Here is a 69,936-nt window from a genome sequence, read left to right as displayed (position 1 = left end):
TTGTAGCACCCTGACTACTGTGGGCAATCTTGTAGGTGTGGCTAGGCCGCAGTACTGTTGTTGCCAAGTGCTGCCTTGTGGAGAGGCTGACGGCCACTGGTTGGCAGGGTTGGGTTATGAGGCTGTTGCCTGCAGAAACCTGGGGGGTCCCAGGGCTAGTGCAAGCTTACTGGTGGGCAGAGCCAGGTTCTGGGGTGGGTGGTTGTGGGACTGGGGTTCCTGAATTCAGTGTTGACCTGCTGGTGGGTGGACCCAGTTCCTGACATTACTGGCTGTGCGTTCTAGGGTGTGCCAAAGCTGGTGCTGGCCTGCTGGTGAGTGGGGTTGGATTCCAGTATGGCTGGCTGAGGAGTCCAAGGTATTTCAGAGCAGATGTCTGCCTGCTGGTTGTTGGGGCTGGGGCCTGGTGGGCCCTGGGGCTGGTACCTGCCCACCAGTGGTCTGAGATGGGTCCCAGGGTCTCTGACTTCAGGGTCCTGAAGAGCCTGAGTCTAGTGTCTGCCCACTGGTATGTGAGGCTGGTCCTGGGTCCTCTGGTGGACAAGGCCATGTCTAGGGGCAGCTGTGTGCTCAAGGAGCCTTAAGGAAGCCTGCCTGCTGGTGGATGGGGCTGTGTGCCTGCTCAGCTACTTGCTTGGTCTAAAGCATCTCAATGCTGGTGCCAACAGGCTGGTTGGTGGGGGTGGGGCTGGGTCCTGAGGCTAATAAGCTAGAGGTAGGATTCCAAATGGTGCAGGCTAGCACCAGTGTCCATGTGGTAGAAATAGCTCACAAAAATGGGTGCTGCCCACGTCTATGTCCCAAGAGTGAGTTCCATTTGCCTCCTACTTCTCCAGCAGATTCTCCAAAATCAGCAGGTGAGTCTGACTCAGGTTCCTTTCAAATTACTGCTTCTTTCCTGAGTCCCTGAGTGTGCGATATTTTGTGTGTGCCCTTTAAGGGTGGAGTCTCGGGGAGGATTAAGATGGGGCAGTAGGAGGACACAGAACTCACCTTCCTCAACAAACACATCAAAAATACATTTACATGTGGAGCAATTCTCACGGAAAACTAACTTGAGATTGGCAGAGAAAGTCCTACACAACCAAAGCTGCAAGAAAGATCTCCACATAACCTGGTAGGATCGGAACAAAAGGCATCGAGCTGGGACCGGCACACCGGGGAGGGATCTGTAAAGAGAAGAAAGTCTGCATGAGCAGATCCTTGCCCTGGGGAGTGAGCAGGTCAAACCACCATCTGGGCATCCCAGTCTTGGGGTACTGTGTAGAGAAGACAGGCCCTCTTGCCCACTGGAAAATCCACTGAGACAGTTAGAAGGGATGGAGAAGCCTAGACTCTACTTGCAAGGAGCACACACGTGCTGGCTTGGTGACAGTCAGGGCAGAGAGAGTCTTGCATCGGTGGCTGCTACCGTGCTACACTCCCCAATCTGCAGGAGTGCAATCCCTGGCCCTGCTCACTCCACACCACAGCCTGGCATGAGATCTGGGCAGAGACTCAGTCTAGATGCACAGAGACAGACCAGGATGCCTGGGGTGTGATCTGGGTGGATCCACAGAAGCCATTGTCAGCGTGTGTACAGGTGAAGGGTGTAGCTCTGGGGGACAGTGTGCACATGGGGCCATGCCACAAGAGCAAGTAGTGACTAAGCGCTCAATCTCAGGTGCTCAGGCCCTGGGATAGGACCCACTTAGCTACACAGAGATAGCTGGGAGTGCCCAGGGTGTGGTCTGGGTGGGGCATCAATGGCCACTGTCAACTTACTCAGGAGTATGCAGCAGTTCGTCTCCCAGCAAGAGCGACCCAGCTCTGCCCAATCCACACCACAGCTTAGCGCTGGATCAGGGGCAGACAGGTCCTGGGGGAAGTCTGCCACAGAGGCAGCCCAGATCCCAGGCTGCAGCAGAGCTACCTCAATTCTTGCATCCACAATGCCACAACCCCCAGTACCAGCCTACTCCACAGGACAGCCTTGCACTAGATCTGGGACAACATTAACAGAGAAAGCGTTGCAAACTTAGGCTGCTTCAGAGCAGAAACAAAGACCCCTATACAGGTAGTCATAGGTCCTCTGTGACCACACAGGCCTCACCTGCTTCATCAATCACCTCCTTTGGGGCAGGGCACCCACCCAAGGGTAACAGAGCCAGAAGGAACCTGGCAACTGGGGAGCAGACCCCACCCCTCACAGGACACTGACAGACATGGAGTAGAGAAGAAGCCCTACCTCACACCCAACACAGGATCTAAATACTACAAAACCAACCACACTCACTATCAAGGGAATAAAGGCCAGCACACCCTGAAGAAAGACATGGTTGGCATCAATACCAAAACCAGCCCTCGCACCAAAAACACTGGACATGCACAGTCTACACAGGGATGCTCCCACATAAAAACACCCCTTCAAGACCACAGTAGATAACTTTCTCTGTGTCTTTAGGAGAAACAGTTAAGTAAAATGAAAAGGCAGAAAAATCACTCCCAATTAAAAAGACCAAGAGAAATCCTCTGAAATGACAAATAATAAAACAGAGCTCACCAGGCTACTAGACACTAAGTTCAAAAAGGAGTTAATAAAAATGCTAAAAAAAATTGAGGAAGATTATTGATAGAAATTCAGATCCATGTAACAAGGAACTAGAAATTATAAAGATGGAACAATCAAAAATAGATAATTCAACCGCTGAGATAAAAAACCCAATCTAGAAGCAATGAATACCAGATTAAATGACACAGAAGAAGCAATAAGTGACCTGGAAGATAGCATAATGGAAAACAACCAACTAGAATAGCAGACAAACATAAACTAAAAAAAAAAAAAAAAAAAAAAAAGAAAGCAACATATGAGATCTATGGGATAATATAAAACATGTCAAACAACACATAATAGGAGATCGAGAGTGGAATAGAGAAAGAAGGGGATTGAAAACATACTTGAAGAACTTATGACTGAAAACTTCACAAACCTAAAGAAGGAAACACATATTCAGGTACAGGAAGCACAGTGGGTCCCCAAAAAGATGAAACCAAACAGCCCCACACCAAGACATATCATCATTAAAATGGTAAAAGTTAAAGATAAAGAGAGGATTTTAAAGGCAGGGAGAGTAAAACAAAGAGTCAGTTACAATGGAATTTACATACAGCTGATTTCTCTGCAAAAACTTTGCAGGCCAGAAGGGAGTGGCGTGATATAATCAAAGTGCTGAAAGGGAAAAATCTGCAACCTAGAATTCTTTACCCAGCAAGATTATCATTAAGAATAGAAGGTGAGTTAAATAATTTTTCAAACAAGCAAAAACTAATAGAATTCAGCAATACTAAGCCAAACCTAAAAAAAATATTGAAGGATCTTCGCTAAAAAGAAAAGAAGCAAGAATCCACAGGAAAGGGAAAAATCACAATAGGAAAGGCAAATATATAAAAGGATTGAAGATCACTTACTGAACCAGCACATAGATTAAAAAACAATCCAAAAATTTTTGTCAAAGTGATCATAACTATAATTAACATTAAAGGATAAGCATGAAGATGTAAAATAGGACATCAAAATCATAGAAAGTGGGGGAGGGGAGTAGAAAAATGTAGATCTTTCAAAATGTGTTTAAACTTGTATGTCTATCAGTTTATAGTAAGTAGATATAGTTATGGGTCAACATACTTAAACTCCGTGATAACCACAAATCAAAAACATACAATAGATTCACAAAAACCAAAAAAGAAAGGAACTCAAGCATACTACAAAAGAAAATCATCAAACCAGACAAGGAAAAACAAAAGAAGAAATGAACAAAAAACTACAAAAACAACTGGAAAACAAGGATTAAAATGGCAATAATTACATACTTATCAATAATTACTTTATGTGTTAGTGGACTAAATGCTCTAATCAAACGGCATAGAGTGGCAGATTGGATTTTTTAAAAAACCTACAATATCCTGCCTACAAGAGACTCACTTCAGGGCAAAAGACACACACAGACTGAAAATGAGGGGATGGAAAAATATATTTCATGCAAATGAAAACGACAAGGAAGCAGAGGTATCAATACTCATATCAGACAAAGTAGACTTTAAAGCAAAGTCTATACCAAAAGACAAAGAGGGGCATTATACATTGATAAAGGGATCAATACAAGAAGAGGATATTACACTCATTAACATATATGCACCCAATATATGAGTACCCAATTATATAAAACAAATACTAACAGACATAAAGGGAGACATTGACAATAATACAATAATAGTAGAAGACTTTAATACCCAACTGTCATTAATGGACAGATCATCCAGACAGAAAATCAACAAGGCAACAGACATCCTAAAGGACACAAGAGACAAGTGGATTTAATTGATATCTACAGGACAAAACATAAAAAAAAAAAGAAAGCACATTTTGTTTTCAAGCATGCATGGAACATTCTCTAGGATAAACCACATACAAAGGCACAAAACAAGCCTCAACAAATTTAAGAGAATAGCAAATATTACAAGCATCTTTTCTGACCACAGTGATATGAAACTAGATTCAATTGCAGAAAGAAAAACGGGACAAGAATGGATGCATGGAAACTAAACAACATGTTACTAAAAACCAACAGGTGAACAATTAAATCAAAGATAAAATTAGAAAATACCTCAAGACAAATGAAAACGAAAATATAACCTTTAAAAATTTAAGGAATGCAGCAAGAGGGAAATTCATAGCAATACAGGCCTTCTTCAAGAAACAAGAAGAATCTCAAGTAAACAACCTAACCTAGCACATAAAAGAGTTAGAAAAAGAACAAACAAAACCCAAAGTCAGCAGAACAAAGGAAATAATAAAGACCAGAGAGAAAATAGAGATCAAAAAAAGTATAGAAAATGATCAATAAAACCAAGAGCTGTTTTTTAAAATATAAACAAATTCAATGGACCTCTAGCCAGGCTCACCAAGAAAGAAAGAGAGAAGATGCATAAAAACAAAAGAAGCAATGAAAGAGGGGAAATAACAGCCAATACTGCAGAAATAGAAAAAACCATAAGAGAATATTATGAACATTTTTATGCCAACAAATTGGACAACCTAGAAAAAATAAACAAGTTTCTAGAAACATACAGCCTGTGAAAACTGAGTCAAGAAGAAACAGATAATTTGAACAGACCAATCACTAGAAGTGAAATAGAACTTGCAATTAAAATTTTAAAAAAACCTCTCTGCAAAACAAAAGTCAAGGATCAAATGGCTTCCTTAGGGAATTCCACCAAAGATATAAAGAACAACTTATTATTCTCCAACAATCCAAAAATATTGAAGATCAGGGAACACTCCCAAATTCATTCTATGAGGCCACCATCACCCTGATACCAAAACCAGACAAAAATAATTTAAAAAAGAAAATTATAAATAGGCCAATATCTTTGATGAATATAGATGCAAAAATCCTCAACAAAATATTAGCAAACTGGGTCTAACAATATGTAAAACGGATCACACACCGTGATCAAGTTGTATTCATTCCAGCGTTGCAAGGATGGTTCAACATATGCAAAATCAATCAATGTGATACACCAGATTAACAAAAGAAAGGACAAAAACCACGTGATCATCTCAACAGATGCTGCAAAAGCATCTGACAAAATTCAACATCCATTCATGATAAAAACTCTCACCAAAGCAGGTATACAGGGAAGATATCTCAACATAATGAAAGCCATTTATGACAAAACCATCACCAACATAATACTCAATGGTGGAAAGCTGAAAGCCTTCCTGCTAAAATCTAGAACAAGACAAGGATGGCCACTCTCACCACTTCTATTCAACATAGTAGTGGAAGTCCTAGCCACAGCAATCAGACAGGAAAAGGAAAGAAAATGTATCCAAATTGGAAGGGAAGAGGTAAAACTGTCATTACATGGAGATGACGTGATACTCTATATAGAAAACCCTAAAGACTCCCCACAAAAACTATTAGAACCAATAAATGAATTCAGCAAGGTAGAAGATACAAGATTAATATATAGAATTTGTTGCATTTCTTACACTAACAATGAAATATCAGAAAGAGAAAGTTAAAAATTCCATTTAAAATCACATCCAAAAAAAAAAATCACATCAAAAAAATACCTAGGAATAAACTTATCAAAGGAGGTGAAAGACGTATGTGCTGAAAACTAAAAAACAAGGATGAAGAAAATTGAAGATGATTCAAAGAAATGGAATGGTATCCCATGCTCACGGGTTGGAAGAATTACTTTTGTTAAAATGGCCATACTACCCCAAGCAGTCTACAGATTTAATGCAATCCCTATCAAAATACCCATGATATTTTTCACAAAACTAGAACAAATAATCCTTAAATTCATATAGAACCACAAAAGACCCTGAATTGTCAAAGCAATCCTGAGGAAAAAGAACAAAGCTGGAGGCATGAACCTTCCAGACTTCAGACAATATTACAAAGCAAAAGAAATGAAAACAGTGTGGTATTGGCACAAAGAGACATATAGATCAGAGGAACAGAATAGAGAGTCCAGAAATAAATCCACACACCTACAACCAATTAATCTAAGACAAAGGAGCAAGAAATTACAATGGAGAAAAGACAGTCTCTTCAATAAGTGGTACTGGGAAAGCTGGACAGCTATGTGAAAAATCAATGAAATTAGAACACTCCCTCACATCATATTAAACAAGTACAGTCAAAATGGTTTAAAGAACTATGTATGTCATGACATGGTCAACTTTTACAAGATAACACAGGAAAACATTCTCAAACATAAATCACAGCAATTATTTTTTTTAGATCAGTATCCCAAGGCAAAAGTAATAAAAGGAAAAATAAACAAATGGGACCTAATTAAACTTCAAAGCTTTTGCACAGCAAAGGAAAACATCAACAAAATGAAAGACAACCTACAGAATGGGAGAAAATATTTGCAAACCCTACAACCAACAAGGGGTTAATATCCAAAATATACAAACAGGTCATAGAACTCTATACAAAAAACAGCAACCCAATCAAAAAACGGGCAAAAGACCTAAACAGACCACATGAAAAGGTGCTCAACATCACTAAATATAAGAAACGCAAATCAAATCACAATGAGGTATCACCTCAAACTGGTCAGAATGGCTATCATCACAAAGTTCACAAATAATGATTGCTGGAGAGGGGGTGGTGAAAAGGGAACACCTGTATATGGTTGGTGGGAATGGAAATTGGTGCAGCCACTATGGAAAACAGTATGGATGTTCCCTAAAAAACTAAACATTGAGCTACTATATGATCCACCAATCCGACTCCTGGGTATATAGATCTGGAAAAACAAAAACTCTAATTTGAAAAGATACACGCACTCCAATGTTCATAGCATAACTTTGTACAATAGCCAAGACATGAAAACATGTATATATATGCAATGGAATAATACTCAGCCATTAAAAAGAATGAAATATTGCCATCTGCAGCAACATGGAGGGACTGAGAGAATATTATACTTAGTGAAGTAAGTCAGAGAAAGACAAATACCAAATGATATCACATGTGGAATCTAAAAATAATACAAATGAATCTAAATACAAAACAGAAAGAGACTCGCAGACATAGAAAACAAACTTATGGTTACCAAAGGGGTGAGGGAGGGACAAATCGGGAGTATGGAATTAACAGATACAAGCTTCTATACATAAAATAGATTAGTAACAAGGATTTACTTTATAGCACAGGGATATACAATATCTTGTAATAACCTATAGTGGCGTATACTCTGAAAAACAAAAAACAGAGTCACTTTGCTGTATAGTTGAAGCAAACACAATATTGTAGATCAACCATACCTCAAAAAAAAAAAAAAAAAAAAAAAAGGGGAGTCTCTACCTCCCAGTATTTCCCACATCCCTGTGGCTCTCCCGAAAGAAAGCCCTGTTGCCTTTCAAAGCTAAATGTTCTGGGGGCTTATCTTTCCGGTGTGCCAGCCCAATGTAGGGCTCAGAATGCTCACCCCTTGGGGAGAATCTTTGTAATTGTATTATTCTCCTGTTTCTAGGTCACGCACCCAGGGATATGGTTCTTGACTCTACCGAGACTCCAACCCTCCCACCTGTCTCACTGTGGATCCTTCTGCATTCCTTTAGTTGTAGAAGATCTTTTCTGGTAGCTTCTGGTCTTCCTCATCAATACTTGCTCTGTATAAGGTTGTAATATTGGTGTGTCCAGGAGAAGAGGAGAGCTCACGGTTTTCCTACTCCATCACCTTGGAGCATTCCCCTGTGGTATTCTTGGCTACAGCAGCCCTAGCTGACTAAAACAGATTTTCCTGGTTAATGAAGGTGGGTTGAGTATAATCACCTGAGCTTTAAAGAACAGATGCCAAATAGTTACGACGGAAAGAAGTGAGAGATTGAAAACAGGAAGGGGACTCAATTTGCTAATGCTGGCTTTCTAGATGGAGATACTCAGAAGTGAGTCATTAAAGGAAAAGTATTCTGCCAACAACATGAAGCAGCCCGAAAGCAGTTCTTCCACAGGTGCCAGTTCAAAACTTTCCTTTGGACACTGAGGGTGAAGGAAGGAAGGAGTGAATTGGCAACTGTGCACTGTGGAAATACAGACAATTTACATATTTCTCATAATAGCAGGGGATTTTGTATTCCTCAACCAGGCAAAGTAGAGCCTGTGTACACTGGAGTCACAGCTCATGAGCAGAAAGGGGCTGACGCTTGGGAAGCACGCAGCAGTGATTACAGTCATGTCCACAAGGAACCAGCTAGGATGATCAAGAAGAGACAAAAGAAGTTGAAAGATGGAGGAAAGGGTATAAAAGTAGACAACAGTGCTCACCAGGAGAAGAATGGTTTTGGCAGCTCTGGACTCAAGGGGGGGGGGGACCTGGGGGAGGCGTTGGTCCTACAAATGTGTTGGACCTGCTGCTTACGCCTGTACAGGATGAAGACCGCGGAGCCACTGGCCCAGAGCGTGAGCCCCAAACAGAAAACATCAGGGAATAATAGCAATGCTCCATACATTGCCTGTCTGGTTTCGTCATGACGAAGAGCAGAACAGTATCCAAAATCCTTTCTGCTTGTGATGTTTCTGTGCTCTATTTGCCAGTTATATCGATAGGAAAAACAACATTTACCAGCATTTGGAGCATCCAGCACAGGAAAATAGAGGGAACAATGTACTTGGGAGCTTTTACTTTAAGCTCTGCCCACCTGGAGTTCCTGGGACTGATCGTGATGGCCTGAAAGACACTCAAGAGGCAGATGCTACCAGTGGACACTCCCTCCCCACTCTGTGAAGAAAGAAAAGAAGTTTGCATCCAAAATCACTGGGGAAATGTTTCCTCCCAAAGACTGCCATTGTCTGGGGGACCCCTTTACAGAGGAGGACCGAGAAGTTGGCTACAATCAGGTGCTTAAGAATCAAATCTGTAGGAGGCTTCCCTGGTGGCGCAGTGGTTGAGAATCTGCCTGCCAATGCAGGGGACACGGGTTCGTGCCGTGGTCTGGGAGGATCCCACATGCCGCGGAGCAACCGGGCCCGTGAGCCACAACTACTGAGCCTGCGCGTCTGGAGCTTGTGCTCCACAACAAGAGAGGCCGCGATAGTGAGAGGCCCGCGCACCGCGATGAAGAGTGGACCCCACTTGCCGCAACTAGAGAAAGCCCTCGCACAGAAACGAAGACCCAACACAGCCATAAATAAATAAAAATAAAAAATCCACCTGCCAATGCAGGGACGTGGGTTCAAGCCCTGGTCCGGGAAGATCCCACATGCCGTGGAGCAACTAAGCCCGTGCGCCACAACTACTGAGCCCGCGTGCCACAAATACTGAGCCTGCTCTCTAGAGCCCATGAGCCACAACTTCTGAAGCCCCACGCCTAGAGCCCCTGCTCTGCAACAAGAGAAGCCACCGCAATGAGAAGCCCGCACACCGCAACGAAGAGTAGCCCCCGCTTGCCGTCACTAGAGAAAGCCCGCGCGCAGCAACAAAGACCCAACGCAGCCAAAAATAAATAAATAAAAAAAAAAAAAAACAAAAAAAAGAATCAAATCTGTGGACCTTAACCTGTAGCCAGTGAAGGAAAGGATGATATAATGGCAAAGAAGTGAGAAATTCCCCAGGATTCCAACCACAGTCTGTATTAAGAAGATCACGTCCGTTGTCAAATTGCTGCTGGTCATCCTGTTAGTTCACAGTCACTGAAACTTGTCTTGTGAGTTAGAATGTCCTGCATGGGAGTATCAGGCATGGGCTACATGAATCACGTCAGCTGAAATTCAATATTCTCCACTTACCATTTGTTCCCACTTGGAAACATTTACTTCATGTTTTTCTGTTACTAGCAGCTTTTAAAGGGTTGACTGTATGACATTGAAAGAGCACTTACATGTGAAATTAATCACTGAAGGCACTACATGTGATCACTTCTTCATTCTTCACAAATCTATGAGGCAGGCACTTATGGAACTTTAACTATACAGAGGAGGGTAATGTACACATAGAGAGGTTAAGGATTTGTCAAAACCTCCTGTGTAGGGCAGAGTGAGAACTTGAAATCCACTGGACCGGTAAAGACAGTGCATTGAGCCACCAGCTCTGCCAAAAAGCTAATTAGCTGTGTTCATATAATAATCCAGATCTATATTTAGTTTTGTTTCCACAGCTTGTCCTTTGATTTTAGACTGGTACTATTTTATAACTTTCATTATAATAAGATTCCATTTTTGTAAAGTTTTACTCTGTAGGGCACTACGTATTATGAATGAAGCTTTAGATATCTTAATACATCTACATGCCCTGCTGGCAGTAGAATACTACAGAACCTGCCCCATGACAAGGTCATGTCATGAAGATGAGAATGGCTCAATATTAGGATGGAAAAAGGAAGACTCTTGCTTTTATGTCAGAAAAGCAAGTATAACAGCGTATGTTACAGAAACTGTTTAATCATCACATGTAATTCCATAAACTTTGAGACATGAAACACTCATGCATGATGAAATCTCGTAAAAGGAAAAACTAAATTATTATTATTTTCAGATGACATACTTGTCTATTTGTTAATGCTAGACTTAATTGAAAATTTGCAATGAATAAAGATTTGAGAATGATATTAACATACCAGAGATATATGCAAATTAGCAACCGCAAGGCATGTATTCTTGTGCGTTTTAGAAATTAAAATACCAGATATTTGGACTGATATTAAAATACTTTTTTAATGGGCAGAAACAATATGATATATGACTGACAACTGCTGCCTGAAACTCATGATTATCATGTGAACGTTCCTTAACGGTTCATTCCTAACTTAAAGAGTGAAGACACTTGACCATAATCAATAGACTCTGTATGTTTTCAGTGAAGACACAATTACTGTCTCCATTAACATCCAGAGTTAGAGAAAACCTTTCCATTCAAGCCATTTCCATTTGAATACACTTTCGGCACAGGATTATGATTTTTTGCACATTCATCATACTCTTCACTGCAAACTTGGAGTTATTATTGGTGCACCTCTAGCCATCCTGAACCTTTAGTCTATGATTCCTATAAGGTAGACTGAAGAGCAAACTGATTTTACATCTACATTTTTAAGCACCTTATAAAACCAGGTTTTGTTATCACTTGGACTAAGCCACAACAATCACTGCCAGTGAAGATTAAATTACATTGCCCGAGGAGCCAGCAGGGGTTGGTGTAGGGTTAGGACCCCATCTCTCTTTACTAGCTCAGCTCATGCCTCAGAATTTTTCCACCTTCCTGCATGGTGTTGGCACTGAATCAGGTTACTGCACAGAAGACTGCCTTTCTGATATGATCACTTACTCAGAATCTTGATCTGCCATTATCTTACAGGCTCTGCCGCTCAGACTGAAAAAGAACGTCCTTACCTGACTCCTTCCTCCTGCCAGGAGAGTGGGCTCCCTGTGATGGTCTTTATAGCCAGTACCTGTGTGGGAGGGAGACAGCCGGAGCCTGATATATGGGTTTGAGATTCTGTGTCCTCCCCACCCCTCCCATCAGAACTGCAATTATCATTTCACCTGTAGCAGCAATGGGAGTGTAGGCTTGGGATCTGAAAACTTTTCTCTCTGTTGTTAATTACCAAAATCATTTACGAGTTTCTAGTTAGCCCCCTTAGGAGACAACTGGAGTATTTTTGAGAGGCATTTTCTTTTCCATGACCCCTGAAGGCAGACAGGGTCTCACAAGGAGAGTAGGAAATGCTGAAATCACACACATAAGGGACTGGCATAAAGTATGTGTGTCCCTCTGGATTCTTCACTTCCCCGAGGTGTTTCTCTATCCTAAAACTAGTACTTTCCTAATCTTCAGACCACTGAACTGAACCACCAGTTAAAGTATTGGTAGAGAAATGGAATGAGACAAAATACCTGAGAAGTATATTCAAAGAGACACAAGTAAAAGGAAGAATATGATAAATCATTCATTATAGAAAATGTCTGCACAAATCAAAGCCAATAAATTGGACTCATTTGCATAGATCAATGGCAATTAATATGGAGATGTTGTAGGAAAATATACTTTACAATTACTGACCTCCATTAGTGATTAGACTTAGACGCAGAACAATGTGCATAGAAAAAAATGAGAAGGTTCAAAAAGAGTGTCTCACAAATTAGCACCTAGTTCTGAAGGCTCAACAGACAGATTTTACTATTCTTGTAAATATCAGATGAACCAATACTCAATTACTTAATTCAAGGGGATCAAATAGTTACCAGAGTGCTCTACATTAATAAATAAATTAATTAATTGTGCTATTTTTCAGTAATGAGCACTTGATGCTTTGATAACTAAGAAATATAAATTAGGAGTTGAAAGTAATCTTTCAGTTTTCCCTACAAGTAAATCCACATTTGATGCACAGTCATGATGCAATCATTGTCAATTTTCAAGTCAGGAGTTGGAGCCATACTGGTGGTCAACCATGTCTGCACACAAACACGAATTCATTTAAACACTTACAGGCAGAAGCAAACACACATGTGCATTCACACTCACGTACTCATATATACTCACATACATATACACATACATAAGTCACATACTCACACAACTACAGGTGCAAACTCACAAACATTCATGCACATGCTCAGCACATATAAACTCACATCATATTCATAAACACACATGACGCATTCATATGAAAGCATTCACTTTCATAAAATTAACTTACACAGTCCCTGTGTATCTGTGGACGACATGTTTATATACAGAAGAATAGTTGTATCTCCAGACTTCTGGATGCAGGAAAAAGGGGTCCTTTCCATTGTTTGTAATCCTTTCAACGCTGCAACAACCAACAGACAATATTTGCTATATGCAGCCTTAAAATTGCTATGCGTATTACCTCCTTAGGTGTGTCAGAGGGTAAGAAAGGTAGAGTGCTCGGAGGCATGGCAGTGAATGGGTATGTGATAGATCAGTATGAGAGAGAGGGCATAGAAAAAGGGGTACACAAATAAGACCACGGTAAAGGAAGCCTGGAGTGTGGGAGAGAGTACAGGGAAAGAGAAAAGGCAGAAGCATAAGGAAAAAGGAGTATGAAAAATCCCAGGGTGGTTAGAGTGCATTGCCGGTTTTGAGGGTACAATGAGGCAAAGTGTGCGGCCAAGTGAAGGGTATGAGGCATACCGGGTTCTAGGGAAACAGAGGTGCGGGATTCCGTCGGAATGAAGGAAATAAGGGTATGAGGAGTTTGGGGGCAAAAATGTTAAAGGTCAGTGGTTGGTAAAACTCCCAAGAGACTTACTGTCTTTGAGGGATTAAAATGATAGTGAGGGCTTCCCTGGTGGCGCAGTGGTTGAGAGTCCGTCTGCCGATGCAGGGAACGCGGGTTTGATCCCTGGTCCAGGATCCCACATGCCACAGAGCAGCTGGGCCCGCGTGCCACAGCTGCTGGGCCTGTGCTCTGGAGCCCACGAGCCACAGCTACTGAGCCTGCGTGCCATAACTACTGAAGCCCATGCGCCTAGAGCCCGTGCTCCGCAACAAGAGAAGCCACCGCAATGAGAAGACCACGCACCACAACGAAGAGCAGCCTCTGCTCGCTGCAATTAGAGAAAGCCCGCACACAGCAACAGAGACCCAATGCAGCCAAAAAAAAAAAAAAAAAATGACAGAGGAGGAAGGGGAATACGTGTGGGGTAGGCAGATGCTGGAAATATAGTGTGGCCCAAGGCAGAAATAGAGAATTGAAAGAGGACATGAAGCCTGGTGAAGACAATGACCAAGAGAAGAGAAAAAAAAATGGGCACGTGACAATGAGGAAGTTGGGAGAACGTTGGGCATGAGTGAGCCAAGGAGCCCAGGAGAAAGGGTCAGGGATAAGAGGGTTGTGGGTTGTGGATTTGGTTTATGAATTAGTTGAGGATGCCTGAGAGTTGGGGCTGGGGTCCTTGATGGTGTGGGTGTAGAGTACACAGGGAATGGGCTGAGATATTTGGCTTGGAAGTAGAGGCAGGGTAAGAAAATAAAGGCTCAAATGATGTGGTTTGCAGGGGGGATGGAAGGTGAGGAGGGCCAGACTAGAATCACATGGGAATGGATGTCCAAAAAGTGACAGGAGGGAGGTCAAGGATGCAATATAGGAGTCTGAAAAAGTTGAGTGAATGGAGTTTGGTGCATGGCTAAGCTCACAAGGGTGGAGGCACAGAAGATGTATCTGAGAGAGAGGAAATACATGAAAGAAGAGGGGAGGAATGGAACTGGGAATGATGGAAGTGGCAATGGGCAGGCTGGAGGCCACTATTTGATTTCCCATACATTAATTCTCCAATTTATGGTCAAATCACAACAGTCATGGATAGTTTCTAATTTCAGCTCGGGGAGCAAAAATCTTGCTTATATAAAATGCCCCCAAAACCACTTAAACAGAACATACAATGTAGGATGGAAGCTAAATTTTGGGGTAAACAACACAATAGCATTTCACTCTTCATTTGGGAAACCACCTAAAGGATGTGACTTCCGTAGGTCATGCAAAAGAGGCTGTTTATTAGCCTCATGTAAATCAATGAAGTTAGAAAACTCCCTCACACCATATACAAAAATAAACTCAAAATGGCTTAAAGACTTAAATATAAGATAGGATACCATAAAACTCCTAGACGAGAACATAGGCAAAACATTCTCTGACGTAAATTGTAGAAATGCTTTCTTAGATCAGTCTCCCAAGGCAAAAGAAATAGAAGCAAAAATAAACAAATGGAACCTAATCAAACTTATAAGCATTTGCACAGCAAAGGAAACCATAAGAAATTGAAAAGACAATCTACGGACTGGGTGAAAATATTTGCAAATGATGCGACTGACAAGGGCTTAATTTCCAAAAGGTATAAACATCTCATACAGCTCAATATATATTAAAAAAAAAACCAATCAAAAAATGGGCAGAAGACCTAAATAGACATTCCTCCAAAGAAGACATACAGATGGGCAACAGGCACATGAAAATATGCACAAAATCTCTAATTATCAGAGACATGCAAATCCAAACTACAATGAGCTATCACCTGACACTGTATAGAATGGCCATTATTTTAAAATCCACAAAAAATAAATGCTGGAGAAGGTGTGGAGAAAAGGGAACCCTCCTACACTGTTGGTGGGAATGTAAATTGGTGCAGCCACTGTGGAAGACAGTATGTAGGTTCCTTAAAAAACTAAAAATAGAGTTACCATAGGATCTAGCAATCCCACTCCAGGGCATATATCTGGAGAAAACCCTAATTTGAAAAGATACATGCACCCCAGTGTTTACAGCAGCACTATTTACAACAGCCAAGACATGGAAGCAACCTAAATGTCCATCAGCTGATGAATGGATAAAGAAGATGTGGTATATATACACAATGGAATACTACTCAGCCATAAAAAAGAACAAAATAATGTCATTTGCAGCAACATGGTTGGACCTAGAGGTTATCATACTAAGTGAAGTAAGTCAGACAGAGAAAGACAAATATTATATGATATCGCTTGTATGTGGAATCTAAAATATGATACAAATGAACTTATTTACAAAATAGAAACAGACTCAGACATAGAAAACAAATTTATGGTTACCAAAGGTGAAGGTGGGGGGAAGAATAAATTAGGAATTTGGGGTTATCAGATACAAACTACTATATATAAAATAGATAAAAAACAAGGTCCTACTATATAGCACAGGAAACTATATTCAATATCTTGTAATAACTTATAATGAAAAAGAATATATATATGTGTATATATATAAAACTAACTCACTTTGCTGTACACCAGAAACTAACACAACATTGTAAATCAACTATATTTCAATAAAAAATAAAATAAATAAGACACTTAAGTTTTTGGTAAATGTTTGTGGTAATATAAAAGTAAAAAACATAGGAAGAACTTTAATGATAAAATAGTTAAGCAATAAAGTTATTCATGAGTTACATTAGCAATAAACTATCAAAAAGTAAAATTAAGAAAGTAATACCACCTAAAACTGCACTAAAAACAATAAGATACCTAAGAAATCATCTAACCAAGGAGGTAAAAGACCTGTGCTTTAAAAACTATAAGCCTGATGAAACAAATTGAAGACAACACAAATAAATGGAAAGAAATACCATATTCATGGATTGGAGGCATTAGTATTATTAAATGATCATAGTCCCCAAGACAAGGTACAGGTTCAATGCAATCCCTGTCAAAATACCAATGGCATTTTTCACAGACTAGAGCAAATAATTATAAAGTTTGTATGGAAACACAGAAGACCCTGAATAGCCAAAATAATCTTGAGAAGGAAGAACAAAGCTGGAGGTGTCATGCTCCCTGATTTCAAACTATACTACAAAGCTTCAGGCATCAAAACAGTGTGGTACTGGCACAAGATCAATGGACATATAGATCAGTGGAACAGAATAGATAGAACAGAAATAAACCCATGCCTACATGGTCAATTAATCTATGACAAAGGAGGCAAGCAGATACAATAGGACAAAGACAGCCTCTTCCATAAATAAGTGGTGTTGGGGAACTGGACAGCTACATGCGAATCTATCAAACTGGAATAATTTCTCACACCATATACAAAAATAAACTGGTATATACATACAATGGAATATTATTTATTTATTTAATAATTAATTTTTTAATTATTATATATTTTTAAATTTTTGGCTGAGTTGGGTCTTCGTTGCTGCGTGCAGGCTGTCTCTAGTCGCAGCGAGCAGGGGTCACTCTTTGCTGTGGTGCACGGGCTTCTCATTGCGGTGGCTTCTCTTGTTGCAGAGTACAGGCTCTAGGCGCACGGGCTTCAGTACTTGTGGCACGTGGGCTCAGTAGTTGTGGCACATGGGCTTAGCTGCTCTGTGGCATCTCGGATCTTCCCAGACCAGGGCTCGAACCCATGTCCCCTGCATTGGCAGGCAGCTTCTCAACCACTGGACCACCAGGGAAGTCCTTACAATGGAATATTACTTAGGCTTAAAGGGGAGGAAATAAAGACATGTGCCACAACATGGATGAACTTTGAGGACATTATGCAAAAAGACAAATACTGTATGATTCCACTTTTATGAGATATGTATAGAAGTAAAAATCACAGCAATAAAAATCACAGCAATAAAAGTAGAAAGGTGGTTGTCAGGGTATTGCAGAAGGAGACATGGGGAGTTACTGTTTCAGTTTTGCAAGATGAAAAGAGTTCTGGAGATGGATAGTGGTAATTAGGTTGGACAAAAATATGAATATATTTAAACACTAAACTGTACACTTAAAAAGAGTTAAGGGGCTTCCCTGGTGGCGCAGTGGTTGAGAATCTGCCTGCCAATGCAGGGGACACGGGTTCGAGCCCTGGTCTGGGAGGATCCCACATGCCGTGGAGCAACTGGGCCCGTGAACCACAACTACTGAGCCTACGCATCTGGAGCCTGTGCTCCCCAACAAGAGAGGCCGTGACAGTGAGAGGCCCGCGCACCGCGATGAAGAGTGGCCCCCGCTCGCTGCAACTAGAGAAAGCCCTCGCACAGAAATGAAGACCCAACACAGCCAAATAAATAAATAAATAAATAAATAAAATAAATTTTAAAAAAGAGTTAAGATAGTAAAATTGTATTTTATATTTTATTTACCATAATAAAAACTTAGAAAAAAAAAGTCTTTGAGCACTGCCACAAAAGGTGAGGGCGGGGGAGAGTTTGATGAGAAAGTTGGAGTTAGTGGGGTATGACTGAGAATAGGCATGATAAAATGAGGTGGGAAGGAAGAGGGCACAGGGAAAGGGGGATATAAGAACAAGATTGTGGTGATTCATGGAGCATGGGGGTTGGGGGATAAAGTGCAGGAAGAGAGAGACTGTAGAGGGTTAAAATGTACACAGGGGTTGAAGAGTGCAGTGTGTTTAAAGTGCACTGTGGGACACAGGTCCTGACCCAATTGCTTTTCTTCCCTTCCTACCTGATTACACGTGTATCTTTCTTACAGCCTTGGCTGTACAGGAGTCCTTCTCCCAGCTTCCAGTTACTTTCCAGTGAGAATTTACTTTATAGCACAGGGATATAAAATAGTTAAGCAATAAAATTATTCATGAGTTACATTAGCAATAAACGATCAAAAAGTAAAATTAAGAAAGTAATACCACCTAAAACTGCACTAAAAACAATAAAAACTAAAAACAATAAGATACCTAAGAAATCATCTAACCAAGGAGGTAAAATCCCCTGTGTGCGGAATCTTTGGTAGATTAGCTCCATGTGGTCTAGAATTGTGGAACAATAGCTGTAGCTAGTGACTAGGTATTACAGACCAGGTGTCCCATTCCATCTCTGTGCGGGGGAGGTGGGGGAGGCCTGGGACGTTCAGGGAAATCTCGGAATGGGACACCTAACAAACAGACCTCTCTCTTTCCAGTGAGAACAAGTAGATGTATTTTTGATGTGTTTGTGGGAGAGGTGAGCTCCACGTCCTCTTACTCCGCCATCTTGATCAAGAGGACTGAGTACTTTTTTCTTGAAGAGTCTGTTGCTTTGTTATTTTTTGTGTGTTTTCTGTCCTTTTCTTACTGAATTTTTAAAAGTTCTCTATATACACTAAATAGGAGGCCTTTCTTGGCTCTGTCTCTCTCTTTATCGCTTTTTCTATCTTGTTGTCTTTTGATGAGTAGAAGCTCTTAACTTCAATACAACATCATTTGTCATGTTCTCCTTTATAGTCAATATTTTTGTTTTGTTTAAGAAGTCTTTTCCTATTATAAGATCTCAAAAATGTTGTTTTCTTCTAAAAAAATCATTTTATACCTTTAAATTTTACATCAGCAATCTATTCAGAATAATTTGTTATATGTGTTAGTAGTGACTTAAGTCTTTTTATCCATCAAGTTAACACACTCCCATTTATTCTGAAAATGTTGTGTTTGCCTTTCTTTTTATTTGCTGTCATCTATCATTGCCTCATCCAGTTTAACATCACCTCACCCTCGGAGCTGATTTTCTGTCAAGTCTCCTGGTGATTCAGGCTTTTCTTGTCTCTTTCAATCTTTACAACCCCAGTGTGCCACACAATCAAGGTTAGTCTTGGTACCAGAAATCTTCAGTGGAAATTTTTGTTTACAGCATTGATTATTCTCATGTTTTAAAGGGAAAATTGTACCACGTTGAGAGACAATTTTTGGTCTCTTATGTTTTTTCACAGCTTGTATCAGCTTCTGTCCTAAATTATCTTTTCAAGGATTTTTTTTGTATAACAATCAGTTTCAGATAATGTCTGCAGTACCTCCTCCAGGGAGAAGGACAGATTAATTACTGGACCAACATAATAAAAATAGTGCCTTCCTCTGAGGCAAAATTTCGGCAGGTTTGTTGAGGACCAACTTTGAAATATTTGGATTTCTTAACCTTGACAACATCCTCACTTGTGATTTATCCACCTGGGCCTCTTTGTATCACCTCTGAGGAACTTGAGGTGGACAAGAACAAAGGCAAACATGAAGCTTCTGCTGTTTACTATGTCATGAATAATAAAATCTTCTTTCTCAGACCCCAGAGTCTCATGCCTTCTGACAGCATCCATGAAGTTGACAGGATAATTTGGTATCTTGCCAGTAGGGTAAAATCTAAGACATTTCTTCACACTCCTTAACAGTCATGATGATGAGGATGTGATGCCGAGAGAGACAAGGTTTTCTCAGAGAGAAAATTAAAGATCCTTCAGAATCCCAGTTAAGGGATAGGAGAATGCTTCCTAGAACAAGTGGAAATTTTCTCACCCAAGTTCTGGGCAACGTGAGAAAAGGAAAGTCCTTTTCAACAAATGATGCTGGGAAAATTGGATATCCACATGCAAAAGAAGGAGGTTGGACCCTTAACACCTCAAACAAAAATTAACTCAAAATGGATCAAAGACCTAAATGTAAGACCTAAGACAATAAAACTTTTAGAAGAAAACAAAGGGCAAAAGGTTCGTGACATTAGACTTGGCAATGATTTCTTTGGCTATGACACCAAAGGCACAGGTAACACAAACTGAACTTCACCGAATTTAAAAAGCTTTTGTGCATCAAAAGACAGAATCATCAGAGTAAAAAGACAATCCACCGAATAGGAGAAAATATTTGCAAGTCATATACCTGATAAGAGATTAATATCCAAAATACAGAGAGAACTCTTAAAACTCAAAAAAAAAAAACCAACCCAGAAATAACCCAATTTAAAAATTGGCAAAGGACGTGAATAGACATTTTTCCACAGAAGATATACAAATGAAAAATAAGCAAATGAAAAGATGCTCAACATCACTATTCATTAGGTGAATGCAAATCAAAAAATCAGAACTACAATGAAATACTACCTTATAGCCATTAGGATGGCTACTATCAAAATAATAGAAAACAACACCTGATGGCAAGAATGTGGAGAAACTGGAACCCTGTGCACTGTTGGTAGGAATGTAAGATGGCACAGCCGCTGGAAAACAGGATGGCAGCTCCTCAGAATATTAAAAATAAAATTACTATATGATGCAGCAATTCCACTTCTGGGTACCTATACAAAAGAATTGAAAGCAGGGTCTCAAAGAGATATTTGATAGCTAAAACATGGAAGCAACCGAACTGTCCGTCAACAGATGAACAGACAAGTGCGGTAGATACATAAAATGCAATATTATTCAGTCTTAAAAGAAAGGAAATTCTGCGATATAATACAACATGAACCTTGAGGATGTGAACATTAATAAAGGGAACCCCCACCAAGACGGTGTCGGGAGACCAGCAGGGGGAGCTCTCACACGCGTACCACTGGATCTCAATACAGATCCCAGCAGGAAGAGATGTTACCTTGCATCTCCAGCAGGAAGTGACGCTACTTTACTACCACCAGCAAGAGGAAGCAAGATTTTCTCATTGCCTAGCAACAGTTCAGCCAATGAGAGACTGTCACAACTCAATGAAAAACCACTGTACTTTGAACTCCCAGTTTCCGCCAATGGATTTTTTGTTTATAACAGCCCCTCCCAACTGCCCTTTCTCCTCTATAAAATTTTCCTCTTCTTTGCTTTACTGGACTCACACATGTGTTTCCTCACAGGTGCATGTCCCAAATTGTAATTCTTTGCAGCTCCTGCATAAACCCATTTTGCTGGTAAAACAACTGGCTGTTTTAGGTTAACAAGGGCATTATGCTAAGTGAAATAAACCAGTCGCAAAAGGACACATACTGTATGATTCCACTATGTGAGATACTTATAGTAGTCAAAATCATAGGAGACAGAAAGTATGAGTGGTGGTTTCCAGGGACCAGGGAAAGGGGGAAATGAGTTATTGTTTAATCGGTATAGAGTTTCAGTTTTACAAGATGAAATGAGTTACAGAGCTGAATGGTGGTGATGGCTGCACAACATTATGGATGTATTTCATACCACTGATCTGTACAATTTTTAATGGTTAAGATGGTAAATCTTATGAGTATTTTGCTACAATTTTAAAAATTGGAAAAAAAATCCAGGGACTTCTTCAAATGAGAAAATCTAATAAAGACCCAACCCCAGGATCTGGCTCAAGCAGCCCTTCTCCCTCAGTGTTTTAAACATCACATACCTGTGGGTGAGTGGGGTTACAGGCCTGGTAGAGCTGGATTTTCCCCACTCAGCCTCCAGGAGGGTAAAAGAAAAGTAGCTCCACATGTCACAAAATCAGAAACTAGACGTTTGAGTTGGCTAGACTCTGATTTCAGATGGATGGAGAGAAACATGTGACCCTGGTATTCTTCACGGTGAGTAGCTGCCCCCTGCCCCCAAGAGCTCCTTACTTTCCCAATGGAGGCTGAGGAGCTGGAATCTACTCCCCACCCTGTAGTTTAGCCTTAATGAAAATGAAGAGCGGTTCCCATTCTGCTGTCCCCCTACCCTGTGTGTATATACTCTAGAGTATTAGGAAAAATAGACCTTCCAGCTCCAAGTGTGGGGAAGCAGGGGAGCTATTAGGAACCCTGGTGTGGGCCTTGCTCAGCTCCCTGCCCCAAATGAAGAGTGTTGAGAGGTTACTGCCCTTCCCTTAATATCTCAACCTAGAGTCTGGGCACACAGTTCTGTGAGAAGGGTAATGACGCATGAGTATGTCTGTAGTAGCCCCAGCTATTTTACTGTTGAACACTGGCCAGAAGAAGAAGGAGCAGAGGGCAGGCCTTAAAAAACTGGAAGGGAAAGAAGACATGCTATTTGCAGGCTTGGGCAAGAAATCTCTTCATATTTTCGAGCAGCACTCAAGTATCTCTCCAGCCACTGGATGGAAATGGCTTCCAAGCTAGGGACACAGAAATTGACCCCTGACTTGGGCAAGTTCTCCCCATTCCCTCCCTTTACAAGGCAGCACCACTCCAAAGACATTCAGGGACAGGAACATTTTCCTAGAATCAGTGGCATTGTTGTTGTTGCAGTTTAGAAAATATAATCAGTGTCCAACAGAAGTAATTCTGGAAGGGTACTGAGTGGAGCTATCTATTTGGAGAGTTTTTTTTTTTATATGGATCCTGGGAAGAGCAGGTAAGGCCTAGAAACATGTCAGGGTCTGTCTTATGATGTTACTCTGTCTGGAAACAAAATGAACTTGACACTGACACCTCGCCTTCAGTGGCACTATGGGAACTAGGAGACTCTCCCTATGGAGATTACATGTCTGTCTTGTTGACTTCCTTGCAGTGTAAAGAAATCCTCCAGTAATGGTGGGAGTGTTCATGAGGTAACCACATGCTGCCGTAGTGAAAATGAAGCAGAGAGTAAGAAAGCAGCTGAGATAGAATGAGTAGGAAATGAATGAAGGGGGAGAAGAACAGCCAGCCTGGTGGGAATGAATGAAAACACCCCCATCATCTTCATCTTCACCACCCACCCATACACACAAACAGATCCAGGTCCCATATCCTTGTGGCTCAGGCATGAACTCTAGGCCACATTGATGCATCCCTGCAGAAATGTGCATGGAACTTGTCTTTAAGCACAAAGACGTCTGAGAGATGTTTTCAGGCCTGTCATCACCCATTTGGGAAGATGAACCCGGTGCCTTCCTTCCATCCATACTTGATGACAATATTTAGAATCTTGTCCTTCTTGTGAACAGTTTGCACATCAGGAACAAAGGGCCCCCTTGTGGCCCTTATCTGCTTGGGCAGCCATGGTAATTCTCCGAGGAGACACGTGCATTTCATGCACCACAGGTTGACCTCATGAGAACACAGTAACTCTAGGGCTCTGCTAGGACCTCTACTCAGACTATTGAAGTTAAAGCAGCCAAAGGTACCAAATGGCTCCTCAAACTCATCCACTTCTAGGTCATCTAGGTCGAAGCATTTGAAGGGCTGAATGGAGAAGCTGGTGGTTAAAAGGAAAAAAAAAAAAAAAATCCAGCCAAAGAAGTGGAGTCATCAAAAAAGGAGACAATGTTACTTTGGGGTGGGGGGTTCTCATGAATGGTGTTGTGGAAGAGGCCACTGGAGACAAGTGATGCACCACTGCTGATTTAAGCCTGCAGGGGACGAGACATCAGGGCCACGTAGCTCATTCCGGCTCCACCCCGGTCTCTTCACTCTGACCGGATCAAGGACTTGGAGCAGCAAATGTCAGCTCTTACAGAAACGGTCGGCTTACAGAGCAAGCAAAGCCTGTGGCCTGGGAGTGCTGCTCGTAACAATACACCTAATATCACACATTCATCATTTTATTTGATTCTCCCACCTTGAAGTTCATAAAAACCAAGTCACCCTCTAGGTGGAAAAGATAGGACTGGAGAACTCAGAGGATGGGCCCCCCGGGCCAGTGACCTTTTCCATGTACTCCATGGCTGAGGCACTTCTCAACAAATGAGAGTGGGTGGATTAGAAGGGCCGTGTGACTGACCTCAGGTCACACTGAGTGGGAAATTTCTTCAAAAAAAGACAAAAAGAAAAAAAGAGCCATAAAGAAATGTTAAGCTATACTCAGTAGACTATTAGTAAATCTGTCAGTCATTTTGGAACTATTACAAATATTTTATGTGCCTTCCTGATATACGGAATGTATAATTATATAACATATACTCTATTTATGATACTTATATATTTTATATAATTATATTTAATGTTTCCAAATATCCTAAAATGTAATTATAAGTATTATATAATTATATACATACCCTGCAATGTGAATAAAACAAATGATTATGTCAATGTCATTAAAAACTAAGATTTTCAGCATAAAAGACAAAAGAAGTACCATAAATATAAAATAAAACAGATCTGGGTTGTGATCAGACATTCTGCATTTCTAACAAGTTCCCAGGGGATGCCAAGGCTGTTGGTCCATTCCGCAGGCTCTGGGCTTCTCTGGTGGCACAGTGGTTAAGAATCCGCCTGCCAATGCAGGGGACACGGGTTTGAGCCCTGGTCCGGGAATATCCCACATGCCGCAGAGCAACTAAGCCCGTGTGCCACAACTACTGAGCCTGCGCTCTAGAGCCCGTGAGCCACAACTACTGAGCCCACGTGCCACAACTACTGAAGCCCACGCACCACAACTACTGAAGCCCACGCGCCTAGAGCCCGTGCTCCACAACAGAGTAGCCCCCACCTGCCACAACTAGAGAAAGCCCACGTGCAGCAACGAAGACCCAATGCAGCCAAAAATAAAATAAAAATAAATTTATTAAAAAAAAAGATTCTAGGGCTTCCCTGGTGGCGCAGTGGTTGAGAATCTGCCTGCCGATGCAGGGGACACGGGTTCGAGCCCTGGTCTGGGAAGATCCCACATGCCGCGGAGCAAATAGGCCCGTGCGCCACAACTGCTGAGCCTGCACGTCTGGAGCCTGTGCTCCACAACAAGAGAGGCCACGACAGTGAGAGGCCCGCGCACCCCGATGAAGAGTGGCCCCCGCTTGCCACAACTAGAGAAAGCCTTCGCACAGAAACGAAGACCCAACACAGCCAAAAATAAATAAATAAATAAATAATAATTAAAAAAAAAAAACCTAGCTTCAATTAAAAAAAAAAGATTCTAAGGTTCTTGTATTAACACGAGGAGGATAAAGGTTTTGATTGTTAGACTTTGACACGTTGGTTATGCGTGTGCTAATTTCTAGGGCAGCGGTCTCAGCTGGGAGGGATTTTGCCTCCTAGTGCATATATGCCATGTTGGAGACATTTCTGGCCATGGAGGAGGTGGGAGGTGTTACTGTTAGCTAGTGGAAGCTGGGGATGCCAATAAAGTTACTACAGCACAGCCCCTACAAGAAATTATCAGGCTGAAAATATCAACAGTACTCAGGTGGGGGAACACTGTTCTAGGGGACCCACTAAAAGAATAAAAACAGAATCTGTGGATTCCAAACTAGGAAGAGGGGAGAAATGAATTGGTAAAATAAATCCTAAGTCAATCCACAAAGAGGCAATGAGAAAAAGAAAAACAGAAGAGTAGAAGAAATAGAAAGCATAAAGGGAGGTGGCAGCTTTAGGTGCAAATATATTAGTTAAGTACATTAAATATAATTGGAACTAAATATCAGTTAACAAAGATCGTCAGACTGGATTTTCTAAAAATATGCCATTTACGATCGCTACATATAAAACCTAAGGCTGCAGAAAGTTTGAAAAAAGGATGGGAAAAGCATACCGTGCAAATACTAATCAAAAGAAAGCTGAAGGATCTATATTAGTATCAGAGAAATAAAACTTGATATGAAAAGGTCCTGCTCGATGTAAAGAAGTAATCTCATAATGATAAAAGACTGAATTCACCAAAATATAAAGTCTTCATTTTAAAATGCCTCTATAAACATGGCTTCAAAATACGTAAAGCAGAAATTTATAAAACTAATAGAAAGAGCAGGCAATTCTACAATTAAAGTGGGAGTTAAGCAATTTTCTTAGTATTAATTTGTTAAAAGCTAAATTTAGAAATGAATAGCAGGTCTGCCTACCACAAACAATAAACTTGGTCTTTTGGACCTTGCAGAATGTTGCTCACATCTGCTGACTCTACTCAATGACACAAAGAGAGTTACAACACTTGACCATATACCGGGCCCCGTAAGTCAGTCTCAGCTGTTATCAAAGGATTTTAAAAATATCAAACATATTCTCTAACTAGAGTGCAAAGAAGATAGAAATCGATAGCAAATATAAGGAAAGTCCTCTTCTAAACAGCACCTGAAAAAAAGTCATCCCTTGGTATATGTGGGTTAACCCCAGAACCCACCATGGATACCAAAATCCACCTATGCTCAAGCCCCTTATATAAAATGCCATAGTAATTGCACATAACCAACACACGCCCTCTTATATACTTTAAATCATCTCTAGATTACTTATAATGCCTAATGCAATGTAAACGCTATGTAAATAGTTGCCAGCATGCAGAGAGTTCAAGTTTTGGTGTTTGAAACTTTCTGGAATTTTTTTTTCCCCCCAAATATTCTCAACCCGAGGGTGCAGAGGGCCAACTGGAGTATAAATAACTTTGTGGAGAGGACAGAAGAAAATTCTGTTTTATTCTTACAAACCTACTTACCTAGACCGGGGTAGCCAGATAGGGCTTAGTGGTGACTGTTCTTCACTGAGATGTAATTCATGTATCACCAAATTTACCCTCTTATAGTGTACAATTACATGAGTTTTAGTATATTTACAAAGTTGTGAAGCCATCTCCACTAGTTCCAGGACATTCCATCACCCCCAAAAGAAGCCTGATACCCATTAAGGAGACACTTTCCATTGCCCACCACCCCCTACCCCGACCCTTCGACCTCAGCCACTTATCTACTTTGTCTCTATAGATCTGCCTATCTGGACATTTCATGTAAATGAAAGCTCACAATATATGGCCGCTTGTGTCTGGCTCCTTTCGCTTAGCATAATGGTTTTTTTTCCAGGTTCACCCATGTTGCAGCACATGTCAGTACTTCCGTCATTTTTATATAAGTAGTATCCATTATATGGATACACCCCCTTTTATTTGTCCATTCATCAGCTGATAGACACTTGAGTGGGCTCCACGTTTTGGCTCTTGTCAACAATGCTGTTAGCAGCATTCGTGTACAAGCTCTTATGTGGCCATGTTTCCAATTCTCTTGGGTATATACCTAGCAGTGGAACTGCTTGGTAATGTTTTCCAAAGTGGGTCCACCATTTTACATGCTCACCGGCAGTGCATGAGGGTTCCAATTATCTCCACATCCTCACCAAACACTTGTTATTGTCTGCAATAATACAAATGATTTTTGTGATCTTGTATCCTGCCATGTTGCTAAACATGTTTAGTAGCTCTTTTTTTTTTTTTTTAAGTGGACTCCTTAGGATTTCCTATATATAAGATCATGTCATCTGCAAACAGTTTGACTTATTCCTTTCCAATCTGCAAGCCTTTGCTTTTTCTTGACTAAATATTCTGGCTAGAACTTCCAGTACAATGTTGAGTAGAAGAGACAAGAGTGCCTTGTAAGTTCCTGATCTTACGTGGAAAGCACCCAGTCTTTCACCGTTAAGTATTATGTTAGCTGTGGGGTTTTGGAGACGTCTTTTATCATGTTAAGGAGGTTCCCCTCTATTCCTAGTTTGTTGAGTGTTTTTATCGCAAAAAGGTGTTGGATTTTGTCAAATGCTTTTTCTGCATCAACTGAGATGATTATGTGATTTTGTGTTTTATTCTACTAATGGTGTATTATGTTGATTTTTCTGATGTTAAACCTTGAATGCTTGCGATAGATTCCATTTGGTCATGGTGTATAATTTTTTTTAACGTGTTGCTGAATTCAGGTTGTATTTTGGAGCATTTTTGCATCTATGTTCTTAAGAGATAATGGTCTAGTAGATCTCTTTCATTTGGTGTTTTTGTCTGGTTTTAGGTATCAGGGCAATACTGGCCTCAAAATAAGCTGGGAAGTGTTTCCTCCCCTTCTATTTTTTGGAAGAGTTTGTGAAGAACTGGTATTACTTACTTAAATGTTTTGGTAGAATTCAGTAAAGCCATCTGGGTCTGGGCTTCTCTTTGTGGATGGTTTCTTTGATTACTAATTCAGTATATTCCATATATTCCAAACACAAGAACATTTCTGCTGGGCTTTATATTCCATAGAAAACGGATAAAACTCTACATAACGGTCTAAGTCAGGTTTTGTCACTAGAGCAGTTCAGGTCAGATCAGGTTTTGCCCCCTGACTCATTAAAAAGGATTTCCACAGCGTGCATCATGGCTAAGAGATCAGGACCCGTATTCCTGTAGTGCTACTAAGCCAGCCATGCCATGTCCCTCCTTGTCTAGCTTGTCAGGCCAGCTTCCTTCTTTGGCTGAGCTGAAGAGGCTCTCAAGCTACAAGAGGAAATCAAGGCATTTTCTTTCTTCTGGGAGATTTGTGGAGTTCTGGTCTGGTCGGTCGGTCGGTCGGTCGGTCGGTCAGTAAGGGCCCACATCACACACCCAACGCACTCTGGGTCTGTTCCCCCATCTGGGAAACACAGCTGGACAGGGAAGAACTGAAGGGGGTGGCTGGAGCGGGGATTCCTCCACACGGGAGGGCTGATGACAGGTATGTGCTGAGACTTCAGATATTCTGATGAGAGCCAAGGACAGCAGAGAGACCGGGCCTTCCTTCCGGCTGCTTCTTGTGTAACTTCTTGTGGGTTTGAAAAGGAGAAGTGGCGTCAGGTCCACCTCCTCAATCTCTCTGCCCTCTGTCCTCAACCACAGCCCAGATGAGGTCCTCAGCCTCCAGGACCACCATCCCAGCCTCTTCCCTGGCCTCCTGGCCTTGTCTGACCCCAGAAGGATCTCCCCAAGTCTTACTGGGCCCCGTCCCTCAGGGCCAAGTTCAAGCCCTGCACCCTGCTATTCAGAGGCTCCTCGGGATCTGGCCCCTACATACGCCTCCATGCTCCCTGGGTAACTCCGTCTCACTTCCCCACTCTCCATACTGAATTCCTTGTTTCCCTGATGAGGGAGGAGCAGGGCAAGCTTTCCAGGTAGAGGTTCATGTTGCAGGCAAAAGGTTGGAGATGCTGAAGCATGTGTGGGTTTGCAGGAGCCAAGAATGTTTGCCAGGGAGTGGTGGGTGGCGAGACTGGGAAGATCTGAATCCTGGGTGCCAAGGAGACTGCAACCTTCCCTTTACTCCCCTAATGCAGGTGCCACCAAGTCCCAATCTGTCTCCTATGGAATCCTCCTGTTACCCTCGTCACCTGCCACCTCCCCAACTCCACCTGCTCCAGCTTAGACCAGAATCCTCCTGGATCTCTTAGCCTCAAGTCTCCCCCACTTCAATTCTGAGGCTGTCACTCCTTTGCCAAAACAAGTCACGTGGCCAAGCCCAGAGCCAGTGTGGGAGGGGACCACTCAAGATGTGAGTCCTGGAGTGTGGTCCACTGGAGGCTGCCCATGTAACAGTCCTACCACGTGTGGTCCAGAGACATCTTAGCTCCGCTGCTGACGTGCGGACGCATCAACAGCATAGAGAGATGAGGCTGACTCCAGGGCACAGAGTATTCTGGAGCAAGCTGAAGACTGGAGCTTTACCCTGGAAGGCAGAAGCAACCACAGGGGTTCTGGCAATGAAGAAGTCATCTTGAACACTGCAGCCCCAGCAGACACCACACAGGGCAGAGGAACCTCCCAACTGAGCCAAGCCCAGGCCACAGAACTATGAGGAATGACACCTTTCATTGCTTTAAGTCACTAAGTTTGGGGGGTTGGGTTGTCGTGCAGTAAAATGTTAAGTGGGACACCATAGTCACTCATCTGAACATTCCTCCAACCATTACCGGCAGGTTGATGACTAAGCTTGAACATTCAACATCATGCTGCAAGTGATTATTACACTGCCTGCCTCCCCACCTCGTGAATTCTTCACTCGTTCAGCCCTTCAAATATTTATACCCCAGGAAAGGTACATTTGCGTTGGGTGGGGTGGGGGGACTGCGTTTAACCACAGGCCCTGCCCTTAGGAGATGAAGGTGAGCTAATCACAGGAGGAACAGAGTCCCTTTCACCCTCACCCCCCAGGGTTCGATTTGGTCTAACAAACAGTAGGGACTCAGTAACATGAGGACTGAGCTGGTGCAAGCGCCTTGCCACCCAACGCCAACTTCCCCTCCACCCTGCGGAGCCAGATCTCACTTGGGTATCACGTCCTCTGTGAAACCTTACACGCACCACCATCCACTACGTCTGCGGCTCCTCTCTCCGGGGCTCTTTGGCCCCCGCACCAGTTAGAACTCGGGTGACCTGCAAGCGATGAAACCCCAAACAGTCACTTAAACAGTTTAACTCTCCCAGGCGACTGGTAACTTGTGTGGGTCTCGACAGCATCAGGAACCCAGGCTCCGCCTATCTTGTTCTGCTGCCTTGCTGGGCCCACACGTCTAAGATCACTTCCTGGCCTGGGGTGGCTGCTCCCATTCCGGCCATCTGTTCCACATTCCAGAGCACAGGAAGCAGGAAAGGAGGGGGAGCGTATCTCCTCCCCGCTTAGGAACACTTCCTAAGAGCTGCACATACCACTTTGTTCACATATTACTGGCTAGATTTTAGTCGCAAGGCCACACCAAATTTCAAGAGACCCTGGGAAAATGCCTTGAATCCAGGCAGTCCTGTGCCCAGCTGAAAATCAGGGTGTCCATCTTAGCAAAGAAACAGGCGGACAGATGTTGTGGGATAACTGGCCCTGTGCAGCCACAGCCCCCGGCCCGCTCCCTGTCACAGCCTTGACTATCCTGAGACCTCCCCACCACAGGGGCTTCTCCAGCAAGCTACAGCCCCCCTGACCGACTCCTCTCATGCCCCCCCGAGTCAGTGTGCACCTTACGTGCATTAACTCATCGAGTCTTCACACCCGGCCCCTCAGTCTGGTTCTGCTGTTACCCCCACTGAGTTCCGAAAGACTGGGCCACCTACTCAAGGCCACACGGCCGTCAAGTGGAGGAACCAGGGTCTGGAGGCCACACGGCCATCAAGTGAAGGAACCGGGACTTGGATGCCACACGGCCATCAAGTGGAGGAACCGGGATCTGGATGCCACACGGCCATCAAGTGGAGGAACCGGGACTTGGATGCCACACGGCCATCAAGTGGAGGAACCGGGACCTGGATGCAAGCAGTCTGGCTCCAAGGCACCTGCTGTTAACCACCACATACTCAGCCAACGTCCGTGAAACTGCACTGCACCGCAGGACTGTGCTGGCCAGAGACACCTCGTGGACCCTCTACCCCGTGGGCCAGCTGCACTCCCATTGGCTTCCCAGAGAATCCTCCTCACTCGCAGGACACTGGGCTGTGCGAGCCCAGTAATCAGGTCCTCCCCAGAGAGAAGGGCAAGACAGTGGCGCTGAGGTGGTGCCCTCTTCTCCATGCTAGTGACTAAGACCAGAGGACCAGCTATTTCTAGACCTTTATTTCTCTGTGAAAAGGGGAAAAAAAGGAATAAAAACGACACAGTTGACACAAAAAAAACCACCGAGGGGAAGGAAGAGAGGTGGAGAAGTAGATGGCGGAGGGGGTCCCCATTACAGCAGCAGGAGCCAGCGACCTGGGATGCTCACATCTCTCCCCCAGCGTGGGCGGGAGTGGCCCCTTCCTCCCAAGGTCTCTGCCCTGTCCCACCTTGCGCTCCGCTCAGCCCCTCGGGAGGTGGACGGTGAGAAGTCAGATTCCCAGGCTGGGGAGGCGAGGACCCGTGCTGGGGGAGGGGCCTGGGGTCAGACCATGCACAGGGAGTGACAGCCAAAGGCCCCCCAATGTCTCCCTGAGGGAGGGACTTGGGGGGGGGGGGAGGGTGGACACCAGAGGCCGACGTTGGCTCCTCTTCCAGCATCAGGCGAGAGACAGAACTGGGGGAACAGGAACAGTTGGCAGTCAGAACAGCAGGCAGCCCTCTGCCCACAGCTGCTCCTGCGTCTCCCCGCCTGGAGCGGCTGCCCCCAGGCCTAGCGCCGTCCTTGCAGACCACCCTGCCGCTGGGGTCCCGGAGTTCTCAATGCCTTACCGGTCAGAGCCTCTTGGGCAAAGTACTTGACGTCCACGTCCTGGTCCTGGGTCAGCTTCTCTAGGATGGGCTTGACTTCGCTCTGCAGTGTGCTGGGAGGAGCAGAGGAGGGCACGGGGTCAGCCAGGTGGGGCCGGGGGCACAAGGTGTGCACATAGACAGACACACAAGTGAATTAAGAGTCTCAGGGGCCAGAGAAACAATTCCTTTGAAGGTTGGAAGTCTGACAAACCAGGACAGAGGCCTCTGGGGCCCAGAACAGGTACAGGGAGGTCAGACAATGTGGAAAAGTGGAATCCAGAACCCACAAGTCTCTGAGCCTTGGCAATCGGATGCCTTCCATTCATTTAACGTATTTATTGAGGCCTACTGCGTGATAGGTGTGAACAGTGGAAAATCCAACCCTCTTGATTCTCACCCATGTGGAGCTTGGGCTGGGAGGAAGACACAGACCAAACTGATGATGAGTAACAGGAGAGGCAAGTGCCACAAGGAAGGGACTTGGCCCTACAGGAGCCCAGGGAGGTAAGGGGCCCAGGGAAATGCATCTGCACCGACACTCAGTTGTTTGGGGAAACGAAGGTGGACTTCAGAGAGAAACTAAAGGTACGAAGCTGTGTCGTGGACAGAGACAGAAGTCAGAGGTGCAGGTGTCACATGTCCCCTCCAGTTCACAGAGCTCCCCCTCCCCCCCAATATAACCACTATTCTCATTTCCATCACCTACATGCCCCTTTCTCCATTTTTGAAGTTGATATGAATGGAATCCCAGGATAGGTTTTCTTGGGCCTGGCTTCTCACACAGGTGAGTCTCTGAGAGTCACCTAGGTTGCTGCATACAGCAGGAAGGAGTCTTTTTATTGCTAAATACAGTCTCCTACCATATGAATAAACCACAACTTATCCACTATTCTGTCGATGGGCACTTGCGCTGTTTCCACTTCATGGCTAATATGAATAAAGCTACCATGAACATTCTTTTGTTAGAAACAAGCACTCCTTTCTCTTGGATATACACCCGGGAGAGGATACACCCGGGAGAGGATACACCCAGGAGAGGACACGCCAGCTCATGGGGTGTACGTCTCATTAGCTTCACTCAGCTCCACCAATTTTCAATGATTAGGCCCATTTATTATTTACAGCCCCACCGGCAAGATATGAGAGTTCCAGCCGTCTACCAACACCAGAGAGTTCTTCACCAACACTTGCGCCACTGAGCTTTTTTAGTTTAGCCATTCTGACATAGCGATCCATTTCCCCCACTGAACTGCAGTAGCAGCGGCTGTGGTATACACGAGGGTCTGTTTCTGTGCCCTCAATTCTGTGCCATTGAGCTATTTGAATATTATTGTGCCAACACCTCACTTTTTAATTACTGTGGCATCATAGTTAAGTCTTGGTGTCTGGTAGGATAAGCCTTCCAACTCTGTTATTCTTTAGGATCACCTTGCTTATTCCAGATCTTTGCATTTTCACGTTAATTCCAGAATCTACTTGTCAATTTTTCAACAAAGAACCTGCTGAGATCAACTGAGATTATACTAAACTTATGAGTCTGGGGAACCATCCCATCCATGAATATTATGTACGTCTTCTTTAATTTCTCAAAGCAACATTTCATAGTTTTCACTAGAGGTATTACACATCTTCCATTAAATTTATTACTTGGTATTTGATGGTTTTGGTGCAATTGTAAATTACACACACACACACATTTGTTAATTTTATTTTCTAATGATTTGTTGCTATTATATAGAACTGCCACCTTCTCACCCCCTCCCACTATGTGAGGCAGGTCATGTGAATTCTCATTCTACATTTGAAGAAACTAAGACCTCGAGGTCACAGAGCAAGCAAACAGCAGTGCTGGGCCTCAAACCCTAAGCTCTACCTTCAAAAGTCAAAGATTAAGATGCCCCAAACCAGCGCTGCTGGTGTGTGAAGGAGGGCCCAGGCCTCACCTGTTGTCCAGGATGGGCCCTATCTTCTGTAGGGACTTGGCCACGTTGAAGCGGACATTGGCGACGGGGTCCCCAGCCATACGCAGCACCGTGGGCAGCATGTGCTTGGTGGTGATGTCCTGCCCACAGACCTCGGACAGCACCTGGAGGTCGGTGGGCAGCAGAGGGTGACCACCCAAAGTTCACGGCTAACTCCCATCTCTCTCCCTTTCTGACCAGGCCACCCTGGTGAGCGTCAGGCCAGAGGGCGAAGCTGAGCAACAGGGGGAGCCCTGAGCCCAGATTCGCCCACGCTCAGGGTAGTTTATGCTCTGGAAGCTCCCATTTCCCCTAACACCCTCCTAACACCACCGTCTCCCTGCCCTGCAAACTCCCAGCCCACACTGTCCCATCCCGTCTCCCCACCCTCAGACTCCCCTTCATCCTCTTGGGATGGGACTTGATTCCTGACCCCTGGGATCCCTTCCTTAGTGCAGTGGTCTCCAAAGTGAGGCATGGGAAGAAATTATCAGAACACTTAGTTATGTTAGTTTTGAAATCCTACCCTTTAATTTCTAGTTATGTGTATGGTTTATTTAAGTGATTAAATATAGCTAATATATGGCAGAGCTAGAATTAAAAAGCAGATCTGATTCTATAAACTGCACATTGAACCACTGTATCATAAATAGATATATACACATTTTGTGGGGAAGGAGAGGGTGCTCAGAAAGGTTTGGCAATCACTGTTCCGAGAGGCCACGTCTCCCTAGTCCTGGGCCTCCCACAACGCAGGTCCCCATCCCCAGAGGCCCTGTGACTCTGACTGGGGAGACCCAACCTCTGGCCTGCAGTCCCCCAAGGACTCACCCCTGCAACCCCAGATCCCATCACTTCCCCACCCCCAAGCCAGGTTTCTCCCCTGAGGACACTCTGCCATTCCTCCTCTCCTAGGTACTCGCCATCCCTCAGGGACAGGCCGGAGGCAGGTGGGCGTGCTCACATTGATGCAGAAGAGCGTAGTCATGCGGTGCAGGTAGTTGGGGTCCCCAGACATGGCCAAGACCTTGGGGATGATAGTAGCATGGGCCCACTCCTTCCCAAACTTCTCCACCAGTTTCTTCAGGTTGCTGGTGGCCGCCTCGCGAATGGCATAGACTGCAGAAGGATGAGGGGCGGGGGGTGGTGATTCAGAGGTGAAGGACTGACTCGGGTGGGGAGTCGCAGTCACACTTACTGCCTACTGAGCAGCCCTAGGTACCGGGCCACGTACGAACCAAGAAACTCCAAGAGAAAGAAAGGGCTTGCTGTGTGCTAAATGTAGGGTTTTCTTTCCACGCAGTACCTCCTCCTCAAGAGCTCCGAGATACAGACGGGCAGACTGAGGCTCTGAGAAGGGATTTGCCCAAGCAAATGATCTGGTACTTAGCACATGGAATGGAGCCTGCCTGTTACAGAAAAATGTTAACTTTTATTTTTGCCACTCTTAGTGAAAACAATGAGCAGTTCTCACAACGGCCTTGAAAGACTGGGATGAGAAGTCCCATGTTTCACAGAATGAGCGTGGGCTGAAAGACGGCAAGTGACTTGCTTAAGCTTCGACAGCCAGGAGGTGGGATTCAAACCCAGGCTGTCTGCTTGGTGGCCCTAGGACTCTCGACTGTAGCAGGCAGCTGCTGGGTGACCTGTTATGTCCGCCTCCTACCCCTGCACTTCTCTGGGACTCCAAAAAGCAAGGGAGCTGGTCCACGTGAGCAACTGACAGCATGCGAGAGTGACTCTAGCCTCCCCCACTCCCCCCACCTGCCCCAGACAATCCACCCCTGCATCCTTCCTGGAGCCCCAATCTCCTCCCAGAGATACCAGAAGTACTCACCATGATCGACAAGCCAGGCCATGCACAAGGAGTTGAGTTTCTCGTCAAAGAACTCCACCCCCTGCAGAAGACAAGGAAGTATGGGATCACGGGAGACTGGGTAGTTTCCAGCAAACCTCAGGGAAACCACAGCCACCCCAAGCAGCCGGGACACTGCTCAGCTTCACCTGAGGGGCTTTTTTCTCTCCCCTCTCTCATTTAATTCTATCCATCTTATAAGGCCCTATTTCCCCTGTGTACCTTCCTCCGACTCCCCGGACAGTCCTCACGGCCCCCGGGTCCACCGTCCACCCTCCCAGGGCAGCGTGCCTGGCACCAGGCCTCCGCGCTCACCAGCTGTCCAGCCAGCAGAGGCATGTACTCAATGATGGCCAGCCGCACTCGCCACTTGGCGTCCTCAGCCAGCTCCACAATGGCGGGAAGCAGGGACTGGGACAGCTGCCGGATGCCGATCACCTCGTTCACGCAGTCCAGGTTGGAGATGATGTTCAGCCGCACCTCCGGGCACTGAGGAGAGGAGAGGAGGGTTCTCAGAGAAGGCAATGCACACAGAGCCCAGGGCAGGGCGAGCAGAGCTCAACCACACCAACCTCGTATAATAAACATCTCTGCAGGGCAGACTACCACTGCCCAAGCCCAGCTCGCCACCCTGGGGACACATTAAAAGCACACACAAAGCAAGCAACATGGATGGAACAGCTTTTCAAATCTCATCATAGCAGCAGAAAAAATGTTTAGTCCTTCTGAAGAATCTGCAGGAACCACAGTGCAAAAACATGGTACCCTGGGAAAAACAGACAAGATAATAATCCCAGCTCTGCCGTTTGCTAGCTGGGAGCCCTTTGGCAAGGGACTTAACGGTTCTGGGTATCAATCTGTGACACGGAAACGGCCATCTAATCCCAAAGGGTGGTTGAGGCTACTGAACGGCCTGATCCACAAAGGGCCTGGCACGTGGGAGTTCAGTACTTTTATCATTTCTGTTACTTTTACTCTTTCTGCTAGTCTTTGAGCTCTGCAAGGAGCACATCTCATTTATCCGTATGTCTCCAGTACCCAGCAGAGTTTCTGGACCATAGTAGGTGCTCAATACATCAGCTGAAAGAAAAAAATGAAGGAATAAAGAAATATTTTTGAACCACTAGGTGACTACCAATATTATGAGCTCTGACTTACAACATGTGCACATATGCAGGTATCCCCCACTTTTCGAAAGTTCGCTTTACACCACTTTGAGTTTATGAAAGACCTACACTGGTGCCTGCTTTTGCTAACCAAAAGACACCCAAAGAGAATTTTTGCTTTTATGAGAGGAAAAAACTGCTTCTTTGCTCTACACCATTTCGACTTATAAGAGCGACTTCATAAGAACGCGCTACCTTAGGATAGAAGGGAAATCTGTGCCCCCATCTGCTTCTAAAAACCTTTGAAGCAACTTTTAAGAAAAGGCACATAAACACAATTAATTCCTTGTCCAACATCATATATTCCTGGATGGCAGACACCACAGTTAGTTTTTTCTATGTCTCCCTCTGGGAGCTGTGGGGTAAGGAAGCAAGCACTGAAATGAACCAGTGAACCAGATAAGCAAGTGTGCAGTAAAGGCTTAACTGGACAGGTCTAGGCTGTTCAAACTCGGCACATTCCAAAGGACTGGCCCTTGACCAGCCCCTGGGAGACGATCTCTAAGCACCTGGAATATCCAACCTGATAAAGGGTCTTTGTTTACCCGGGGGCCTTGGGCCATGCCAGAGAGAGTACGCTAATAATGTGATTTATGGTGAGGACCTTGGGCCATGTGGCATCAGCTTGACCTCTACAGGGGCTGGAGACAGAGTAACCTAAGGTCAGCCATGCGAACGGCTCCATTCCATGCCTACGTGACCAAGCCCCAACAAAAACCCTGGAAACCACGGCTCGGCGGGCTTCCCTAGTTGGCAGTCTCCTCACGTGCCGTCACTCGCTGGGGCTGGGAGAATTAAACGCGCTACGCGTAACTCCACTGGGAGAAGATAACTGGAAGCTGGCGCCTGGTCTCATGCACCGTCTTCCTTTGCTGATATTAATCTGTATCCTTTCCCTGTAATCAACAGTGACCATGAGCATAACAGCTTTTCTGAGTTCCGAAGGTTGTTCAGGCAAATCACTGGAGCTAAGGGTGGCCATGGGGACTAAGACCCAGCAAGCAATGAAGAAGAGTAATGGCAACCGCTGAAAAGACAAGACAGCCTCAGCTGCTGGCTCCAAAGTGAGATTTCCCAAAAGGCCTCTCCAACAAATCCTTTGAGAAAAGCACGTAAGTCCCGCTTTTCAAAAATAATAGAGTCTCCTTTAGGAATGAAAGACAGCCAATTTCCTACTACCTAGTCTAAGAGCTGAAGAAGACTCTCAGAGCCAACACAACTTCCCTCCCCTTCACTGGATTAATGTGTTTCTTCCTAAAGCCAAGGATACTCAGGGAGACAGGGAGAGGGAAGGAACTGTCCCAGGGCTCATCAACTTGTTAGTTTCACTCTTTTTCTGTTACATTCGTTTGAATCTTCCACTAGATACAGCTGCTGCAAATGTTCATGAAACACTGTTTACATAAATAACATAAATGATTTAATTTTAAGCTTACTTATTTTTTCTTAAAAATCCTATGATTATAAATCCTATGATTATAAAAGCCTCAACTGTCATAACTGGGGGAGGGGTGTGCACAGCAGGGGACTCACATGTGAAGAAATGAACTGTTACAATGTCCCCTCCAACTTCCTAGTGCACTGCATACGTGTGCCCTGTGTGTGTGTGGTGTGCGCACGCTCCTGTGCACGTGCATGTACACCAGGGTGAGGCCTCTGCGAACGCAGAAGTTACACTAACAGGTCCCACACCAGCCTGTGGTATCACCATCTGCCCGGTCACCACCAAGGCAAACACCGGGGAGCCTGCGAGCCCCCAGGCCCCGGCACGGCCCCTCCTGCCTCTCAAAACCAGCCGCACCCCTGCAGCCGCAGCCCCTCGCCCAGACTCCAGCAGCAGCCTCCAGTCGGGGCTCCTTGCAGCTCTTCGGGCCACAGCACTTGCATCTGTCCTCGACACCAGTCTCAGGGTTCCTTCCTAACACCCAGATCTGCTCCACCTCCCCCACCTCAGAGCCAAGTCCACACTCCTTCCCCAGCTGTCACCCCACGGCCTCTCCAGCCATCGCCCGGTGCTCGCTCTCATCTTCTGTGCTCCAAGCCAAATAAACAGCTAGGTGAGGTCGGTCGCGTGACTGGCTCTGGCCAACGGGGTGTGAACAGACAGGACGGGTACCCTCTTTGGGGTCTTCCTCTTGAGAGGACTGGGCCTGCTGCTGGTCGGTGCCCTCTCCCTTCAGCCACCTCAGACCCAGAGTGCCCAGGTCAGCAGGGCCAACCCCCCAGTGTAGGTCCACCCCACCTCTGGACTGTTGTGAGAGAGATAATGCTCTACCTTATTTAAGCCGCTGTATTTTGGCGTCTCTATTACAGCACCTTAGCCTGAACTCTGATCACCAGGAATGTATCACAGCACCTGTATGATCAGGGCATCACAGGACTGCCCATCTGTCCCTCTCCATTGCCAGTCTCTGAAGGTCCTTGAGGATCAAAAGTGTCTCGTTCTTTTTTTTTTTTTTTTCTTGGAATCCCTAGTGCCCAGGAAAAAAGGACTAGTACAGAATAAGGGCATGCAAAACAAATGCCTAATAAACAAATAAGCTAACGTGCAGTCCACCATGCCCACAAACATTCAACTCCTTGGCAACCTGGGTGTTTGCTGAAGATCCTGGCGAAGCCGGGAAAGCAGCTGCCCCACCTGTCACAGCCAGAGCACAGAGCCTTCCCGGTGCCCTTACCTCGTCCTTCAGCTGAGCCAGGAAGAGGGGCAGGAGGTGCTCGATGGTGTTGTCTTTGCCCAGGATGGGAGAGAGGCCCATGATGACTGAGGCCAGGGCCGACTTGACGTGTTGGTTGGCGTCTGACACCAGCTCCTGGGAGGGAGAAGGAATAGGGGAGCCACAGGGTCAGTGCCAAGAAGACTCCAACTCCTAAGAAGCCCTGAGACACAGCCTACTCTCGCCATCTCAATCCAGGGCAGGCTTAGTGTACACGGGGAATTGCAGGTCCGTACATGTCCGGCCTGCCTAGAGTTCAACGACCCCTGTTGCCAGCAGCTTTCACCCCAATCCCAAAGCTCTCTGGATGAGGAGATCCAGTGAGCTTCGAGGGGGACGCACTCCCCACCTCCACGTTCAGCCCCGAGCCTCAGACTTTGCCTGCACTCAGGGCTCCTAATTGCTCCAAACCCAAGACCGCCTGGTCCCGGAAGGCGGGGAACTCGGTTTGCACCTGGCTGCCCCTAATGCCCAATCTCCATCCCTTCTTTCCAGAAGGCTCAGATCTGCTCTGTTCCTCCCACCAAATTCCCTGTTACCTTGATGCAGGGCAAGATCTGGGTCATGATCACATTCTCCCGACAGTCAGCTGAGAGATTTTCACAGAATTCTGTGGGCAGGGAAAGGGAGGTGGCGGGAGGTAAGACCCGATGTCCTAGCTCTGCCTTCAGCCTCCCGGACACCCACCCGCTTACTGTGTCCTGGTCGCCAGCACCAACCTTTGACCTTGTGGGAGGCTGCGGCCCTCACCTCGGCCTCACAGTCTTTCATCAGGTTCTGGAAGGCAGGGACCAGGTCCGTCTTGGTGATCTCAGGCCCCACTGCTTTCTGGAGCTGCAGAAAGGGAAGGTCAGGGGGGGTCAAAGGGCTTGGCAGGTATTCTAAGTGAATGAGAACAAAATCAAAGATAAAGGCACCAGGGATGGGGCAAAAACAGCCCTTGGAATCACTACTGAGATGTAATGCCAGGGCCATGGGGGTGACCTTGGCCAAGTCTCGGAGCCTCTCTGAGCCTCGGTTTCCTTGTTGTACGGTGCCGAGTTGGGCTGGGTAGTGCAGTGGTCCCGAGCACGGCTCTGGAGTCCAAGTGCCTGGCTCGAATTCTTGCTCTCACTTACCACCTGTGTGACCCTGGGGGAGTGCCTGTACGTCTCTGAGCCTGTGTCTCCTCAAGCCACGAGGGTACCTACTGCACAGCATTGTTGTCTGCATTAGAAATAACCACGGATCTCCTTCAGGGCTGGGCTTTCTGTTACGTGATCCAAAAACAGTCTAATGATGTGCGTTGGCTCTCACTTTTTGATTTAAATATTTCTGTGTTCTCTAAGATTGGTTACCAGAGCCCGTGTGACTTTTGTAATTAAGATGAAATGCTAAAGGTCAAGAGGGAAGCAGGCATGCTAGGCCCTCCGCATCTCATGACACCAGGCAAGAAGAGGCGCACGGGTCCTGTTGGCGCGCCACTTCTGGAGGCCTGGGGGGAGACAGGGCAGTTCCTGACTAAGGGGAGAAGTGAGGACCCCGGGGGCCCGGTGCCCATCTCTCCAGTGTCCCCTCCCCCCACAGCCAGTCCCAAATGTCCTTGCTCGTACTTGCCCTCACCGCCCAGGGTCCGCTGCCCACGCCAGACACTGTCCCTACCCCAGCCCTCACCCACTCATCTTCCAGAACCTGCCTCAGTGCTTCCAGGCCGGGGGACACCCGCCAGCCCTGCACCTGTCACACTTTGACATTACATTTCCCTCTGTCTCAGCTGGCCTCCCCCTTCAGGCTGTCTGTTCCCTGAAGGCCAGGGATGTACTGAACTCACCGTACCCCCAATGCCCAGCAAAGAGCTGGTGCTCAATAAACCTGTTTGTGGGATGAGCAAACTGAGACTTCTGTGGAAAGAGCACTGTCCTGGGACACGTGGCATCTTGTCCCTGTTCTGCCAGCCTGATGGTGTCACTCTGACCAGTCTAACCTCTGGGCTGTGTTATGGGGCTGAACTGTATCTCCCCTGAAATTCATACACTGAAGTCCTAACACACCCCACACCTCCCTGGAAGCTCAGAATGTGACTGTACTTGAAGACAGGGTCTTTAAAGAGGTCATAAGGTAAAATAAGGTCATTAGGGTGAGCCCTAATCCAAAATGACTAAAGTCCTTACTTATAAGAGGAGGAGATGAGAACACAGACACACAATTAAAGACAAGGGGAGAAGACAGCCGTCTACAACCAAGGAACGAAGTCTCAGAAAAACCACCCCTGCTGACACTTTGATTTTGGACTTCTAGCCTCCAGAACCGGTGGGGAAATAAAGTACCACCCAGCTTGTGGTACTCTGCCACAGCAGCCCCAGCAAACAGACTATGTCTTCCCTTTTGTAAAAGGAGATAAAGTTCAATTAGGTCAGGAACACATACATGCTACCCTTTCTCTGCTCCTGTGGTTCTCTCCCACAGAACCTTAAGCTGGCCTCAGAACCCTTCAATCAGGGTTGGCAAGTGAAGTGAGATCCAAATGGATGATTACCGAGACCTTACTGCTTAAACACCCGACGACTCCCCTGGGCTTCACTAAACCCCAGCTCCTGTATGTGGGCCCTCCGCTTTGCCTGAGGCCTCAGTCCCCCCATCTGTGAGACGCTGCCAACAGGCCCCTCCCGTACCTCTGTGAACTTGTCGGCCACCATGTACCGGACGCGCCAGGACTTGTCCTCAGCAGCCTGGCGCAGGGTGGGCATCACCAGGGCCTCCAGATCCTCCTGGGGCAGGAGCTGGGCGATGTTCACACACGCCTCCACCGCTAGCAGCCGCACCGAGTCCTGAGGAGAGGACGGGAACAAGGGGAGGGCAGCAGAGGCCCCATCAGCCCTGGGGCTCCCTCTCAGACTCAGGGTCCACGGGAGGGAGACAGAGGAGAGGGCTGCGGCGCAGACCCCACCTGCTCGTCAGAGGCCAGGTTGGAGAACATGGGGATGATCTCGCTCTTGACGTTGTCCAGCTCCAGCACCTTGGCGAACTCCCCCAGCTTGGAGGCTGCGGCCCGCCGTACCATGGGGGTGTCATCTGAGCACAGGTTCCGGAAGTACCTGGGGGTTGGGATGGGGCTCAGGAGGAGGGACCCCTGGGATGCCAAGGCAGCAGGCAACACCACGGAGGGCGAGCACGGACTCTGCAGTCACGCAGTTCCTGGCTGTGCCTGGGTGACCCTGGGCGAGCGACGGCCTCTGAATCTTCCCAGCCCTACACAATGGAGCTGATAACAGTCCCCGCCCTACTGGGTCGCTGTGAGGTTTAAATGAGACAAGGTGCAGGAAACAATCAGCAGCCTTTCTGCGCGTTAAGTCTATAGTGAATGGTAGGTACTGATTATATTATCATGACCACATAAAATTGCTTGGCTAATGTGCTGGGCTGAGGCTACTCAAAGATTTTCCCTTCCAGCAGTGACTGCTCCAGTTAGAGATGCACGGGGGCACACGCAGCCCTCTAAGTGCCTGCAGGCAGCTGTAAACCAGTATTCTGCCAGGAGTGATGGCTCAGGGCCTGGGCTTGCTGCTCAATGGTTCATGAAGATGGTGGATGGACAAAAGTCCAGAGGGAGGGGAAACACACGTTAATGGAAAATTTTAATCCAATTAAAAATATTTTCACGGATTCTTCTGGAAGCCAAGTCTTACATGCAAGCAATTCCCTGGGGTATCAAGCCAAAGGGGAGAAGGGTAGTGGAGGAGGAGGCCTCCTATCTGCCAACCGGAAACAGGCCTAAGATAGCATCACACATCACTGTTGAGTGCTTCTGTGTATCAGACTCTGTTCCAAGCATTTTATATGTAGCAATTCTTTTAAATCCTCACAATAACCAGTGGGAGGAAGAACCATCATTACCTCCACTTCCTCAATGACCAAGAGGCAGCGCCTGGGTTCACACCCGGCTGTGTCCAGACACCACGTCTCTGAGGGGTGGGCAGAGGGGAGTGGGGGCTGGAAGAGCTCAGGGGCCTCTGGGCCCTGGATGGGCCTAGAGGGGGCCGAGGCTCAAGAGAAGGGGACCAAGCAGAGGGAGGAGGCTGGGTTTTGCCAGGGGACTCACTGTCGAAGCTCCGCCTTGACGGCACTGGACACGCGGGGGTAGCAGACGGAGAAGAGGCCGCAGGCCGACGTGCGGGAGGTGAACCAGTCACCGCCCGCCAGCCGCTTCACGAGCGGCACGAAGTGGGCCTCCAGGTCGGAGGGCGAGTGCTCGTGCGAGATGGCCCGCAGGGACTCCACCGCCTTGTCCCGCACCACCGTCTCCTCCACCGTGGCCAGCGACTCCAGGGGTGGCTGGGGGGCAGAGCACGAGGTCACCGGCCAGCGCCCTCCCCCCGCCCCACCCACGCTGCTCAGCGCCTCCAACAGGCCTTCCCTGACCCCCAAGCCAGCCTGCGCCCAGCCTGCCTTCCCTGGAGAACCTCATTCACAGGTCCCTGAAGGCGCTTCGGTGGGGTCCACACACCTCAAAGTTACACATGTTCCTTTCTGAGGAGGGCCACAACTGTCACCAGCTTCTCAAAGTGCAGGAATCGTCACTGATGTTGAGTGGAACATCTATTTACTACGTGTTCTGAGCAGGGCCATGACTCTGGGGGGGGCACTGGTTCTAACTCACTGAATCCTAGGAAGCAGGTCCTATGAAGAGGAAACTGAGGCACAGACAGGCTAAGTAACTTGCCCGAGCATAACAGCCACAAGCCAGGATCTAAACCGGGCCGCTGGCTCCAGAACCTCCAAAGGGCTGAGAAGCAAAGGTGTGGTTTCTGACACGGGGAACTCTGAGGCTCGTGACTCTCGCGGGTCTGTTACTGTGAGGCCTGGAGGGATCCCGTTCCTTCACGGACATCTGACTGGCTCACCACCGCGTCCCCCGACCCCAGCAGACCTCTTGGCACAGGGCAGCAACTCGGGAATTACTGACCTAATGAAGGGAGACTCAATTTACCCTAATCTGTTCAAAACAAAGATGTGGAGGTCTGCGGTCTGAAGTCCAACCTGCCCTGACAGGTAAAGAAAGTAGAAAGAAATGATAAATGGAAACGCTTCCAGGGCCCATGCAGGGAACAGAATTGAAGCAATGGGCAAAGGTGACAGGTGGGGACAACCGAGGCAGAGACTGGGGCAAACTGGAGAGCATACAGTCTAGGGAGTACAGCTGCTTTCCAGCTCTGTCAGCTGTCGCCACGGGGAAACATGGCTGGTAAAAGCAAATCTGGTTTCCCAAAAGCAGCCAAAAGGGGCAGGTTCTTATCTGTGAAAAAAAACCCTCATTTAACACATGCGCCAACATGGATGAACCCTGAAGACATTATGCTAAATGAAATTAGCCAGTCGCAAAAGACTCCATACTGAACGATTCCTTTATGTGAGGTGTCCAGAGCACAGGCACACCTCGTTTTATTGCGCTTCACTTTACTGCACTTTGCAGATGCTGCATTGTTTTACAAACTGAAGGTCTGTGGCGTCTACCAGGTCTATCAACGTCATTTTTCCAACAGCATTTGCTCACTTCAAGTCTGTGTCACATTCTGGTAATTCTCGCAATATTTCAAACTTCTTCATTATTAATGTACTTGTTATGGTGACCTGCGGTCAGTGACCTTCCACGTTACTATTGCAAAAAGACCACAACTCGCTGCAGGCTCAGACGACGGTTAGTACTTTTTAGCGAGAAAGTATTAACTAAGGTCTATGTACCTTTTTTTGACAGAACGCTATTGCACATTTAATAGACTAAAGTGTAACCATAGCTTTTATATGTACTAGGAAACAAAACAATTCATGTGACTCGTTTTATTGCAATATTCACTTTACTATGGTAGTCTGGGACCAAACCCACAATATCTCTGAGGTATGTCTGTAGTCAGATCCACAGAGACAGAAAGTGGAATGGTGGTTGCTGGGGGCTGGGGTAAGGGGCTTGGGGGTCACTGGTTAATGAGTACAGAGTTTCTTTGGGGAAGATGAGAAAGTTCTGGAGATGAACGGTAGTGATGGCTGCACCACAACGTGAATGTACTTAACACCACGGAAGAGTACACTTAAAACTGGTTAAAATGGTAAATATTATTTATAATTTACCATGATAAAAAAAATCAAAAACAGAATTTTTAAAAACTCATTTTAAAAAGGTGGCAATGGGGGCTTCCCTGGTGGCGCAGTGGTTGAGAATCCGCCTGCCAATGCAGGGGACACGGGTTTGAGCCCTGGCCCGGGAAGATCCCACATGCCGCGGAGCAACTAAGCCTGTGTGCCACAACTACTGAGCCTGCGCTCTAGAGCCCGCGTGCCACAACTACTGAAACCCGCGCGCTACAACTATTGAAGCCCGCGCGCCTAGAGCCCGTGCTCCGCAACAGGAGAGGCCACCGCAATGAGAGGCCCGCGCACCACGGTGCAGAGTGGCTCGCGCTCTCCGCAGCTGGAGAGGGCCTGCGTGCAGTGGCGGGGACCCAACACAGCCATGAGGGGGAGGGAGGGAGGGAGGGGGCAATGATTCAAAAGGAAACTGTGATGCCATGCCTGCCTGGGGACCCTCAGCGTGCGGCCTGTGTCACAGGGACACGCTGTTGTAGGGTTCTGGGTGCACAACTGGCTCACAGAGGTGTGGCTGCAGACGTGGTGTCACGGGTCCTGCAGGGACCGGTTTCCTCTTATTTCCTTGTTTTCCCACTACCCAGGCTGGCACACAGGAGGCACTCAATCTTCCACTTAGAGTCACTCAGTAAATATTGATTAATAATTGATTAATACTTAGCAAGTGACTGTAAGTGGAACTTATGGTAACCTGTCACGATCACAGAGGCCTGGGGTGGGGACCAAGGCTAAGCAGTAGTTACATCACCCAAGGGCCTCTGCCCCAGTGGGTTACTGCAGGGAGAGGTTCTCACAGTGTGGTTCCCAGACCACCCACGGCAGGATCACCCAGGAGGCCTCTCCCAGCACAGACCTAAAGAATCAGACTCTGGGGGCAGGGCCCAGGAAGGTGCACGTTGAGGAAACCCCAAATGATGCTTTTGCATAACGAAGACCCATTGCCATGAGGCCTCTGTGCGATGGAGGGTGGGGCTCTCAAACCCGGGGAGGGGGAAAGGCGTGAACCTCCTAAAATCATCTATACTCATTTGAGGAGCGGGCCTGGAGTTTTCATCTAAGGGACCCATGATTCCAAAAGGGTTAAGAGCTGCTGATACAGAAATAATCCTCACACTATAGCTACACGGATCTCTGTGAAATTCCATCTCACTCACACTGCAGAGAACAAGGGCCGGGATCGGGTCTGACACACCTCTGGGTTCCCGGAGCCCACAGGCCTTGCTCATGTTCATGGAATGAACAGGTTGCAAAAGAGCCATTTCCCATAACTTGTCAAACTCCACCTCCTCCAGGAGCTCCTCCTCGACAGCTCCCCCATCCCATCTAACCCAGATTAGCCGCCTCTTCTGGGTTCTAAGGGCCCCTGGTTTCCTTTTTTTCCAGCTTGGATCAGCCTGCGGGGCAACCAGGAGCCCTCTGAAGATAGTACAGAAGAGTGGTAGTGGCGACGAGTTGGGGGCCTGGGTTCAAACCCTGGCTCTGCCTCTGCCCAGCTTGTGCCTCGGTTTCCTCATCTGTGAAGGGACACCAGCACGAGTCTCACAGGGTCGCTGCAGGACACAATGCGTTACTGTACATGAGGCACTGAGAACACACGCTGCAGGTGCTGAGTGAGCTGAAGCTATTCTGACCTGACTTGCCTGCGGGTTCCCGGTGTTGCCTGGCCCCGAGGATCCTCACGGACACCAGTCCCAGAGGTCACACGGGACTGCTCCCCAAACAGAAGCATGGGGTGACAGGGGCTTCCCTCATTGGGAATGATCAGCGGAAGACCCTGACTCGGCAGGGGAAGGACCCCCGGGTTCCAGCCGTTTGTCTGCAGGCCTGTGGCTCTGGTTGAAGCTGTGGGGTACTCAACAGTGTTCTCTGCTCCTGAGTCCTCTGAGAAGCTGCTGAAAGCTATTAATTCTCTCCTCAGAAAGACTGATAAACACCACGGGCTGCAGACAGTTCCATGGAGTTCAAGGGACCCCTTTCAGGTAGGTCCAGGGACCTCATCACGTTCCTGGTGTTAAGCAGTCCTGTTCTGTATAAAATGTATGAAATGACCTCATTCACATACAATTTTCTGTGTGTACATATACAAATTATACATGTGCACTCAGATGAGAGACAGGATACCAGACTCTAATGATAATTATCACAGTTTCTTAGAGTTAATGCTTAATGCGTGTTTGGAAGAAAACAAATGACCATATTTGCTCAAATCCAAGACCCCAATAAGAAGCACATTATTTCACATACCACTAAAAGGAACAAAGCCTGCTGACAGTAACTGTAAAACACCATCAAGTGCAGATGCCAGAGTATGATAACATGCCTTCAGGAACCATGAAAGAATTATTGGGAGGGAAAAAAAGGAGGCAGAGCTGTTCCACGGCTCTGAAGAACAGTGAAAACTGAGCAACCTCCAAGGTTCTTTCAACCCAGGTCACAGGACTGGAGCACTTCCTCCCTTCTCTTCTCCCAAACAGCAGCTGCTATCAGTATCTGACCATCTCTGTCCCCAGCCATCACCCAGCACAGGGTCACACAGGCAGGAAGTGGGTGGGGCCTGGGGGAGAGTCAACCGGACACACCTGGAACCCCAGCTCTGCCACTCGCTAGCCGTGCGACCTTCGACGCGGAACCTCTCGTTGCTCCAGGCGGCTGTCTCTACCCCAAAGGGTGGACACGACCTCACAACATATGGCATTCATGACAACGGAGCTAAGATCTGTGAACACTCACTACATGCCAAGTGCTGTGCTAAGGGCTTCCTGAGTCGATTCTCTAGGTAAGTTTTAATGACTCTCCCTCTACAGATAAGGAAAGTACAGCACAGAGAGGTTAAGTAACTTACAAGTCACACAGCAATCAGTGGAAGAACCCAGCCTAACTCCAAACTGAAAGCCTCACGCGTGGAGTGCCAGGGGGGGCCTGGCGCTGGTCAGGCACGCCCAGTCAACGGTAAGGAACACACCCGCGTTTTCGTGCTGATGTATTAAATGTCACTGCTGACTTGCCGGATTAAAGTGAATGTCCAAGGCCCAGCTGTTCTGAGAAGATGACCCCAGCCTCTCCTGCACTCTCCCCTCCCCGCCCTGGCTGCCAGGACCATGGGTCTGACCCTGCCAGGGGCAGGCAGGGGCCTTCCCCACCTTCCAGACTCACCAGCAGGCAGTGCACGTACTCGGGGCCTCCGACCAGAGTGGTGAAGGTGCCCAGCTGCTCCGCCAGGGCCAGGAGGACCTCATCCTCATCGTAGATGGTGTCTGCGGGACGAGACAGACCGGGTGACGGTTCCACCCCACGTATGACCCCAGCCTTCAGTAACCCAAGCTGACCCCAGCCTTCAGTAACCCAAGCTGACCCCAGCCTTCAGTAACCCAAGCTGGGAACAAGCAGGCTCCACTCTGCTCCCTCAAACTGGCAGCCACCCTCCAGCTGGGTGGGCAGAGATGAAGGCAGAGGCTGGGGGCAGGTGACAGAGTGCCCGTGACTAGGTGTGGGACGCTGGGGGAGTGAGACCACCTCCCTGCATCCCAGTTTCCACACCTGTAAAATGGTGCCAGTCACCTCCACCTGCAGTGACGGTCAGAGTGAGGAGCAAATAAGACCATGTGCACAAGTGCAGAGCCTGGTAAACGGGAGCTCTTTTTGCTTCTACCCTCAGCACTGTTCTCGCTGCCAGGAACTTCGCTCTCTTCAGCCTGAGAAAGTCCTCCCTGTCCTTCGACACTTGGCTTAGCTACCGCTTCCTGGAAGATTTCCAGGATGCCACCCAGACAGGTCAGGTCCCTTCTCTAGGCTCACTGCCCAACCAGGCCCCCTTATCAGAGACCTCACCACGGGCTATGATCACCCGAGTCCAGGACTGGCTCCTCTCTGTGCCCCAGCTTCTGCCAGAGATGAACACAGTGGGCACTCAATCCGCTCAACTTTGCTGAAAGAAGGGATGATCGTGCGCAGAGAGAACTGCTCTGTCCTAACACCTAAATCCAAAGGCCCTTCTCGAGCTCCACCCTCCCTTCGCTGAGGCGATGGCAACGACTATGGCAGAAGACGCTAGCATCCCTCGCGTCTAGGCTGGCATCTCAGCTCCCTGAGTTTACGTGAGGCATATGCCCATCCTGTGGTAGGTTCAAATCCTGCTCTACCGTTGGCTGGGTGTGTGGCAATTCACCCGGCCTGAGACTCTTTTCTCATCCCCCAAATCCAACAACAATGTTGTTCTGAGACTGAGGGGAAATAACTGCTTTCTGTGAAGAGCTCAGCGTGGGGCCCAGCACGAGAGTTAGTGCTTTAGTAAACTCCGGCGGCGTGGCTCTGGCGTGTCCTGCTCTCAGGCTCCCTCCCAGCCTCGGTTTCGCCGGCTCCCCCTGTGGACGGCTCAGATCGCCTCCCTGCTCTGTTCCTTTCCTGGAGACCTTAGGACACCCTCAACTCCTACTCAACTCAACCCCCAGTCCAGACCCCTTGGCCAAGCTGCATCCCTGAAAGCCAAATATACGGGACCTGCCAGCACCTCAGATCTCCACCCTTCCCACCTCTACACAACTGCCCTCCCGGCCTCTCTGGCCCAGACCTGTCAACCTCCACCCTAACGTTGCCCCTGCGTCTCTCCCTGCGGCCCTCATCAGGCAAAGCGCCACGTTCAATCCTGGCTCCGTTTGCCACTCACTCCTGCCGGCTTTCCCCCCAGGCAGCCTCCCCGCCACCTCCACCGAAGAGCTACCAGAAGCACGTGCTGCGCGGACCACCGGACCCTCCAGCCCCCCTGTGAGTTAGGGCCTGCTTTATCCCGCTCTGCGGAGAAGGAGCCGGGGCTGGGAGAGGTGGGATGGCTTAGCCACGTGTGCCCAGCAGGGTTTCACACCCAGGTCCTTCCAACTCTTTTCTCTACAACTTTTCAGCCACTGCTTTACACTGCCGTACCACACTCCCTGTACCCCTTGCCCCCGAGGCCGTCCGGGTCTCAGCGTTCTAAAGCCTTCAAGTCTCTCCCACGGTTCACCAGTGGAAGCCACTGGTTTGAGGTCATCCGCTCAATGTCACGTGTGCAGATGCCTCCTCCCCACGTGGTGTCCAGAGGCAGACACCCCTGAGCTCCTCAGTCATCAGCTGCGACTGTGGGCAAGTCCCCGCACATCCCCTCAAGCCTCAACTCCCCCACTGTGAAATGATGAGGGGGTGAGACTCCCTGCCTCCCTCCCCCCGCCCCAGCACCATCACTAGGCCCAAGTGAGAGGATCAGAGATGAAAGAGTTTCACTAGGGACAAAGCACAGCTAACTCTGAGCCTTTACTGGCGATTTTAGTTAGTATGAAGTACGAAGTCATAATAAGAGTGATGGGAACAGAGGATCTACCATTCACCGGTGATCCAGTCTGTATCAGACACTGTGTCAAGCGCTTTAAGTACATCTTCACAGGCAGGAGAGCGCAGGAACAGCCTAATCGCTAACACCTGAGCAGCGCTTACCACATGCTGAGCACTTCACGGGGGGTCTTATTTCATCTTCATACTAGGTGGTACTGTTAATGCCCTTCTCACACGTGAAGAATCAGAGGCGGGCAGATGTGAAATATCTCGCCCAAGGTCACACAGCTAGAAAGTGGTAGAGCTAGGATTTGAGCCCAGGTAGCTGGGGCCCAAGTCTGTGCTGTGAGTCATTACCCAACACTGTCGAGTTTGGAGCCAGCGTGCCTTGATAAATATCCCCTCTGGGGCACCTCCTAACTGTAGGACCAAATAAGTTACCTCACCTCTCCACGCCTCGGTTTCCTCATCTATAAAATGGGGGCAGCAGTCTTACCTACCTTAAGGAGTTACTGTGAGATTAACTTGGACAACGATGGTGGTGTACATTTACTGAGCACAGCGCTATGTGAACGAACTCAATCCTCACAAGAAAGGGTTTAGAACACCACCAGGCACATGGTATATATACAATAAGCGTTAGCTGTTATTGTTATTATTGAATGTTCACATCAATGCTACATCGCATGTCGACTATGCCCATTTTACACATAAGAACTCTACGGAACAGTGAGGTAACTCGCCTAAAGTCACCAGCTTCTAACTACTGGGGCTTCGATTCAAAGCTGGCTCTATCTGCCTCCAGAGTGCTTTTCACCAGTCCCTGCCCCAGGCCCAGCACCCAGCACCCAGCACACGGCACTTAAAAACAGCTTGTTAAATCCAGAGGGGCTTCTCTTACCTGGCAGGAACCACCCCCGGGAGCCCCCACTCGACCTGGGCCCCAGGAGTCCCCCGTACCTGTAAGGAAGGGCAGAAGCTCACTGCGGGTCCTTTCGACCCCGAGGGCCAAGGCGATGGTGGACAGCTTCTTGATGCTGTTGAGGCGAAGCTAATGAGAGAACAAGGAAAGGAAGGGAGAATGTTAGCAAGCCCAGACTTAAGGGAGTCTGACACCTCGGGACCCAGTCAGGCCCTGGAAGCCTCCTAAACATGTGTGGGGTGCTGAGTAATAACTTGGCAAGTCTACCAAGTCACTCTGTGACCTTGAGTCATTTAAATTACAATGGCAGCGGCAGCCTCAGCAAAAGCATCCGTTGGGTCTCACTGAGCCAACACCCCTCGTGGCACTTTGGAGGACCACTGCGCCCGCCTCCCCACCCTCCCCACCCTCCCCCTGCTGCGCTCAGCAAGGCTAACACACTGTGCCTTGGACGCTACCAGCGGCAGCCACGTCCCCAGCTTACTCTGGGCCCAGTCCCAGCCCAAGCGCTCACTTGCACTGCCTCATTTAACGCTCACGACCAGCAGAGGGTTACAAGCCCTGCCGCAGAGAAGAGGAAACGGGCTCAGGGAACGAAAGTCCCTTCCAAGGGTCACACAGCTCAGATGGTGTAGAGCGGGGCCGTAACCAGGACTGCTGGCTAACAGTGATGACAGAACAAACAAGGCTACAATGGCGGCAGCCAGAAGCTCGGGGAGAGGCTCAGACAGCTCTTCTCACAGCCTCTCGAAGGATCCAACACTACTGACACCTTGATCTCAGACTTCTGGCCTCCGGAACTGAGAGAGAACACTCTGGCTGTTTTAAGCCACCAAAGATGTGATGCTTTGCTGTGGTGACCCTCGGAACCTCACACACCCCGCTGACACACAGCGGGTCTCAGGCTCAGCCTGTTGCGTTAGGACCTCGTTTGACCCTCTCGGCCCCGGGAGCGTGAGTAGCGCCACCTCTCCCCCACCACGGAGGCACAGAAACCTGCCTGAGCGAGCACTGAGCGCGCTGAGACCCAAGCCCAGCTGCGGCCGTGCGACTGGGAAACGCCTCTTCCTGTGTCTCCATCCTGACCACAGGGCCGCTCCTGCCAAGCCCCCAGGGCTGCGGCCGGAACGCAGTGAGCTCGTGTGTGAGTGGAAGGCAACGCCCTCAAGGGTGAGTAAGCCGCGCCAGGCCAAGCGGGAATCCTCCTCCCACTCCCGGAATGAAGGAAAGAATAAGGAGGGACCAGGTCAAGGAGAGCAGCAAGGGCTCCCTCAGCCTATTCTTTCCCAGGCCCCACGCGGCTGCGAAGAGGTCTGCAAGTGACTGGCGTCCTGCATCCCCTCTGGTTTAAGGGGTTAAGACTCTCTTTGGGAATCACAATGATGAGAACCTCAAGAAATGCTACAGTGGCCTCACCTCAGAAAAACACACACACCGCACTTTTCATACCCCATCACTGGGTTTTTGGACCACCTGGGCTTGAGGTAGTCCGAGCACTCACCATCCTGGTAGTAAAAGGATCTTCAGATTAAGGACTACAGGCCTGCATCTTATTTTTAGCCCCAAATTAAATGTATATAGAGGCAGACCTATAGAAACAGATGAACGACTAAACATGGTGAACACGAACCCTCAGTGAGTCTGAGCGAGAAGCACACAGCTGCCCACTGTACCAGTCTAGAGGTGGGCAGACTTTCTGTAAATTGCCAGGAAGTAAGTATTTTCAGCTTTGCAGGCCACTCGGTCTCTATCTCAACTACTCAACTGTGTCTCTGTAGCACAAAAACAGCCAAAGACCCAGACCATATGTAAGCAAGTGGGCATGACTACATTCCAATAAAACTACACCTGCAAGGCTGCGGGGCAGAATCTGGCCCACAGGCTGTAGTTTTCTGGCCCTTGTACTAGTCCTTCGATGTTCTGTATGTCTGAAATTTTCCTCAAGAATATATCGGAGTAAGTATTGACTTAGTTGCCTGTTTCTCTGTCCCCTCCAAGTTGAATCTCTGTGTTCTTCTCTCAGCTGGGCTACAGGGAAAAGTACACGTGGGCCAGGGCACAGGATGCTGGCAGGGGATAATCATAATGACAGTAACAACAGCCGCTAGCATTTACTGATTGCTTACTATGTGCTTGGCAGCATTCAAGTGCTTGACATGGACAATTAATACATTCACTACTTAGAACCGTGCTCTGAGGCTGGCAGTGTTACTAGAACCCTCCCTTTTAAAGGCGAGCACGCTGATATGCAGAGAAGCTGTCACTTGGTGGAAAGGTGCAGAGCCGTGTCCAGAAGCCAGATGCCCTGACTCTTATTAATCTCAGCATCACACTGTCATTTAGGAACGATGCCCAGGGAACCGGCCCAGGAGAATCAGGCCAACTCTGCCATGGTGGAGAGCCCCCTTCCTTCCACTGCTGTCTTTGGAGATTCCGGTTTTGGTTTTAAGAATAGCTGCTGGTTTCTTCAGCATAAATGGCACCGTGAACACTTAAGAAAGGCAGCAACAGGGCGGGCTTTAGATACACTATCTGGGTTCAAGGCGAAGCTGCTTTTCACATTAGCTGTGGGATCTTGGGCCACCCTTTGTACCTTTTTGAGTCTCAATTTTCTCATCTGTGAAATGGGGGACTGTAATAATACCTATCCTTTGTACTTTGTGAGTACAAAGTGACATGATACTGGGAACAGCCTGGCACCAGAGGAAGGAGAGTAATGGCAGCCATGGCAACCTCGCTCGGTTGACAGCACGCCTATTTTCGTTCAGGTTTCAAGGACACGGGCAGCAGCTGGCTAGCTGTCCACCCACATCTCTCTTCCCTTCTCTCACAGGGACAGAGTAATAATTGCAAACATTTCCTTGGTACTCACTAGGTGCCAGGCAGTGTTCTAGGTGCCAACGTTTTCACTCATTTGATCCTCACAACATCTGTGAGGTAACCACAGGATCACCCACTTTGTGGCAGAGAAAACAAAACCTCACACAGCTCTCCGGTGGCAAGATTTGAACCCCAGCCACTTGGCTCTGAGCCAACACTATCAATTCGTATTTCTGTTTTCTGGTGTCTTTCAGCTGGGGGGTGCACTATGAACCCCTCAGCAGGTTTTTAAATGACCACAACTTTGAAACAGAGGTGAGCAGAAACGGCACTAGCAGCATTTGCAACAGCTGAAATGAGCTCTGAAGAGTCATCGTTACCACCGGGGACGGAGTCATAGGTTTTGCTGCCACTATTTATAATACGCTATAGTGTGCTATTATGTATAAATGTAATTCATAATAGAAGAGAAGTTAAATTTGAGTTAGGGATTGGTGAAAATAAAGATGTTATTTTTCTCATCCAAATTCATGGACCTGCCCTGAATGCCAGATGGGCCCCAGGTTAAGAGCTCCTGCACTGGGCTATACTCCTGCTCATAACCTCTGATTTTCATCTGTGCACATGAACCCCCGGTAAAGGTATTTCCGAATCACCTGTGCATTTGGATATGACCATGAGACTAATGTCTGGCCAGTGAAATCCAAGTGGGAGTGGTGTGTGTGATTTCTAGAAGTGTCCTTATGGGAAGATGGGGTCACATCCTTCATCCTTCCTTCCTGTTTAGAATGGGGCTATGATGGCTGGGGCTTCAGCAGCCATCTTGGGGCTTTGAGGTAACCTGAGAATGGGGAGGGCAGGATGGAGGCCAAACAGAGAACAATGTGTAAGAGCCTGGGACCCTAACACCTAGAGTGTTACACCAGCTTGGACTGCCACCAGACTTTTCGATTGTGAGTCAGAAATAAACTTCAAGCTCATTTAAGTCTCATATATTTATAGAATTTTCCTATTATTTACAGCCAACCTTAATCCCAACTAACCCAGTCAATGACCTAGTTCTGGACACAGAGACATAAGGACAAACTGGCCAAGGAGCTTCCAGGAAAGATTTTCCTCTTTGACCAAAGGGAGGAGTACAAGAACCACCTCCTTGTCGCGGCTGGCCCCTGCTTTCAGGGTGCTTCCGCGAGGACGTAAAGACAGCAGATGATGCAGCAATCTCGTGACCACACGAAGCAGGTCAAAAGAACTGCACACTCTGACCCAATTCTGTGATATCCTTGAGCTGCTGAACTTGTTATATGAGGACAAAGTGAACCCTTATTTAAATGACTGTTGGTTGAGTTCTCTGGAACGTTCTTGAGAGAGCAGCTATTAAAATCAATAAGAAACCTTTACTGTCCTTTCATCACGTTGTAGCCATAAGAATGCACTGTGCACTGTCCCCAAGCATGTCCCCACCAAGACCTACCACAATGCTCATCTATGGTTCCATGGCCACGCTTATCACCATGGGCTGGGGCTGCCTGCGTCCCCAGCAGCCCTCAGGCTAGTACACGAGACATAATAAATAATAAATAAAATCTCCCTTCCCACCACTACATCCACACAGAAAAACTACTCACTTTTTAAAACCCACGTCACGTTCAATCCGTGGAGCTTCCCTGACATGACCACGTACAGTACGAGCCCACAGGTAGTACATCTTCCCTCCACAAGCTGAGTAAAACCCGAAGGCCCTCCTATGGACTACAAGGCCCAACATGACGGGGTCCCTGTGCGCAGATCCACTCTCACTCCCCATGCCCTCTTCTTGCTCCCTGGGTTCCTGTCACAGTGGTTCCCTTGACAGTAACTTAAATGCAAACGTACTGTCAGCCCAGGTCTTCACACTTGCTGAATTGCTGCTTCCTCAGCCTGAGACACCCTTCCCCCCAGACAGCCCAGGGCCCCTCTCACTGCATTCAGGCCCCCGCTTAATCCTCACCAATGACCACCCTGGGTAAACCAGCACGCCCCCGTCACTCTCTACACATCTTAACTCATCACTTCCGACATATGCAGCTGGTCCTTGGACAACATGGGGGTGAGGGGTGCAGTCGAAAACCTCCCACCAGTTGAAAACCTGAGTATAACTTATAGTGGTCCCTCCGTATCTGAAGTTTCACATCTGTGGATTCAACCAACTGCAGATCATGTAGCACTGTAGTATTTACTACTGCAAACAATCCGCCTAAGTGGACCTGCACAGTTTAAATCCGTGTTGTTCAAGGGTCAACTGTTCTTCTTTGTTCACTGTTTCTCCTTCCCCACTAAACGTGGGCTTCACAAGGGCAGGGACTCTGTCTTCTGCACTCTGTGCCCCAAAATCCCAGGACAGCGCCTGGCAAAGAGGAAGAGTCCAAAAGAATCTGGAGGAATATGCTCCAAACTGTTACTGTTCGGTAGAGCTGGTGGCTGATAATGAGCAGTGTGGAGGGGTCTGCAACGTGGGTGCTTTAACAGTGAGCCTCAGCCCGGGGAAATGCTCAGTGAGCGACACACGTGCCTCTTCACCTCCTAGCAAGTCCTAAACATCCGGGACTTCCCTGGTGGCACTGTGGTTAAGAATCCGCCTGCCAATGCAAAGGACACGGGTTCGATCCCTGGTCCGGGAAGATCCCACATGCCACGGAGCAACTAAGCCCGTGCGCCACAACTACTGAGCCTGCACTCTAAGAGCCCGCGCTCCGCAATGAGAAGCCCATGCACCACAACAAAGAGTAGCCCCCGCTGGCCGCAATTAGAGAAAGCCTGCACGCAGCAATGAAGACCCAACAGAGCCAAAAAAAAAAAAAAAAAGTCCTAAACATCCTTCCACCTCATTCCATGAAGAATCATGTTTTTAAATGAACATAATGTGTGTGGGTATGTGTGGGTAGATGGGTGTGAAAAGTTCTGCATCACCCAAGAGTGAAATGGGCACCATAATCTCTATTTCTGGAGCGCTTTTTTTTTTTTTTTTTTTTTTAAAGTAACGAATGAGCAGGTACTCTGGCTTCACCAATCAGCTAAGGGTCTCCAGATAAATCCCAGGCCCCTCAAAGCTTGAGTTTCCTCACTGTAAGATGGTTATTACAACAATGCCTGCCTCACAAGATTGCTGGGATAATCAAATAAGGAAGACACAGAGACAGAGCCTGGCACGTAGCAAGCACCCAAGTGTTAACCGTTATTCTCATCGTTATTTCTCACGTATTTGTACTTCTTGAGCAGGGGAAAGAAAAAGGTAAATTGAAACAGAAAAAGTAATCTCACCACCTCCCTGGAAACTGCGGCACAAACAAATACTTCCCTAGCAGTTTGCCTGGTGTTATAATTATTTATGGATGTGCCTGTGCCCCCATTTGGAAGGTGACTTGTCTCTGGGATGAGGAAGGGACAAGACTATTAGCAACTGGTGACTCCTGAACCTAGTACTGGGCTGGGCACATCAAAAAGCAAAAATATAAATATTTTTCAAGTTTTTAAAAATGCAGGTCCCCCAGTGAAGGCATGGCAGAGCCTGGAACTTGAACCCATGTTCTTCACCATCACCCTACACCAACTTCTCTTTTTTAAACTCTCAGAGGGCAGCCTTATTCCTAAGTTCTGCTTCAAATCCCCATGTACTCCCTGAAAAGAAGTCGGAGGCCGTGCTGTCATGTTTCTAAGATGAGGACGCAGGGGCATATGCTGCCGCGATGTCTTTGACCGTGGTGAGTACCTGCTGTCTTTACAGTTAATCTCATTTAATCCTCACAACAGCCCTGCCAGGTGGGTCTTCCCCCCTTTTCCTCATATAACAAGAAAATCAAGGCCCAGAAGAGTTGAGTAACTCGTAAAGTGGCCAGTCCAGGATCTGAAATCCTGGACTGCGTCCACCCAGGGCACTGTCTCCTCTGTGTCTCCTCTGGGCCTACACGCTGTCCCCACAGGGCCCCAGCTCGGTGGTGAAGAGTGCTGCCCTGAAACCCAGTGCCCTTGGCTAAGTCCTAGTTTCAGTATTTACTGGGTGGTGTGACAATGACTGAGTAGCCTTACGTAAAAAAAATGGGAAGAATTTCAGACTGAAGATTCATAGTCACATTCAGAATCTGATTTAAACAAGCTAACTGTAAAAGAACACTTCTGGAACAATCAGAGAAATCTGATTATGAACCGACTACTAGATGATACCAAAGAATCACTGTAAAAACTTTGTTAGCTATGATAAAAAAACAAAACAAAAACTTTGTTCGCTATGATAACGGCATTGTGGTTATTAAATGTCTGTTGTTTTATAGGTACATAACGAAATATGTAGGAGAAAATATCTGGGGCCTGGGATTTATTTTTAAAATAGTCAAAAAAAAAAAAAACAGGGTGGGGGGGGTGGTGAGAAGGATGAGGAACCGGTGAAAAAATGTGGTAAAACTTTTAAAAAACTGCTGAATCTGGATTTGGTACTATTTTCTCTGTTGTTTGAAATTTGACAATCAAAACACATTTACTGGAAAGAAAAGTAGCACCTATCTCAGATGTCTTTTAGCAGGCTGGCATACAGCAGGGTTTCTCAGCCCTGGCACCACTGCCCTCTGGGGCGGGGCCGTCCCCTGCGGCGGGGAGGGGCCCGGGCGGTGCAGGACGTCGGGCACCATCGCTGGTCTCTCCCCCGTTAGCTGCCTGCAGCACTGCCCCCGCCAGTCGTGACGACCAAAAACATCCCCAGACATCTGTCCCCTGGTAAGAACCGCTGCTCTAGAGTAACCGTTAGAAGAATAGTTTTTAAAATGCTGCACCTCACCTCGGACAACTGAGGCCCTCGTTATTTCACCACCACCACCGGCAGACATTTAATGAAAACTTAAAATACATCCAGCACTGTTCTAAGCGTTTTCCATGTACTAACCTATTTAATCCTTGCAACACCCCTCTGAACTGCTAAATTAAAAATTATTCCCATTTTTTTCCTCTTCTTTTTTTTTTTTTTTTGCCAAGCCGCGCAGCTTGAGGGATCCTGGTTCCCCAAGTAGGGACTGAACCCCGGGCCCACGGCAGTGAAAGTGCCGAGTCCCAACCACTGGACCACCAGGGAATTCCCTATTCCCTTTTACAGATGAGAAAACTGAGGCAGAGACAGTATTAGTAACACAGAAACCTGGCCTCTCAACCAGTGGACCACATTTTAAGAAACATGGTGCCCCAAACACCCCTGAGATAATGCAATCCAGCCACTGCCTCTTACTGGCTGGGGAGGCGATCTCTTTGCAGCTCACTTTCCCAAGTATAAGACCACAAGCTACCATGACAACTGAACAAGGTCATCACTTACTGAACGCCTTCTCTGAGGCAGCCACTTAACGTGCCAATTCCGCTGCAACTTCCCAACCAGGTAGATGCTGCTTCCTCATCATTATTCCTTACAGATGAGGAATCTGGACCCAAAAAAGGGGAAGGCACTGGTGCAGGGCACAAAGGGAGCAAACTGGTCGAGATGGGATTCAAACCTCCGTCATCCCTGACTCCTCCTCCTTCCACGTCACTCACCACAGCGCATCCAATCCATCAGCAAATCTCAACAACCCTCCTTTTCAAGATACCTCCAGTCCCACCCCTTCCCCCTACCTGCCTGCCAGCGCTGGTCCTGGCTGCTCTGCAACGGCATCCTGGTAAGTCTGTCTGCTCCTGCCCGGCCCCTACTCGGCGGCCAGAAGTCAGAGCGTGTCATTTCTCTACGCGAAGCCTTGAACTGGCTCCCCCGCCTCAGCAGAGTCTCTGCCCTGCCGGTCCACAGGCCTCACCTGACCTAGCCCTGGATTAGTCCTCACCTGCCACCGCTCTGCCAGTCACTGAGCTGCAGCCACCATGCCGCCTTGTTGTTCTCGAACGCACTGAGCATGCTCCCATCTCAGGGCGCCAGCACGCGCCTGGCACTCCTTACGTATTTCCTGAATAAATAATTCCCCTTCAGACTTCAATACAATAAAAGTAACAAATAAACAAAAAGAAAAATTAAATTACTTGAAAATGTTAAAAAAAAAAAAAAGGCACTTCACCACCATCCTCTAACTCCTACCACTTTCCCTCTCAATCTCGACCTTCCAACCCAGCGACTATGGTATGCAGAATAATGGCCTCCCAAAGATGTCCATATCCTGAGCCCTAGAAGCTGTATGTCACTTTACATGGCAACAGGGACTTGGCAGGTGTGATCAAGGTTAAGGACCTTGAGATGGAGAGAGTATCCTGGATTACTCAGGTGGGCCCACTCTCATCACGTGGATCCTTAAAATCAGAGACCCTCTCCCGGCTGGTCAGGAGGAGATGTGACTACAGTAGAACGGTCACAGAGACACAACGCTGCTGGCTTTAGAGATGGACAAAGGGGCCACAAGCCAAGAAATGCGGGCAGCCTCCAGAACCTGGAAAATGGTAAAGACACGGATTCTCCTCTAGAGCCTCCAGAAAGGACTATAATCCTGCCAACACTGTGATTTTAGCCCAGTGAGACCCGTGTCAGACTACTGACCTCCAGAACTGTGAGATAATAAATTTGTGTTCTTTTAAACCACTACATTTACCTCAGGATTTCCCAGAGAGGGCTTCTCGCAATCTCATCACGATGGACATTTTGGCTGGATGATCCCTTGCTGTGGAGGCGGTCCTATGCACTGTACGTTTAGCAGATCCCTGACCTCTATCCACTAGACGCCAGGAGCACTTGCCCACTTGTGACAAGCAAAAATGTCTCCAGACGTTGCCAATGTCCCCTCGTGGGCAAAAATCACCCTGGGTTGAGAGCTAGTGGCATTATTTGTCTCCTCTCTCTTCCGGGAAGGCTCTTCCCCATCTTCTTTTGGGAGCTGACTCCTTCTTCTCGTCTTGTCTTAAACGCTGCATCCTCATAGGAGTTTTCCCTGACTGACCTTCTTAAGATGAATCCTCCCCACCCCACTCCGTGCTTGCTGGGTACTCTGCCCAGAGAGCCTCAAGGCTCCTTCCCCTGCCCCCTTCGCATCTTTGCTCAGACACCACCTTCTCAGCAAGGCTTTCAATGACCCCTCTGAAGCCGCGTTCTCCACCCACTTCCTTTATTTTTTCCATAGTACTTATCCCCATCTAACATAATACGTATTTTCCGTATTGTCTTATTGCCTTTTTTTTTAAATTAATAGCTACTTTATTTATTTATTTATTTATTTTTACCTGCGTTGGGTCTTCGTTTCGTGCAAGGGCTTTCTCTAGTTGCGGCGAGTGGGGGACACTTTTCATCGTGGTGCGCGGGCCTCTCACTATCGCGGCCTCTCTTGTTGCGGAGCACAGGCTCCAGACGCGCAGACTCAGCAGTTGTGGCTCACGGGCCCAGCTGCTCCGCGGCATGTGGGATCTTCTCAGACCAGGGCTCGAACCCGTGTCCCATGCATTAGCAGGCAGATTCTCAACCACTGCGCCACCAGGGAAGCCCTTGTTTATTGTCTTTTTCCCCTCTCTACAAGGTAAGCTCCACAAGGCCAGATTTTGTCTGACTTTTTCCCTGTTGTACACCTGTGCCTAGAACAGTGCCCAACACAGAGCAAAGGCCCAATAATTTTTACTGACTCATTATCACAACATTCTGCTGTTTCCTGCCCACCACGTCTCATACGTGTGAATAATGTATTCGGTTCCGTTTCACATCTGTCTCTTGTGTAACAACTGGCATCACCATCAATCACATCCTCAGCACCACAGGTGATATGTGGCAGGTGTCTACTGAACAAACGAATTCCTACAACAGCCCTATGAGTCAGACAATCACCTCTATCTGAGAGAAGAAACCGAGGCTTGGAAAGATTAACTTACCCATGTCAATCAGCAAGAAGTGCAAGAGCCAAGCGCACACCCTCTGCCTGTCTGACTACTGAACTAGAGTCACAGAGCCGGAACCTCGGAGGCTGGGCCAGTGCAACCCGCTCAACTTTATAAACGGGGAAATTGAGGCCCACATGTCCGAACTCTTCAGTCATCACTCCCCATAATTACAGCTCGCACTTATTGGACCCTTACAACAGACCAGGCGCCATTCTACGTGACTCGTATTATTAACTCGTTCAGTCCCTCAGAACCACTCAATGAGGCCGGAATTATTATTAGACCACAGTCTACGGAAAACAGAGGCCCAGATCCGTGAGGTAATCGGCACAAGGTCACTCGGCGGGTGAGAGGCGGGGCTGGGATGGGCAAACCCTAGAACCCTAGCTCTTCTCAATCCCTCGCCGGCTGGCCTCAGGGCCCTGAGCCCCCTCTCCCCCTCACCAGAAATGTTAGCCCGTTTAGTACACTGCCCACCCCCCAGGCAACGGGAGGCTCCCCGAAGGGGGGCGACTTTCCACCTCGTAATTTGCTGCTGAATTTAGCTAGTTGCCCCCCTTAGGAATGGGCTTTTCGCCTCCCTCTCCCCTTCCGGGATCTACAGCACAAGTGGAGGCGGGTGGGAGAGCAGGAATTAGAAAGTCAGCTTTCACATCTCAGTCCCCATTTGGAGGGCTTACCCCACAGCGCTGAGCCCCAGCAGGGAGAAAACCTACCCGGGTCCCCATCAACCAGGCGGCCCCTCCCCAACTCGGAACAAGTCACGCGCCCACCCCATCCCCAAGGGGCCATTCAAGGGCCGCCGCCAATCACCGAGCCCTCCCCTCGCCTCTCCCCGACCCAGTCGTCCGAGCCCCTCCTGGGCCGCGGCCCCCAAGGCCCGGGGCCGCCGCGCGCACTTGGCAGGCCCGGGACCCTCCAAGCTCGCCCTCGCTCCCGCCCGCCGCTGGGCCGACACCCAATCCTGGGCGCCGTCTCATTGAGTCCAGGGACCGAAAAAGATGAGAGCGGAACGCTGATTGGCCGCCGCCCCCTTCCGCCACTCTCAGCGAACACTGAACCCTCTCCCCGAGGGACGCCCGTGCTCCCAGGCCCCCCTTCCCGTCTTCCCCAAGTCCCCCGTTGCCTCAGGACCTGAACATCCTCGTTGCGGAGCTCGTCTATGAGCACCGCGATGGGGTAGAGCGAATCGTCGCCGTCGGCCGCCGCCATCTTGGCTCCGTCCTGTTCCTGTCAGACTGCGGCCAGCGCCTTACTAAAACGGGAGTAGGCAGAGGCTGGGCTGGGAGGAGGAAAAGAGGGCGTGGGGACGCCCGAGCCACTTTACAGGGGCTGCCCCACAGTCATTGCCCAATGACCGGGCCAAGCCTGCGTTTCTTTGGTCCGAACAAATGAAGTCCCGCCTACCGCCTATTTGCCATTGGCCGAAGAGACGACCTTAAGTTTGCCAGAGCCTAGAAGAGGGGGAAGAGGAAACGGAAGTATACGCAGTATCTTAGCGACAAAGATTGTGCCCGCCTACGTCGCCGCTAACAACGGCCTAGACGAGCAGTTGTTTCTAGCCAATGAGGGGCAGGATTGGGAGGTGGCGAAGCCCGTTTTCCGAGTCCCGGAGAAAGCTTCTGCGAGTGCGTTGCTAGGAGTGCGTGACGTCATGGGGGGGGGGGGGAAACCAGAACAGTCTGCAGGTTTCGGCTTGGGAGGCAATGGCCCCTCCGGCTGGCGGGCGGACTCCCAGAGCCTTTGTGCGGGAGGAGGAGAGAGTGAGTCTTTCATTTCTGCCTTATTATGCCGAGGCCCAGAGAAGGGTGGCGACTTGCCTTACTCTCTGGATAAAACTCACGCCCCTCAGGCTGGTATGTGGATCTGCTTACCGAACGCACGTCTCCCACCTCCCCTTTTTATTCTTCAGCGGTTCTGGAAAATTAGCTACCTGAGCACATCATGCTTTTTCATGCCAACAAGTCTTTGCCCAAACCGTACGTTCTATTTGGAGAGCAGTTCCTATTAAATTGTCCGATCTCTACGTAAATATCTCCCCTTCCCTTCTTCTCTTTAGGCTTGGTCCTCAAGCCCCAGAGCCACATAATCAAATCTCGCTCGCTCTCTCAGAATTCCTATCCCTTGGCTGGGGCTGTGACCGTCCACAGCGTGAGAGCAGGGTTGGGGCTGACGAATCTCTGTTCCTTGCCTCAACACAGCCCCTCACCCGCAATTTTAGAACCACGCTAACAGAGTTGGGGGATGGGGAGGCCTGGGATGCACCTTCCCCCTTATCGTGTCACTTAAAGGGAACAGCTGAGCTAGGACTCCAGGACAGGTCCAGGCATCTTTTCCAAAGACCCCTTACCCACTCCAGTTAGGAAACTACTCCCTATAAAAGGGGGCGGGGGGTGGGGGGGAGATGTTGCCTATTTCAATCCTTGCCCTCCTTTTTCCCAGGATCTTTCCCCCAACCCAACCCTGCCAGCCCACTGAGACTACAGGTTCCTTAGCTAAAGATGCACTTTAAATACCTTAGAATTTTATTTGTCACTTATACCTCAGTAAAGCCCCCCCCCCACCAAAAAAAAAAACGTCCCAAGTGTGCCTTGCAGAGATAGTCTCTGCATTGGACAGATGCAGTCAGCAGCTTGATTCTGGTCAGACTTCAAAGAACAGGCCCTGACCGTGAGCATCTAAATGAGTGCCCCAGACAATTCTCTCAGCACTGCAATTTGTTTGTTTCCACAGTTCACATCCTAAAAGAGGGATGTCCAAGTGGCACACTAAACACCTGTGTGCCCCTTGGACACAGTGGCAGCAGTCCAGGTCTCCGGCCAGTGATGAGAACAATCACATCTGCTTTCTATTCTTGCAGAGCTGGCACTAAGACTAACCACCCACAGTGGCCCAGAGGACACCTTTAGGTTTCAGCTTACTTAAACCATCCGTATAGTCAGACCACGCATTTAGGGAAGTCTCAGAGGACTGAGGGTTGGTAGTGCCAGTGGCTTTGGGTACAGTGTAGAGCTTAAAATTTCCCCCAAAGGGAGAGGTACCACTTATTCCTGTAAAGCCAGGATGTTGCTGGAGCCAGTCTGGGTTCATTCTTGAATAAGTGCTTTGCATGAGATGCAGGACTTTGGGGGCCCTTCCTACCTTGCTGGTAGTGGAGTCCAAGTTGATTCATCCCCAGATTTGGAATATCAAGCCAGAGAGTCACAAGGCTTCTACATATCAGGCTTCAGTTTTGAGGCGCATTTACTAGCAAGCTAATTACTACTTTTTAAAAGCAGTGCACCTGTTAGTAGTGTCAGAGTGGCCCTGAGTTCATAAAGCAATGGGGACTTTTAGGTGGAGGCTGCATCCCTTTGCCAGAGGCTCTAACTGACAAAATCATCAGGACACTGTCTCCCATGTCCCAGGAGTCTAGTAAGGGCCGAGCCTCCTTTGGATAATGGGGAGTCAAAGACAACAGTTTTTCCTTCACTGCTGGAAGGATTGAGCATTGTAATGAGTCCCACTGAGTCCCATTAAACTTTCGCTGGAAAACAGGACTTGAATTTGGTCAGGTTATATCAGCTGCCCCAACTGGCAGAGATGTGATGACAAGTTAGACAGGGCTGTGGAGACTGGGGCCTCTCACTTGCCAACAAAGAGAATATCATTTATATAATGAAAACTTTGTACATCAGAGGTTAGTGGCACTTGATTGAAATCCTTACCCACCCTCTGTTACCTGTGGTGACAAGTAAAAAGGTAGTTTGTCTCACTAACACTTGTCTACCAGCATCTCACCCTTACTGGAATACTTACCTCTGGCCCCTGTGGGATAGGGAAACACAAGCATGTAACACAATTCCTGATATATTCTGATGTAGAATGTTGAATTTTTCCAAAGGATCCTGCTGTGGTCTGCTTGTGTGCACTCAAAATTCAAATATTGAAACCTAACCCCCAAGGTGATGGTATTAGGAGGTGAAGCTTTTGCCAGGTGATTAGGTCATTGAGGGCAGAGCCCTCATGAATGGGATTATAATGACCTTTCAAAAGAGGCCTGAGAGAGCCTTGCCCCCTTTTGCCTTGTGAAGATACAACAAGAAGTCTGCAACCCAGAAGAGGGCCCTCACCTGACCATGCTGGCACCTTCATCTCAGACTTCCAGCCTCTAGGAGATATAAATTGATGTTTATGAGCCACCCAGTCTGTGGACTTTTTTTTATAGCAGCCCAAACAGACTGAGATAGACCCCCAACTACCTCATCGATTTAGCTTCCCTCTGCAATTGTGATAATGCACTAAGGCTGTTCGTTGTATGGCTCAGTCACTACCCCATCCTCATTGCCAAGACTTTCAAGAAATGTAAAGGGTGTAAGATTTTACCCCATTTGCAAACCAAGTTACTTGCCAGTTTCACAGATGCTGGCACAAGACGTGAGACACCTGGGACTGAGACAGAGTATTATTATTTGTGGCACAACAGGCAGCAAGAGCTTCAAGGTCACACCTGTTCCCACTGCTCCCACAAGCCCCATGGGGGCCATGCAAAGAGGTCCCAGTGGACGCCGCACACAAAGTGGGGTTTCGTGTCACAGATGGAGAACATTATGCTTAAGAAATCCTCATCTTTTAATGTGGATTATAAGTACACCAGCCAACCTTTGCCTGTGAGGAAGGCATTCTCTTTATTATATTAGTTAGGTAATGAATCTGCCCTTGCCCCCAAGACAGACACTACTGCTATCTTACAAGGCTGTTATACAAAAACCCTTTCAAAATAGTCCAGAACAGAAGCTGATATAAGACATGAAAAAAAAAAAAAGAAATCAAGAGGCTCATGGAGAACTGTCTCCCGATAAGGTGCACCTTCCCCTTCAACTTTTGGGAAAAAGTGAGTAAAAAGATTCATTGAAGATTTCTGATACCAAGACTGACCTTGGTTGTGTGGTGCTGTGCGATTGTTAAAAGACTGGACAAGTAAGAAAGAGACAGATTTATCAGGAGACTTTGTGGGCGAGGTGACATTAACCTGGGTGAGCAGTGAGAGGTGAGAGCAAATGAAAGAATAATGTCACATATTCTGAATGAACTGAAATTTGCTGGCTTATCAGAAGAATGTATGATTCACTGTCCACACATACAACAATTCTGGACGGATTGCTGATCTAAATTTTAAAACTAAATAAAAATTTTAAAACAAAGGCAAACATCTCTGTAGTCTTGGAATGGGGAAATATATTTTTTTAAATTTTATTTATTTATTTATTTATTTTTGGCTGTGTTGGGTCTTCATTTCTGTGTGAGGGCTTTCTCTAGTTGCGGGAAGCGGGGGCCACTCTTCATCGCGGTGTGCGGGCCTCTCACTATCGCGGCCTCTCTCGTTGCAGAGCACAGGCTCCAGACGCGCAGGCTCAGTAGTTGTGGCTCACGGGCCCAGTTGCTCCGTGGCATGTGGGATCTTCCCAGACCAGGGCTCGAACCCGCGTCCCCTGCATTAGCAGGCAGATTCTCAACCACTGTGCCACCAGGGAAGCCCCCGGGAAATATTTCTTAAACAGAATAATAAACATTATAAAGGAGCAAATATTAAGTTACGTTAAAATTAAGGCTTTCTCCTCATTGGCACACACACACACACACACACATGCACACAGGAAGACAGAGAGAACATGAGATAAAGGAAATCAAGAACGGCATCATGGGGCTTCCCTGGTGGCGCAGTGGGTGAGAGTCTGCCTGCCAATGCAGGGGACACGGGTTCGAGCCCTGGTCTGGGAAGATCCCACATACCGCGGAGCAACTGGGCCCATGAGCCACAACTGCTGAGCCTGCGTGTCTGGAGGCTGTGCTCCGCAGCGAGAGAGGCCGCGATAGTGAGAGGCCCGCACACCGCGATGAGGAGTGGCCCCCACTTGCCGCAACTGGAGAAAGCCCTCGCACAGAAACGAAGACCCAACACAGCCATAAATAAATAAATTAATTAAAAAAAAGATTTTAATGTGATTTATAAAAAAAAAAAAAAAAGAACGGCATCATGTTCAGCAGATATATAGAACTACTACAAATCAATAAGAAAAAGGCAACACAATAGAAAAAAATGGATAAACTAAGCTAAAACATACATTTCAAAAAGAGGTTTCTCAGTAAAGAGAAATAAATATGTGAAAATATGCTCAACTTCCATAACAGTGAAGGAAATAAAATCACTACTTGATACCATCACATACCAATCAGAAGTCCAAAATAAAAATGAAAATTAAAAATTGGAAGTGTTGACAACGATGTGGGTAAACCAAGACTCTCCTACACTGCTGGTGAGTGTGGAAACTGGGCCAAACATTTTCCAAACCTCTTTGGCACTGTCTCTAAAAGGTAAAGATGTAAATCTGTCACCCAACAATTCTGTTATTACATACATAGCCAGCAGAAGTTAGTACGTGCCTCATCAAAACATGTCCTCAATTTACATAGCAGCACTATTCCTAACAGTCCCAAACTGAAAACAACCCACCCGTCAACTAACGGTGGAACGATTAAAGTAATTGTTTTATATTCACATGATAGAATCCTTCACAGCAATGCAAACGAATGATCAATAACAACACCCAGCAGTAAATTCACAAACAACATAAGAAATGACAAAAGCCAAATACAAAAAAAGTTTATGCTTCATCGCTTATTTTACATAAAATTCAAACAATCTAAAGTGATGTATACTGTTGGATG

General features: G+C 47.3%; 2 protein-coding genes across 3 annotated transcripts; both read right to left on the bottom strand.

Annotated features, from left to right (window-relative positions):
- Nucleotides 1–8,830: 8,830 nt before the first annotated feature.
- On the bottom strand, nucleotides 8,831–10,181 carry LOC137752478 (vomeronasal type-1 receptor 2-like). Its single transcript, XM_068527171.1, is given in 4 exon segments — nucleotides 8,831–9,096; nucleotides 9,099–9,281; nucleotides 9,284–9,410; nucleotides 10,035–10,181. Coding segments are annotated over 4 exon segments (723 nt in total).
- Nucleotides 10,182–31,888: 21,707 nt separating this feature from the next.
- PPP2R1A (protein phosphatase 2 scaffold subunit Aalpha) lies at nucleotides 31,889–64,532 on the bottom strand. 2 transcript variants are annotated; one of them, XM_068527930.1, is made up of 15 exons: nucleotides 64,363–64,532; nucleotides 52,593–52,683; nucleotides 49,485–49,585; nucleotides 44,293–44,525; nucleotides 43,141–43,288; nucleotides 42,866–43,021; nucleotides 40,934–41,048; nucleotides 40,754–40,824; nucleotides 40,176–40,310; nucleotides 36,647–36,820; nucleotides 36,314–36,374; nucleotides 35,441–35,595; nucleotides 34,459–34,601; nucleotides 32,495–32,586; nucleotides 31,889–32,339 (listed from the first exon to the last, which is right to left on the bottom strand). In XM_068527930.1, exons 1-15 carry the CDS (start codon nucleotides 64,438–64,440, stop codon nucleotides 32,323–32,325), a joined length of 1,770 nt encoding a protein of 589 aa, XP_068384031.1. In that variant the 5' UTR covers nucleotides 64,441–64,532; the 3' UTR covers nucleotides 31,889–32,322. The 2 variants fall into 2 exon arrangements, with proteins under 2 accessions (XP_068384031.1, XP_068384030.1); XM_068527929.1 differs by lacking the exon at nucleotides 64,363–64,532 and adding an exon at nucleotides 62,584–62,720.
- Between the last annotated feature and the right edge of the window lie 5,404 nt (nucleotides 64,533–69,936).

Source organism: Eschrichtius robustus, chromosome 19 (assembly GCF_028021215.1).
Source record: "Eschrichtius robustus isolate mEscRob2 chromosome 19, mEscRob2.pri, whole genome shotgun sequence".
NCBI classification, from domain to species: domain Eukaryota; kingdom Metazoa; phylum Chordata; class Mammalia; order Artiodactyla; family Eschrichtiidae; genus Eschrichtius; species Eschrichtius robustus.
The sequence above is the reverse complement of the archived record's forward strand: the minus strand, read 5'-3'. Positions and strand labels throughout refer to the sequence as shown.

Bases quoted from the DNA above. Each gene is read 5' to 3' on its own strand.
- PPP2R1A (XM_068527930.1), bottom strand. From the start codon at position 64,440: ATGGCGGCGGCCGACGGCGACGATTCGCTCTACCCCATCGCGGTGCTC. The intron at 52,684-64,362 runs GTCCTGAGGCAA...TTCTCTCATTAG, and splicing joins TCCGCAACGAGGATGTTCAG to CTTCGCCTCAACAGCATCAA. The intron at 40,825-40,933 runs GTTGGTGCTGGC...CCCTGCCCACAG, and splicing joins AGCCTCCCACAAGGTCAAAG to AATTCTGTGAAAATCTCTCA.